Source organism: Rattus norvegicus, chromosome 1 (genome assembly GCF_021556685.1).
Source record: "Rattus norvegicus strain SHRSP/BbbUtx chromosome 1, alternate assembly SHRSP_T2T, whole genome shotgun sequence".
Taxonomy (NCBI): Eukaryota; Metazoa; Chordata; class Mammalia; order Rodentia; family Muridae; genus Rattus; species Rattus norvegicus.
This window is the reverse complement of record NC_141534.1, coordinates 77822679-77894767: the sequence shown is the minus strand read 5'-3', so window position 1 is coordinate 77894767 and position 72089 is coordinate 77822679. Positions and strand designations below refer to the sequence as shown.

The following is a 72089-nucleotide window of genomic DNA, read 5'->3' as shown; positions in this document are numbered from 1 at the left end:
TTAAGTGCATGAATCCAATAAGATTAAATATACTATTGAATGATGGGCAAGCCATAGAAGAAATTAAAAAAAAAAATCCCAGAACCAAATGAAAATAAAAATGCAACACACAAATCCTCTGGGACACATTAAAATGTGTGCTATGGAGAAACTGTGTAGCTCTAAGTGCCTACATTAAAACAAGGCGAAAGAAGAGCACAAATAAATGACTTAATGCAGGCAACTCAAGAATTTGGAAAAACAAGAATACTACAAACCAAGATCTAATAGATGGCAAAAAAAAATAATAATCAGAAAGAAAATAATGAAACAGAAATAAAGACAACACTACATAGAATCACAGACCTTGACCCAACTAATTAAAAGAGGACCCAAATTAACAAAATCAGAAATGAATAAGAAAATATTACTAGACACCAGAGAATACTTAAAAAATCCATACTTAAGTGGGAGCAGCCTTTTAACTTGTGTGATCTATTTGAACTCCTTCTGGATAAACTGAACTATTGGAGACCCATTGCTACTTGGTGAGACAGAGATGTTATACAAACCTAGAACTTAGAACTACTTTCTTTTTGGTTACTGTAAAAGTTACTTACCATTGCTGTGATAAAACCAAGGCAATTTAGGGAAGGAAGGATTTATTACAGTTCCAGAGGGATAGGAGTTCATGATGGCAGAGTGGAGGTATGGTGGCTGGAGCAGGAGGGCTCACATCTCAAATTGCAAATAGGAAATGTTTCACACAACACACTTACATAATACTCCTAGACACACGGCAGACTCTTGGTCTGATCTAACATTCTTAATGTCATACCCTGTATCAGCTGTTACTCATGAGAAGCAAGCAACTGTTGAGACCATCTTGACATGTCCACCTAGTGAAAGAAATCAGGACTTTCCCCACAGCCCCAGTTGTTCGACTATGTAAGAAATGGATAATGCAAGCTTTAAAGACACAGATAAGTGATTGGAACAAAATGATCAGTATTTTAAAGAAGCTTAGATAGAAGATCTTATACAAACAGTCCATAGTCCTCATAAGCACCAACCATCACAACATATGAAATTCTTGAAAGAGGCAGCTATCAGGTACCAGCTAAAGGAGGGCAGAACTTGGAGAAAAAGGAATTACGGATATGAACACGGTCATCTGGCCGAAGAAGGGGTGATTTTAGTTTAAAAGCTGTAGTTACTGTTAACTGTCAACTTGACACAAGCTTGAATGAGATGGCTCTCCTGGCATACCTGTGAGAAAATGTCTTGATTATATTAATTGAGACCTGCCCACTATAGGTAGCACCATTCCTTGGGCTTAGAGTCTTGGACTGACTACAGATGAGAAACTGAGCTGAGCAATGGCATGCATTAAGTCATTGTTCTCAAGAATACTCACAGGAGTAAATACGGAGACAAAGTATGGAGCAAAGACTGAAAGGCCATCCAGAGACTGTCCCACATGGGGATGCATCCCATATACAGACACCAAAAAAGACACAATATTGTGGACGCCAAATAAGTACATGCTGAAAGGAGCCTGATATAGCCGTCTGCTGAGAGGTTCTGGCAGAGCCTGACAAATACAGAGGCAGATGTTTGTAGCCAACCATTGGACTGAGAACAGGGTCCCCAGTGGAGGAATTAGAGAAAGGACTGAAGTAGCTGAAGGGGTTTGCAACCCCATAAGAAGAACACAATATCAAACAACCAGACCCTCCCAACTGCCCCCAGCAGAGCTGCTAGGGACTAAACCACCATCCTAAGGAAACACAGAGATGGACCCATGGCTCCATCTGCATATGTAGCAGAGGATGGCCTTTTTGGGCATCAATAGGAGGAGAGGTCCTTGGTCCTGTGAAGGCTCAATGCCCCAGTGTAGGGGAATGTCAGGACAGTGAGGTAGAAGGGAGTGGGTGGGTGGGTGAGGGAGCACCCTCATAGAAACAGTGTGTGTGTGTGTGTGTGTGTGTGTGTGTGTGTGTGTGTGTGTATGTGTGAGAGAGAGAGAGAACAGGTTGCTGGAAGAGAAACTTGGAAATGGGATAACATAACATGTAAATAAAAATGCAATTAACAATTTATTAAAGAAAATAAATAATTCTTAAAAAAAGAGTAAGTCATTGTTCTCTGTTTTTGACTATGGATGTAATGTCACCAGTTCTCTCTAACTGTTGATGCTCTGACTTCTCTGTCATGATAGACTATATATAACCTGGAACTGTTGAGTCTAAATAAACTGTTTATCCTTCATGTTGATTTTGTCAGGATACTTTATCAAACTAAGACAGACCTACCACCTAGATTGCAGGATTTCTGCTACCTAGACATTTTGATGAATGCTCTGGGGTGTCCTGTGTTAGGGTTGCTTAGGGCAGTGTACACAGCTCAGCCAGAGGGATAAGATTCCATGATGGCAGAGTGGAGGTATGGTGGCTGGGACAGGAGGGCTCACCATCTAAAACTGCACACCTGCCAAGAAAGCAGGGGAGTCAACAGGGCCTATAGATTCGCTGTGGAAAGGGTAGAGCTGGCTCTGGTAGAAAGAGACAGATGGGAACCAAGACACATGGGTGAGTACAAGGGCCTTACCCAGTGAGGATATAAGGGTAAAATTCTCCAGCATCACATCAAGATACAGTAGCCTCTGAGCTTCATCCAGGAGCTTCCACTCTTCCTGGGAGAAGTAAACAGTCACGTCCTCAATGGTTACACAGCCCTGTTATGATGAAGTCAAGTCACTCAATGACCAACCTCCTTTAGGCGTCCCAGTTTACTCACCCACATATCCTTCCTTTGCCAACTCTCCTCTTGAGATGATAAAAAGCTTAACACATGGAGGCTAACACCTGCCAGTCTATTCCCAGATCACTATGTCCTCCCTCTGCACCCACAGAAGGATGAGGAATAGCTATGCATTTTGGACTTGACAACATAGGGCCATCAAGACTTCGTTTGAGACCAGAGGCCTTTAGGACATGAGACGATTGAACATTAAAAACCAGTTTTTTTTTTTTTTTAAAGTGGCTTATTGCTGGAAGCAACAGGTGGTAATTTTTGATTCCTTTGAAATATATCCCATTTCCCTTTGCATGTGGGGGGTCTTTCTGTACCTGTTATACCACTGAGAGAAGTTGGGGTACCCACTCTTATCCCAGCCAGTCCACAGTTATTCATGCACTAAGGCAAGGGACTCCGTTACAGCTGCTTCTTTGCTCACAAACCAGGTCAGGGAGTCCTATTGTAATGGTCGAAGGGGTACAAAATGTCTGTTAACCAAAACAGTGTGTGTGTGTGTGTGTGTGTGTGTGTGTGTGTGACCCTGAACACAAGATAATTCCAAACACATTTAGAGATAATGGTACTCTGCTCTGAATGTCCCCCTCCATGTACTTGAAGAGTTTGGAAAGCTTTTCCATCAACTTCCATCTGCTCTGAGCTCTTTTCCTGTCTTTAATTCTTTAACTGACAGAGATAAAGACCTCGTCTAGCTGACATAACTTTTGTTAGTCAATTTTCCTTGGGTTCCTCCTTAAAACCAAGACATGGTCATCCAAGCAGGGCCTGCTAATTTTCCATCTCCATGTGTTTCTTCTTAGTCCTTACCTCTCTTATAAAAGCTCATTCCCACAGCCACCTTGAACTCCACAGTCTATACCACAGGCATCTCTTTGGGCTCCTGCATTACTTAGCAGAAGGTATCTAGAGAAAGCTTCATATATGGAGGCAAGATCCATCACTACCCAACTTCTGAAGCTTCCTAGAGTCAGAGGCAGCTGCCATCCTTTCTTAATGCCTTGCTGGCTGACTCTGTTCAGCCACCATCACAACTTGGGAGAGGACAGATTGGTTTTACACATATGGCATTTAATGCTACCTCAACAGTCACAGATTTCCTCTAAAAAACTCTACCAAAAGTCTAGCTACAGGAGCCCTCCTTGCCACATATATTGATCGTTCCAGATGAACACTGGCGCCCTTTAAGCTCTCAATTGCTTTGAATGAAACTCTTCCCTCATTAGACACTTCAAGAATCCTTTATAAATGCTGGTGGTGTGTGTGTGCATTTTACAGACACTTATACTAGCAACTGTGTTATGTAATCTTAGTGGTTCCAAGTGTTTTTTTTTCTTTTCTTAAGTTGAGTTCCACACTTCCTATGGAAGCTTTGGCCACCTACCAGATCTGCTATATTTTCTCAAGGTCCCTATAGGCTCCTCCACTCACTCAGGTGTGCTAATGATGTCTACACCTCCAGCTAGATGCCCGGTCATTAGACATAGTCATAACTCCCATCGTTACTTTTCTGCTTTTGGTAGTACTATCGAGCTCAGCTTCCTTTTGGGCATAATGGCGGACTCTCATAGTACAAGCATTTAGGAGGCTGAGGCAGGAAGGAGTATCACCTGATCAGAGGAGTTAAAAATTGGCCTTCAGAACATGAAGAAGTGAAGAATAAAAATAAAATAAAATAATAAAATAAAGTTGATTCTATTTTATAATCGAGCCATACTCAAGGGCAAACTGCAGCTTTTGGCACTTGGAATGTCTCTATGTTTCATTTCCCCAGAGCTTTTAGATCTGTGTGACTGAATTCCCTCTACTGGGTTTTGAAATCTTAGCCTCCCTTGTTTTGGTTGTATGTATGCTTGTATGTATGTATTTTCTCTCAGTTTGTGTATGTGTATGTATGTAGGTGTACAAGTAGAAATCGGGGGACAGTTTTCAGGAATCAGTTCTCTCCTTTTACCATGTAGGTTCTGGTGATTGAGTTAGGTCCTCAGGCTTGGTAATAAATACCTTTACCAGCTGAGCTATCTAATCAATTACTCATTCTTTCTTAGTTTCTCACCATGTACCTCAGGCTGGCTTTGAACTTGCCTCTCAAATGTTAAGACTACCAAGGTATGCCTCCATGCTAAACTTTACATTCCACTCTTAAAAACCTCCACAAAAAAAAGAATTCTACTACCAACAGGAGGCAAGAAGCGTGGCCACACTGGTGAGCTTCCTAGAACATTCCACACTCACCTGTGTACAGATCATACCCGCTTCTGTACATCTGGGAATCTGTGGGAAGAAAGTTGTAAGAATCAAGGACCATGGTAAGATTTCATGAGCTCGGCCTCCCTGTGACCCGTGTCCAGTCCCGGATCTTCATGACCTTTATATCTAAATGATCTCAAAACCTTAGTGCATAATGCTGAGTCATATCGGCTGTGGGATGTTGTACAAAGCTTAACTCTCCCGAGGCTTCGTTTTATTCCCTTCCAGCCAGCTCTAACTCTGTGCAGCTATTGGGACATTTTTAATAACCTCTGGCCGCATTGATCTTCCATTCAGTCTCTCTGGCTCCTAGGTAGTGAAGACATAGGTAATACACATCCATCACCTTGCCATTTTTAGGCTAGAATGCTCCCTGTTCAAGTGGCCAAACGTGATATTGCCCACACAAATCAATCAAGCACTCTCCTCCTGGTCTCCTTCTTCCATGCTTCATCACACTAGTTATGAGAAATGCGGACGCCATCCACGGGCTTGGCACTGTTCTGGATGCAGGAACTAAGTCTTCCAATGGGCTCTGGGACTCAAATGTTTAGGGCGGGGAGCGCCTAGCATGCAGCACTCACCTGAGCCAGGTGCTTCACAGCCGCCATCGGCTCTGTTGACAACGCAGGGGCCCGGACACAGCTACCGCTGCTGCCTACGGTCTTCTTGGCCTTCATCCTGCGCCGGCTCTCTCTTAACTTGAGTATAATTTGGCGATCCTAAAGCTCAGAATCCTCCAAATACCAACCCATGGGAAGTTAAACCAAAGACAGGACGCAATGCAGGAAGTCCCGCCCAGTATCCCGACATTCCCAGGCAGAAATGGCCCTCTGTGGCTCAGCAGTTTGCCACTCTGCTCTTGGCATTGTGGGTAATGTAGTTCCTATTGCTCAGGCTTGAAACAACATCAGCCCATAATCCATCCTCAGAAGGATCTTTATTTGTTTCAGAATATTTCTGCAGTAAAGATAGAGTGGGGATTTTATTTGGGGGAACATATATGTACTCATATTTCTGACCATGCTTAGCAAAGGAATATATTTCTACTTATGGAAAGATAGTCCACACCGTGTGGCATGTTTTAAATAGAGATAATTTAGTGCAAATTTAGAAAGTTAAAACAGCAGACAGGAAAATCTTTTCAAACCTCTTTTGAAAGGTTTTGTAAGCCACTCTGCATTTAGAATGAGTGAGTTAAATATAGAGTAAGCCAAATTGAAGAATAAATATGAAGGACAATACCAAAACATCAAATTGGTAGCTGAAAATATACAGCAAAAACTGAATAAGGCAGCCAGCTGTGGATTCCAATGGGGGAAGTTCCCAGGCAGAACAATGTCACCTCAGGGAAAACCGCAGGAAAGAACAAATAGCACTACATAGAGACAACATCATCAAATCAGGTTTCTTTTGTTTTGAGCCAAGGTCTCCCTTCATAAGCCTGACTGGCCTGGAACTCACTATGTAAACTAGATTGGTCTCTAACTCATAGAGATCCTCCTGCTTCTGGAGTGCTGGATTAAGGGCGTGGGCCATCAATCGGGGCACATTACAGAAAGTTTTGTATCATAGGAGAAACAGTAGTAAAGTTTGTTGGAAATGTTCACGTTATAACTGTTCTTAAGGACACATGACTTCACTCTCAGGCTGTTTTGCTTTTCCCTCTGAATGAAAATGAAGACATGATAGCTCCAAGGTGTGGTTGAAGAGAAGGTGTTTATTGTAGATATGAGGGAGAGTACAGACAGAGGCATCTGGAAAGGTCCAGACAGACCAAGAGAGATAGGGAGCTCAAGAGAAGAAGTGAAGAGAAGAGACAGAGACAGGGATGGGGTGGGAGCAAGGTAACCAAGAGAGCCAAGAGTGAGCCAAGAGATCCTGTGGCGGAGGACAGAGAAATTGGGGGAGTGGAAGGGAAGGCCCTGGTTGGAGAGGTTTAGAGTTGGGGGCAGAGTGAAAAGTGCCTAGAGGAGCAACAAGTACTGGGTGAGCCTAGAGGCCAAGCATACACTGGTATTCTTATGGGCACCACAGCTAGCCACTTGTTTCTCTGGGACTTGGCACCCTCCTCATCACAGAACTAGGAGAAGGAGTATCTTGTCTCCATACAAGGTACCTCAGTGCTTCCAAGAAAGTGCTTTTTCTAAGTTGATCTCAAGAGCCTCATCAAAGAAAGGTTTCAGATGATGATGATGATGATGGTGGTGGTGGTTGTGGTGATGATGATGATGATGATGATGATGATGATGATGATGATGATGTGTGTGTGTGTGTGTGTGTGTGTGTGTGTTATTAAAGACCCAGTACCTTGCACAGGTTATGTGTTCACTAAATCACGTTTTAAAGATAAAGAAAGAATAATAGATAAATGAAATGTAAAATAAAGAGACATGCTATTTAAAGGTTAAATAATATTAAAATAGACCAAATGCATTTGAAACTACTTGAAAATACCCTAAAAAGAGAAATAAAATGGAGCATTTTAATATGAGAAGGAGCTCTGATGTAAAGAATTGAAATATTAATATACACTGCAATATAGATTAGCTTCATAAATATGTTACATGAAGCCTGATGCAGAATGCTTCATGTTGTCTGACATCATTAATATTAAATATAAAAAGCTGGGACAGTTATGGTGTTGCATGCCTTCATTTCCAGTCTCTGTTTCCTGAATGCTAGAATTAAAGGTATAGGCCTCCATACCTCCATATTTTATTTTGAGACAAGGTCTTATGTAATCCAGGTTACCTTTGAATTGACTGTATAGCCGAGGATAACATTGAACTTCTTATCCTTCTGTTTCTACTTGCAGGTGCTAGGATGGCCGATGTGCTGCACACCATACCTTGTTTAATCATATAGTCTAAATGACTGTAAGTTGAAATTTAAGATATATGTATTTTATAACAGCAAAAAAGGTCACCTCTCTCTCTCTCTCTCTCTCTCTCTCTCTCTCTCTCTCTCTCTGTGTGTGTGTGTGTGCATGCTCACACATAAATGGAGGGCAGAGGTTGATGATCAGTGTTTTCCTTAATTACTACCCATCTTATTTTATGAGCCAGCATTTCTCACAGAAACTGGAGTTCTCCATTAGGTAGCTAGTAAACCTCTAGGATCTCTTGTCTCTGACACCCTAGAAGTGAGGTTATGGGCACATATTGCCTCCATGACTTGTGTGTGTGTGTATGTGTGTGTGTGCGTGTGCGCGTGTGTGTGTGCATGCGTGCATGTGTACTGGAGATTCCAGCTCATAATGTTAAGACTATGTAGCAAACATTTAATAAGAGTCATTTTCTGTGTGAAAAGTGGTTTTTAAATTAAATTTAATTTTTTACTTAAACACTTTACATGTTGCTCATTGCCCCCATGAGGTTGAAAGGTAATTTTTAAAAAACCATTAATTTATTTACTGTGTAGCCCTGGCTGTTCTGGAACTTGCTAGGTTGACCAGGCTGCCCTCCAACTCACAGAAATCCACTTACATCTACATCTTGAGTGTAGTGCATGGCGCGGCAAAGTAAAGATGGCGCCGACATGGGCATCAGATCCCATTACAGATGGTTGTGAGCCACCATGTGGTTGCTGGGAGTTGAACTCAGGACCTCTGGAAGAGCAGTCAGTGCTCTTAACCACTGAGCCATCTCTCCAGCCCCCCGTTCGAATGTGAATAACTTACTGCGCATGCACAGGCTTGTCCCCTCCTCAGGGCAGCTGTATGATAATGAGGTAATCTGTCGCCCTCCCGTGGTGAACAACAGTACTGCGCATGCGCGGGGTTTTGCACCTGACATCAGTCTGGCTGGGGCGGTATTATGCTAATAGAGGTCCATGCCGTGCCAATCTCTGGAGGACAAGTAGCTGGGATGACAGTGGGGTGACTGGTGCCCCACCAATCCCTGAAAGAATATTAGCATACTGTTGTGTATATAAGGCGAGCGCTTTTGCTGCTTGCGTCCCCGTGTCAACAATGAAGGTGTCCTGCAGTAAAGGCTGTTGAGAAGAATCCAACCGTGTTGCGTCTTCCTTGCCGGCTGAGGTGGGCGTGAGAAGTGGTGGCCCTGTATGGGGACCCCAGGACATCCTCGTGGATCTCAGAACTCTTCAGCTCCAGGACGAGCGACGTCGAAAAGTTCCCGGTAAGGGATGATAAAGTTCTCTGGAGGTGAGCAGAGACGATGGAAGCCTTGGGTTAGAGGCTAAAAGGTCTGCAGTCTGCAGCAATGTTCTTTCAAGTTGATCCCTTATGGGCAGGATTTATAATTTTGTTTCTTTTCGTCTTTGTGTTGTGGGTTTGCTTTCTTTTGAATTGCCACCGTCCTGGACGGGAGTGCACTTGCTGGGAATAGTCAACAGGTGCCAGGCTACGGAGTTGGGTGTAAACAAACAGGCCAGCTCGCCCTGCTCGTAAAACTGCTTGTAAATAAGTTCATTGAGTATGGGAAGCTCACATTCCAGCCCACTCCTGACAGCTCTCCAGGAGCTCCTTAATCGGCGTAAGCTTAAAGTTGAAAGGAAAATCCTGTCAAGCTTTCTTGATGAATGCAATCGTTGTGCTCCGTGATTTATAGTGTCGGGATCTCTTACCTTGTGAGCATGGGACAAATTGGGAAAAGATCTAGATAAAGAAGCCACAGAGGGCAAGCTTAGACCCGGATCAAAGCCTCTTTGGCGGATGGTCCGTGCCTGCTTAGAGGATAAGCGATGTGAGGAAGTCGTTAGAACAGGTCAGAGAATCCTTGCAGAGCATCAAGAAAGTATGTCAGAGGGAGAAAAGGTCCCGGAGGAAGAAAGGAACCCGTTGACTTTAAGACTATAAAGCAATTGGCAGAATCGGTTAGCTCTTATGGGGTCGGTGCAGCTTTTGTTGTGATTCAGGTTGAGGCTATTGCTAGGTTTTGCCTCACCCCTGGGGATTGGGGAAGTCTGGCCAAAGCCTGCCAGGTCAATACTTGGATTGGAAATCTTATCTTTTTGAACATGCTAATACTCAGGCCGCCATTAATCTGGCCTCAGGAGTAGACCCTCAGAGACATTGGGATGCTGACATGCTATTGGGTCTAGGGAGATTCGCTCTGGACCAGACTGGTTATCCAGAGCAAGTTTATAGACAAATTAATGAAATAGCCATCAAGGCATGGAAAGCACTGCCTAATAGGGGCGCAGTCTCCGGGAACCTTACCAAGGTTCTGCAAGGACCCACAGAGCCGTTTTCGGACTTTGTGGCCCGCATGGTAGAGGCTGCTACCAAGATCTTCGGAGACCCTGATACAGCCATGCCGCTCATTAAGCAGCTGGTGTATGAGCAATGTACAAAAGAATGTAGGACTGCTATAACCCCATACAAACATAAAGGTTTAGAAATTTGGATGAAAGTCTGCAGGGAACTGGGAGGACCATTGACTAATGGTGGCCTAGCGGGAGCTGTAGTGCAATTAGGGAAAACCGCCACCACGGATACCTGTTTCCAATGTGGTCATAAGGGGCATTATCGAAAACAGTGCCCTGAAAGGAATATGGGGAAAATTAGCACTAGACCTAAGCAGCCTGGATTATGTCCACGGTGTAAGAAGGGGAACCACTGGGCAAATGAGTGTCGATCTGTGAAAGACTTGGATGGCTGACCCCTAGTGACAGGATATGGTGGTGCCCGGCCAAAAAACGGACAATGGGGCCCACGTCCCCAGGGCCCTCAAATATATGGGGCTCTGCAGGGCGACGGACAGGGACAGGACAAACAGAGGCCTTGGCTTTCCTTTGCCACCCGAAGGACCGAGGAGAGCTGTTAAAGGCTCCGCAGGACTGGACCTTCAGTCCACCACCAGACTCATACTAACCCCCCAAATGGGAGTGGAGCCTGTAGACACAGATTCTAGAGGATCCCTCCTTAAAGATACAGTTGGGCTATTGTTGGGATGCTCCTCCTCTGCCCTGGAAGGTTTGCAGATTGTGCCCAGAGTAATTGATCCTGATTATTTAGGCACAGTAAAAGTGCTGGTAGCCTCCCCCCAGGGAGTCACTGCCATTTCCCCTGGAGACAGAATCGCTCAAATGCTGCTTCTGCCTAGCTTGCATAAGCGCTTTCCTGTTGAAAATGGGATTAGAAGGGATAGGGGCTTGGGATCTGCAGGCTCCCGATTTGCCTTTATCTCATTGGAACTGGGTGATCGTCCAATGTTAACACTGACTGTGGAGGGACGTTCATTCCTTGGCCTATTGGATACTGGAGCAGATCGTAGTATTATCTCTCCTCATGACTGGCCACCTAGATGGCCTACGCAAACATCATCTCAGGTCCTACGTGGTTTAGGGTATGAAATGGCTCCTTTAATGAGCTCCAAAGAATTGACGTGGAGAGATACAGAAGGGAGATCAGGAAAGATTACTCCCTATGTTATAGACATTCCTGTGACACTGTGGGGCAGAGATGTTTTGGTAGAGCTAGATATGAGACTGACAAATGATTATTCCCCACAAGTCCAGGATATGATGGCAAAAATGGGCTACGTGCCTAGAAAGGGTCTGGGGAAGAACTTACAAGGACGAGTTGACCCAGTACTGTCAAAGCAAAAACATGACAGGATGGGTCTGGGTTTTTCCTAGGGGCTGTTGATGGGGGAATACCCATTACATGGAAAACGGAGGAGCCTTTATGGGTTCCTCAATGGCCTCTATCCTCTGAAAAATTAATTGCTGCTGCCGAATTAGTATTTGAACAGTTACAATTGGGACATATTCAACCATCCAGGTCACCTTGGAATATGCCCATATTTGTCATTAAGAAAAAATGTGGAAAATGGCGATTATTACATGATTTAAGAGCTATTAATTCTCAAATGCAAATAATGGGTCCCATACAGAGAGGTTTACCATTACTCTCCAGCATTCCTGCTGAATGGCCTATTATTATTATTGATATTAAAGATTGCTTTTTTCCATCCCTCTTGCCCCGCAAGATAGCGTGCGATTTGCATTTACTTTACCATCTCTGAATAATGAGGAGCCTGATAAGCGCTATCAGTGGGTGGTCTTGCCTCAAGGTATGGCAAATAGCCCTACTATGTGTCAACTTTATGTAGGACAAGCCCTACAGCCTGTACGTGACCAATTCCCAAAATTAAGAATGATTCATTTTATGGATGATATCTTGCTTTTCGCTAAAGATCGTGGCACCCTAGAAGCAGCTTATGCGAAAGTGGTTAAGGTGCTTAAAAACAATCAATTGTTCATAGCACCTGAAAAGGTTCAAATGGGCCAAATGGGAGAATATTTAGGAACAAAAATCACTCCTCATAGTATTTCACCTCAAAAAATTGAATTACAAAAAGATCATTGAAAAACATTAAATGATTTTCAAAAATTACTAGGAAGCATAAATTGGATTCGACCCTATATTAAAATGCCCAATGTAGATTTACAACCACTTTATGAGATCCTGAAAGGGGATTCTCAGCTTACTTCACCCCGTGCTTTAACCAAGGAAGCACGATTATCCTTGAGGAAAGTAGAAGAAAGATTAGAAAAGGCAATGCTAAATAGGTACAAGGAAAAGGAGGATCTGCTTTTGTGTATACTAAGAACCTTTCGTCAGCCTACAGGAGTATTATGGCAACAAGGTCCACTTCTTTGGATTTATTCCCATATTTCTCCTAATAAGACCCTTGAATATTACCCTTCTGCTGTTGCACAGCTTGCTGTGTTAGGCATTAAATCTTGCATTCAACATTTTGGTATTTCACCCAAGAAAATTATTGTACCATATACAACTGCTCAGATAGAAACATTGTGTGCCTTGATAGATGATTGGGCCATATTATGCTGTAGTTTTGATGGAGAGTTTGACAATCATTATCCTAAGGATCCGTTGCTACAATTTTTTACTGAACACCCAGTGATCTTTCCTAAGATCACTGCCTCAGAGCCTTTGTCTGGAGCGTTAGATATTTATACAGATGGCTCCAAAACAGGTGTAGGTGCCCATATGGTTTATTCTCAAGAACCAGTATTAATTCAATACGGTCCAGGTACCCCCCCCCCCAAATTACAGAATATAAAATTGTATTGGAAGTTTTTAAAAGATTTCATGATTCTTTTAATTTAATTTCTGACTCTGCTTATGTAGTTAATGCGGTGCGCTCACTTGAAATTGCAGGGCCAATTCGGTCAACTAGTACTGTATGCCAAATTCTTTTAGAATTACAGAATTTGATTTGGGCCAGAAAAAATAAATTTTTCATACAACATATTCGAGCCCATACTAATTTGCCTGGTCCCATGACCAGTAATAACGCCCTGGTGGATGCTAGTACTCATAGAGAGTTTATTTTTCATGCTGCTCTGGTTGATCTCGCTAGAGAATTTCATCAAAAGTTTCATGTTCCTGCCTTTACTCTTCAACAAAAATTTAAAATCTCTAGAGCTGCAGTTCCTGATGTGGTGCTAAGTTGCCAGAATTGTGTTCAATTTCACCACCCTCCTCATGTGGGGATTAACCCTCATGGTCTGATCCTGCTAAAACTTTGGCAGATGGATGTCACACACATATCTCAATTTGGAAATTTAAAATATGCTCATGTTTCTGTTGATACCTGTTCCAGTATTATACATGCTACTCTGATGACTGGTGAAAAGGCTCGTAATGCCATTAGCCATTGCTTAGAGGCATGGGCAGCCTGGGGAAAGCCTGATAGTCTCAAGACAGACAACGGGCCTGCCTACACTGCTAAGTCTTTTCAGGCATTTTGCCAGATAATGCAGGTCAAACATACTACAGGATTGCCATACAATCCCCAAGGTCAAGGAATTGTGGAAAGGGTACATCGTACCTTAAAAGAGCTTATAAAAAAACAAAAAAAAAAAGGGAATTGCCAGCGGCCGAACAACAAAAGAACAACTTTCTTTAGCTCTTTTTTCTTTTTAACTCTAAATTTCTTAATTTTGGATGCGCATGGCCGCTCTGCTGCGGATCGCCATGCTGCTACTACACCTATAACTAATGCAGAAGTAAAGTGGAAGGATATCTTAACTGATGAATGGCGTGGCCCAGATCCCATGATTTCAAGATCTAGGGGAGCTGTTTGTGTTTTTCCGCAGAATCAAGAAAATCCAATTTGGGTACCTGAGCGCTTGACTCGAAAATTGCCTTCTGCTCTTCCTGAAGATGAGACTACGAACCCTACTATTACTACTGGGAATGGTAATACAGGTTAATTCACTCACCTTGTGGGCTATTGCCAGATCCTGGCCAGTACCAATGCCAGTTCATAGCAATTCTACTGTTTTGCCAACCTTTTTCTCTACCTCCTGTTTGCGTGGTGTTCCCTGTATAGTGCCAAATGGAGAAATGCCCCAACAGTATGCCGCCACTAACGTTTCTCTGTCCCATACCTTATGTTTTACCATTAAGAACTCTTCCCTGCCCTGTGTTTGGTTGCGTAGAGCCACATTAGCTAATTGGTTGAATCCTATAAGTGACAGTGCAATGAGCACTGGGATCATCCTGGCTGCCTTGAGTCAAATTACCCAGGGAGTCTCTTCACCCAGCGGGAACACGTCAGTCGATAGTTCTGCTGATCTGAACATTACAACACTGATGGTGATGCATAGTTGTAGCGTTCCATCACGCCCAGGGCAAGGTAACTATGCACAGGATAACTCTACCTGTCGTAGAGTCTTACCCACTTGCTCCCCGCATCAAGAGTTTCCACCTGATTTTACCCCATGTCAGAGTCCATTCCATAGAGCAAAACAATTCCTACCGGGATTTGAATTTTCCCGTCCTCTTGGCCATGTACAGTATGATTGGGGGGAGAATAAGACTGGCAAGCATAATCTCTGGCCTTGGTTTCAATGGGTGCTGTCCAATGAGCAAGGGGCATACACATCCCTGACCCCCTTTGCTAGGTTGATGGGTGAGAACTTCGTGCTGTATAATGTTTCAGCTACCAGAAAAAATGATACCAGGTTGACCAATATTCAATATAATAACCTCTTGGAAAATAATACTGCCACTAGTACTTCAGTATGTGTTAGATCACCTTTTTTTTCTTTCTGATAAGCACTAATGTAAGCAGTGGTGCTTTGAATTGTAATAGCTCTGATGTAGTCTGCTATTTAGCTGAATGCTGGGATGGTACCAATGACACCGCAGTGAGGTTAAGATTCCCTCCTTTGTGCCAATCCCAGTGGAGGCAAACCCAGATAGCTTTCCTATTCTTAATTTTCTGAGAACCAAAAGAGATTTTGGAATTACGGCAGCCATAATTTCAGCCATTGTGCTGTCTGCTGCCGCAGCTACCACGGCTGCAATCGCTATGACCAATCAAATACAGACGGCTGAGACTGTCAATCAGATTGTAGAAAGAACTGCAGTGGCGTTAGAGATACAGGAAGAATTTAATACCCATTTGGCATCTGGCCTTCTATTAGCCAATCAAAGGATAGATTTAATTCAAGAACAAATTGAAGCACTGTATCATATGACACAGCTGTCTTGCGTTTCCTCCCTTAGAGGTTTATGCATTACTCCTTTGCAAGCTAACTTTTCTCAGCATTCTCAACAGAGCAAAGAAATCTCGAATTATCTGAAAGGGAACTGGTCCATGAAAGCGGAGCAACTATCAAGACAATTGCTGATGCAGATTGCTGTCCTCAACAGCACTAGGCTGGACCCCATCACAATTGAAGACTTTACCTCATGGGTTACCAATGCTTTCTCCTTTTTTAAGGAGTGGGCGGGCATGTTTGCCTTGGGAGCTATTGAGCTCCTGGGATGCGGAGTATGTCTCTGGCTTATTGGCCATTTAAAAAGGGAACATGCCAGACATAAAGCGGTTGTTTACCAGGCTATGACTGCTATTAACAATGGTGCTTCTCCCAATATATGGCTGGCCTCTTTGAAAGATTAAGAGTTCGCCCTAGATCATTTTTGTCACAGTCATGTGGGGTCATTGTATCTAGGGACGGGCAAATTTCCTCGAACTCGGACCAACCTAAGACACGGGGCTCGGTGGCTATAGGGTGACCCAGCGACGTGTAAGGCCGAGTCTTTCATCAGGAACGATCTAAGACAGGAACTATGACAAGATTGACGTGACACCCAGATCTAGACCAGTCATTTTATTAAACAAAAGAGGGGGAGACGTAGTGCGCAGCGCGGCGAAGTAAAGATGGCGCTGACAGCCAGCCCCGTTCGAATGTGAATAACTTACCGCGCATGCGCAGGCTTGTCCCCTCCTCAGGGCAGCTGTATGATAATGAGGTGATCTGTCGCCCTCCTGTGGTGAACAAGAGTACTGCGCATGCGCGGGGTTTTGCACCTGATGTCAGTCTGACTGGGGCGGTACTATGCTAATAGAGGTTCATGCCATGCCAATCTCTGGAGGACAAGTAGCTGGGATGACAGTGGGGTGACTGGTGCCCCACCAATCCCTGAAAGAATATTAGCATACTGTTGTGTATATAAGGCGAGCGCTTTTGCTGCTTGCGTCCCCGTGTCAACAATGAAGGTGTCCGGCAGTAAAGGCTATTGAGAAGAATCCAACCGTGTTGCGTCTTCCTTGCCAGCCGAGGTGGGCGTGACACTTGAGTGCTGAGATTCAAGGCTTGTGCTATACATCTAGTGACAAGTGAACTTTATAAGGTTTCTTTTGAAGAGTTGTCGGTTAAATTTTAGAAAAACAGACAAGAAAGAATGACAGTGTATTTATTTGAATGAATTATTTTTTTCCACGTGGAAAGGTTTAATAAGAGAAGAAGATTAGAAAGGGGGAGGAACAAAGGCTGGCCATGAGCATGTGGAGGGAAGGGGGGATGAAGAGAAAAGGGACAGGGACAAAGAGGGCAGAAGAGCAGAGAAGAGAAGAGCAAAGATCAAAGAGCTGAATGAATGATTAATAACCCCCAAAGTATCCAAAATATGTCAGGGTCCCATTAAGGAAAAGGAATTAAGAATCACTTTCCTTGGGGATTTAACCAAGAGTAAGTCCAGATTTGAATTTTGCTGCTTCTTTGCAAATTCAAATTCTGTATATGAATGATGACGTATGCATATGTTTGTCCCTGTCTCTGTGTCTGGGCATGACAGACAGAAGTCTTTGATTTGTATTAATTGAACAACACAGAAGCTTGATACAGCAAGGGCTGGGGGATATTTTACAGAAAAATTTAAAAGAGTTTTACAAGAGATTAAGTCACTAAATTCCTTTCTTGTTCTTGTTTTCCTTAGAGTCCTCCCCTGCCTCACTCTCAGCCTTTTCAGATCGTTCCTCCTGTAGCATTTCTAACACAGCCTGTCCCTTTTCTATAGCCTGCTGACAGCATTACTGATCTTCTAGGCAGCTACGCACTAAGCACCTTCAAGGTTCCTTGCTCCCAAGCAAAATCTAAATCCTTCCCCAGCTTATCCCAGCTGCCCACCGTGAGATTCCCAGAGACAGCAAACCAAGGTGCAATGGCATCACATTCACTAAGAAATCTCTCTATAGTGCTTCTTTTCATCCTAAGCCTTTTTCTTTCAAACAGCTCTTGAAGAGCCTGAAAAATTGGGTGAGACTGAGAAGTCCCCATGCTCGCTGTAGCTGCTCCCCAGCTAGTTTTGCTCCCCCCTACTGTGTGGGCTGCGAGTACGAGCACAGATAAAACACTATGCTTCAAAAAAAATAACGTTGGCTATCAACCAACACACCGCCAGAGCGGGGTCCACAAAATTAAATTTCCTACTCACTACACTTGCTCCATACCCGGTGGCCTTATCACCACTTATTACCACAGATTTGTAGATTTGTATTGTCCCTTGTTACCTGTGGAACTTTTATTTATGAGCGGTTTCTTCCTCAAGGTCTGCCAAGTCATTCTCACTAAGCTCTGAGTCACTAGACATTCCCAAGGTCAATGCCTTTAAGGAGGGATATATTTTCTTTGTCTCTAGGTCCGGACTATTACCCTTGTCTTTCTCTATCCTCTCCTTGGTTTTTTCTGTCTTTTCTTTTACTCCCTTTCCTCCCTTTCTTTTCTTTCCTTCCTTCGAAACTTTCTCTCCCTCTGACATACTTTCTTGTTGCTCTATAAGGATTTTCTGACCTGTCCTAACGGCTTCTTCACATCGTTTATCTTCTAAGCAGGCACGGACCATTCGCCAAAGTGGCTTTGTCCCTGGTTTAAGCTTGCCCTCTGTTGTTTCCCTATCCAGATCTTTTCCTAACTTGTCCCGTGCTCTCAAAGTAAGAGATCCTGACACTATAAACCACAGAGCACAACGGTCACATTCATCAAGAAAACTCAACAGGATTTTCTTTTCGAGTTTAAGCTTACACTGACCAAGGAGCTCCTGAAGAGCTAACAGGAGCGGGGTGGAGTGTGAATTTCCCATGCTTTACGAACTTATTTACGATCGATTTACGAGCAGAGCGGGCTGACGTGTTTATTTACACACGATCTTGTGGCTCATCATTAGTGGGCTCTTCCCAGCAAATGCACTCATGCCCGGGACGGTGGCAATTCAAACAGTAACAGCACCAACACACAAAAAGGGTAAAAGGCAAAAGTGCTAGTCCAACCCACAGAGGATCAATTGGGGAAAACAACATTGCTGTGTTCCACAAACCTTTTTGCCTCTAAACCAAGGCTTTCATCGTCTCTGCTTACTCCAGAGAACTTTATTGTCCCTACTTGGGAACTTTATAGTCCCTTTACCCGGGAGCTTTATAGTCCCTTGTCTGGGAGCTTTATAGTCCCTTATCCAGGAGCTTTATTGTCCCTTATCCAGGAGCTTTATTGTCCCATCTGGGAACTTACCGACGTCGCTGTCTTGATGTTGAAGAGTTCTGAATCCACGAGGATGTCCTTGGGTCCCCGTACATGGCCACCAGTTTCAACACCCACCTCGTCCAGCAAGGAAGACGCAACACCTTTGGATTCTTCTCAACAGCCTTTATTGCAGGAACACCTCATTGTTGATATGGGGACCCCGAACAACAAAGGCACCAGCCTTATATACAAAACAGGCTATGGCTATATACTTGTCCTCTAGGGATTGGTGGAGCATGAAATACCTCATTAGCATGAATATCACTCCAGCCTGAAAGCTTGCCAGAGAAATGTCAGGACATGCACTTTGTGGGTGTTAACCACAAACGACCAACAGATGTCAGCGCCATCTTTTATCTATATGTGCCGCTCCCTACAGATGCAGATTATTTCTTCCCATTTGAAGAAAATATCTGTGTCGAGTGGCATACTGAGGAGTTAATATCATTTTATGACTCTGGTATTATTGGGATTAGGAAAAGATCAAAAAATAACTTGATGTTCAATATGTAAATTCCAAGTCCAATGACATTTGACTAACTGAATTACTCCAACCTCATATTACCCAAACATCAGAACTCACATTCTGCCTTTTCAACTCCCCAGACACAGAGGCCAAACTTTCAGAGATCCTCTGGCCTCTGGCTACCAGAGGTTGGGATTAGAGGCATGTGTCAAAACTCCCAGCCCAGATATTGCTTTAGAATTAAGCAGTCATGTCAATTGTGCTATGTGTTATGTATTCATTATTGTGCCATGTCTTTAGTACCTACTTGTTAAAATTTATATCCCAAAGAACAGAAGGGATGCTACTGTTGTTAGGTATTTCCATGCAGTGTCTAATGATGTGATTTAATTTCATAACCCAAAAGGTTAAGACACTCACTGGCAATTATCTTAAGGAATAAATGCACTTATTGGATACTCTTTTATTTTTTTCTCCATCTTTATTAAATTGGGTATTTCTTATTTACATTTCAATTGTTATTACCTTTCTCAGTTTCCAGGCAAACATCCACCTAACCCCTTCACTCCCCTTCTATATGGGTGTTCCTCTCCCCCCTCCTCCTCCCATTACCACCATCCCCTGGGGGTTCAGTCTTGGCAGGACCAAGGGCTTCCCCTTCCACTGGTCCCCTAACTAGGCTATTCATTGCTACCTATGCAGTTGGAGCCCAGGGTCAGTCCATGTATAGTCTTTGGGTAGTGGCTTATTCCCTGGAAGTTCTGGTTGGTTGGCATTGTTGTTCATATGGGGTCTCGAGCCCCTTCAAGCTCTTTCAGTCCTTTCTCTGATTCCTTCAATGGGGGTCCTGTTCTCAGTTCAGTGGTTTGCTGCTGGCATTCGTCTATGTATTTCCCATATTCTGGCTGTGTCTCTCAGGAGAGATCTACATCCGGTTCCTGTCAGCCTGCACTTCTTTGCTTCATCCATCTTAAAAATCTAGTTTGGTGGCTGTATATGTATTGGCCACATGTGGGGCAGGCTCTGAATGGGCGTTCCTTCTGTCTCTGTTCTAATCTGTGCCTCCCTATCCCCTCCCAAGGATATTCTTGTTCCCATTTTAAAGAAGGAGTGAAGCATTCCCATTTTGGTCATCCTTCTTGAGTTTCACATGTTCTGTGCATCTAGGGTAATTCGAGCATTTGGGCTAATATCCGCTTATCAATGAGTGCATATCATATGTGTTTTTCTGTGATTGGGTTACCTCACTCAGGTTATTTTCCAGTTCTATCCATTTGCCTATGAATTTCATAAAGTCCTTGTTTTTGATAGTGGAGTAGTATTCCATTGTATCACATTTTCTGTATCCATTCCTCTGTTGCAGGGCATCTGGGTTCTTTCCAGCTTCTGGCTATTATAAATAAGGCTGCTATGACCATAGTGGAGCACGTTTGTTATATGTTGGAGCATCTTTCAGCTATCTGCCCAAGAAAGATATAGTTGGGTCCTCAGGTAGTGCAATGTCCAATTTTCTGAGGAACCTCCAGACTGATTTCCAGAATGGTTGGACCAGTCTGCAATCCCACCAATGGAGGAGATAATCACTCAAACTTTTCCTCAGTCTTTGCAATTGTGGTAGTTTTAATAAAATGGTGCATAAGGAAGGTTAATATTAGCTGGTTTGGACTTGCTGGTGTAAGTGTGTCATTAACAGAGGATGTTTATTTTTAGACAGTGAGCAATCAAGTCTCAATTTTCAAACAATGCGAAGTAGTTCAAAGTTCTTTTTCTGTTTCCTGCAATATAGAAACAGAACTCCCATCTACTTTTCAAGCATCATGCTTGTCTGAATGTTATCATCCTTCCTGCTATGATAATAAACTCTGAACTGTAACACAATTCCCATCACATTTTTCTTTAAAATAATGTTTGTGTTTTTTGATGTGGTTTCTTCACAGCAATAGAGCCCTATGATATCTATATTCTTGTAGGCAATCTTTAGCAAATCTGAAATACAGCTATTTGGATTTTGGTGTTATTCATACATTGACCTTGCATGGGACCCCCTATTTGGGAGAATAGAGAGTCCTCTGTGTCTCCCTTGGAATTATTTGTCACATAACATATGGTATATTGGTAGAATAGCATAATCCTTTACTGTGTTTTTACTTTGGACCCATGGTTAACTGTAGCTGACACCCTTCATAAAGAAGCTACTCTTCATCAGAAATGGGGAACGCCACAGAAAACCGTTAACAATATACAAAAAAGAGATGCACAAATTTTGGTGAGCCTAACTCCATTGGGTTAATCTACATTACAGGTGCTTTTTCAATGGCACCGGGAGCATTATGCAAGAGAGAGACTAAAGATTGCAAGTCATAATGTCAGAAAGTAAGCCATGAGGCTTGCTCTCCCAAAATGACTGAATAAACATGATATGAACAATGGAAATAATAATCGACATGGCAATGTTTAATTGAAAACATTTTCTGGAATCACATTTCTGGACAAGGAATTAAAGGCTACTTGATAACTACAGAACTATGGAGAGTTAGCTTTCACAACAATGACCTGCTTTATGTATTGTCTAAAAAGTGTTTAGCATGGTAAATACATATACACCAGGAACAAAAAGAGATTTAGCAGGTTATATTTATATGCTTGTCTATATACATAACCCATATATATATTTATATATATATGTATATATATATATGAGCAATAATTTGGGAAGAAGTAGTTATCAGTTTGAGAGGCGTACTGAAGAAGTTATAGAGAGGGAAGGAATTTGGAAGGAGTCAAGCAGGTACAGCAAGTCCATATATATTATAATATATATGTATATATATATATATATATATATATATATATATATATATATCAATTGGACCAGAGGTTGTTGTGTTATGTGTTCTTTCATGTAGTGATTTAGGTTTAAGAGAGTATGTGACAGCTGGGACACTAAGCCATCACGGAATTAGGATGTATACTTCTGGCATGGTAAAGCCTGCCTTGGGAACGGGATGGGTAGAGAGATTGTTTTCAGGCTCAGAGAGAGGTCATCAGAGTGTTATATGGGATGGAGCAAAGCAGGTAAGAGGCTTTGCTGACTGAGATTAAGATATCTATGAGATATCTTGGGGCACTGTGGTGCCAGATCTAGTCAGGGTAAAAGACAGCCTTTGATTTTTTAGAATTTTAGAGCAACAGATGGTGAGCCAACATGATGGATGAGAATTTGAAAGATCCCCGAAGGGAGACCCTTACTCAAGTCTTGGGGAATCTCAGACCCCAGACACAGAGACCATTTTGGATGTACTACGCAAAAGCAAGGTTTATTACGGAGATCTATTATGGAGATCTCCGGGCCAACACGTATCCCACGCAGGAGACAGAGGTGTTGACCCCGAGTGGCTGGGAGAAGGGCTTTTTAAAGGAAGAAGTCACAAGCTCCAGGAGATGAGGGGATGTCAAAAGGAAATACCAAAAATATCACAAGGGGAAAGTCTCAAAGTCACAGGATTGTTCTTAAGACTCTAGGGTTTAAATGAGGGAAAGGTTTAAGCATTCTCTTGAGAACAGATCCTGATTGTCCTTTAGGGTAAATGTTTGTCAGAGTTGATGAGGCATCTGCATCTGAAACACATCTGGTTAGGCTTGGCCCTGGTTTCTTGGAATACTCTCTGCAGGACACAATGGCTGGAGGGCACAATGGGGGCTTGAACAAACATCACAGGGGGCAGAACAAAACCCATTACTCACTTACTCAATCTGGTGATAAGCGGGAGAGTCAGTGACTCTGAACCAGTTCTCCTGCATTTTTAACAATCTGTCTTCCTGAGTCAGATCCTGTTGCTGAGTTTTGAGCTAATTTGAAACTCTATCTTTCAAATTCACTAGTAATCCTAAGAATTGAGAGAAAGGTTTTGTTTTCTAAGAGGAGGCCAGCACCATTTTGAGTCATGTGATGTCTCAAGGGAGGGAACTTTAAACAAGGAAACAGAAACAGTTTGGGCTGGCAGGCTTGTATGTCCCCTGCTGTTTGATAAGTAGTGACAGCACAGAGAGTTAGAGATTAAAGGTGCGTGGTAAAGAAAGATATTTAGAGCATCTTTCAGGATACTCACATTCCTTCTAATGTAGGCTCCACCAGACTTTTGGGTTGAAATCCTAGTTAGATAAGCTACTTCCTAATGACAGGTATTATTAGAAGATGATTAAGCTTTTTAAGAAGAAGAGAGTACAGAGATTACCTGAATCATACGGGGATTTTCATCCATGGTTTGGAACTTAGATGGGGAAAAATTAGTCACTGACTTCAACTAGTGAATTGTGATATTTAGAAGTTATTAAGGTTAAATAAAAATCTGAGGCTCCGGGTAGGGTGCTTGACAGATTGATAAATTTTGCCCTACAGTTTTGGTTTGATAAATTGCTTATTGGTATTAAAATTGATACAAGGTGTTTAATTTATTTTATAATTACCTCGCTAAAGGCCATATGACTCGTTAATGCTGGTGAGCAAGGGTTTGTGGTTATTTCTGGTATTTACTACAACAGGAAGCTCAGATTCTCTTAAAGTGGGTGCCACTGGAAAGTTGGGTTAATTTTCTGTATGAAAAATTACAAAATGCTTTCAGGCTCATTCACCATTGTTTAGCTTACTTCCTTTTAAAAATTGTTTAATCTTAGGAAAAAGTCAAAATATCACTATTTGCAGATGATATGATAGTATATTTAAGTGATCCCAAAAGTTCCACCAGAGAACTACTAAACCTGATAAACACCTTCAGCAATGTGGCTGGGTATAAAATTAACTCAAATAAATCATAAGCCTTCCTCTACACAACAGAGAAATAAGCCGAGAAAGAAATTAGGGAAAGGACACCCTTCATAATAGTCCCAAATGATATAAAATACCTTGGTGTGACTTTAACCAAGCAAGTGAAAGATCTGTATGATAAGAACATCAAGCCTCTGAAGAAAGAAATTGAAGAAGACCTCAGAAGATGGAAAGATCTTCCATGCTCATGGAATGGCAGGATAAATATAGTAAAATTGGCCATTTTACCAAAAGCGATGTACATATTCAATGCAATCCCCATCAAAATACCAATCCAATTCTTCAGAGAGTTAGACAGAACAATTTGCAAGTTCATCTAGAATAACAAAAAACCCAGGATAGCTAAAACTATCCTCAACAATAAAAGGACTTCTGGGGGAATCACTATCCCTGAACTCAAGCAGTATTACAGAGCAATAGTGATAAAAACTGTATTGTATTGGTACACAGACAGGCAGATAGACCAGTGGAATAGAATTGATGACCCAGAAATGAACCCACACACTTATGGTCACTTGATTTTTGACAAAGGAGGCAAAACCATCCAATGGGTAAAAAGATAGCATTTTCAGCAAATGGTGCTGATTCAACTGGAGGTCAACATGTAGAAGAATGCAGATCAATCCATGCTTATCACCCTGTACAAAGCTTAAGTTCAAGTGGATCAAGGACCTCCACATCAAAGCAGATACACTCAAACTAATAGAAGAAAAAGTGGGGAAGAATCTCAAACACATGGGCACTGAAGAAAACATCCTGAACAAAACACCAGTGGCTTGTGCTCTAAGATCAAGAATCGACAAATGGGATCTCATAAAACTACAAAACTTCTGTAAGACAAAGGACACTGTTGTTAGGACAAAACGGCAACCAACAGATTGGGAAAAGATCTTTACCAATCCTACAACTGATAGAAAGTTCATATCCAAAATATACAAAGAACTCATGAAGTTAGACTCTAGGGAGACAAATAACCCTATCAAAAATGGGGTTCAGTGCTAAACAAAGAATTCACAGCTTAGGAATGCCGAATGCCTGAGAAGCACCTAAAGAAATGTTCAACACCTTTAGTCATAAGGGAAATGCAAATCAAAACAATCCTGAGATTCCATCTCATACCAGTCAGAATGGCTAAGATAAAAACGACAGTGACAGCAGATGCTGGAGAGGATGCGGAGAAAGAGGAACACTCTTCCATTACTGGTAGGATTGCAGACTGGTACAACCATTCTGGCAATCAGTCTGGAGATTCCTCAGAAAATTGGACATTGAACTACCTGAGGATCCAGCTATACCTCTCTTGGGCATATACCCAAAAGATGCCCCAACATATAACAAAGACACGTGCTCCACTATGTTCATAGCAGCCTTATTTATAATAGCCAGAAGCTGGAAAGAACCTAGATGCCCTTCAACAGAGGAATGGATACAGAAAATGTGGTACATCTACACAATGGAATATTACTCAGCTATCAAAAACAATGACTTTATGAAATTCATAGGCAAATGGGTGGAACTGGAAAGTATCATCCTGAGTGAGGTAACCCAATCACAGAAAAGCACATATGGCATGCACTCATTGATAAGTGGCTATTAGCCCAAATTGTTGAATTACCCTAGGTGCACAGAACACATGAATCTCAAGAAGGATGACCAAAACGTGAATGCTTCACTCTTTCTTCAAAAGGGGAACAGGAATATCCTTGGGAGGGAATAGGGAGGCAAATTTTAGAACAGAGGCTGAAGGAACACCCATTCAGAGCCTGCCCCACATGTGGCCCATATATATACAGCCACCCAATTAGATAAGATGGATGAAGCAAAGAAGTGCAGGCCAACAGGAACCGGATGTAGATCTCTCCTGAGAGACACAGCCAGAATACAGCAAATATATAGGCGAATGCCAGCAGCAAACCACAGAACTGAGAACGGGACCCCCATTGAAGGAATCAGAGAAAGGACTGGAAGAGCTTGAAGGGGGTCGAGACCCCATATGAACAACAATGCCAACTAACCAGAGCTTCTAGGACTACCCAAAGACTATACACGGACTGACCCTGGGCTCCAACCTCCTACGTAGCAATGAATAACCTAGTAAGAGCACCAATGGAAGGGGAAGCCCTTGGTCCTGCCAAGACTGAACCCCCAATGAACGGGATTGTTGTGGGGGAGGGTGGTAATGGGGGGAGGATGGGGAGGGCAACACCCATATAAAGGGGAGGGGGAGGGGTTAGGGGGATGTTGGCCTGGAAACCGGGCAGGGGAATAACAATAGAAATGTAAATCAGAAATATTCAAGTTAATAAACATGGGGGGAAAAAGTTTAAATGTACATGGTTTAAAGCCAGTCTTTCTATTGATGGCATTACAAATTTCTGAGTTGATTACACATGTGTGTTAAGGGCCAAATAGAAAATTCATGGCTTTAAGTTTTTTTTGAATACTTTAAAGATAATAAGATAATGAACAGACAACTGTCCAGATTACCTTATATAGATAAATGGTTTTTTAAAATGTCAGAAAACCACAAAATATGAGATGTAAAGTTATTTATTTTTAGTTGGGATATATCTGGTGTCATATAGACCCTAAGAGAACACAAATACCAGCCAAGGTTACTATATCCATCAAAACTCTCAATCAACATAGATAGAGAAACTAAGATATTCCATGACAAAGCCAAATTTTTACAAAATCTTTCTACAAATGCAGCCCTACAAAGGATAATAGATGGAAAACTCCAACACAAGGAGGGAAACTCCACCCTAGAAAAAGTAAGAAAGTAATCTCCTTGCAAGGAAAACAAGAGAAGAGAAACACACAAACAGAATTCCAACTCAAAATATGAAAATGACAGGAAGCAACAGTAACTATTAGTTAATATCTCTCAAAACAATGGGCTCAATTCCCCAATAAAAAGACATAAATTAACAGACTGTTTTCATACAGAAGACCCAGCATTTTGATGCATACAGGAAACACACCTCAGAGACAAAGACAGATACTACCTCAGAGTAAATGACTGGAAAACAACTTTCCAAACAAATGGTCCAAAGAAGCCAGCTGGAGTAGCCATTCTAATATCGAATAAAATAAACTTTTAACCAAAAGTCATCAAAAAATATAAGGAAGGACACTACATATTTATCAAAGGAAAAATCCACCAAGATGTACTCTAAATCCTAAATATCTATGCTCCAAATTCAAGGACACTTACATTCATAAAGGAAATCTTATTAAAGCTCAAAGCACACATTGCACCTCACACAATAATAATAGGAGATTTCAACACCCCACTCTCATCAATGGACAGATCATGGAAACAGAAATTAAACAGAGACATAGGGACACTAACAAAAATTATGAAACAAATGGATTTAACTGATATTTATAGAATATTCCATCCTAAAACAAAAGGATATACCTTCTTCTCAGCACTTTATGGTACCTTCTCCAAAATTGACCATATAATCAGTCACAAAAGAGGCCTCAAGAGATACAGGATGATAGAAATTAATTCCATGCATCCTGTCAGATTACCATGGACTAAAGCTTTTCTTCAATAACAACAAAAATGTCAGAAAGCCCACATACACACGAAAGTTGAACAACACTCTACTCAATGATGACTTGGTCAATGAAGAAATAAAGAAATTAAGGACTTCTTAGAATTTAATGAAAATGAAGATACAACATACCCAAACTTATGGGACACAATGAAAGCAGTGCTAAGAAGAAAACTCATAGCTCTGAGTGCGTGCAAAAAGAAACATGAGAGAGTATAGAGCAGCAGCTTGACAGCACATCTAAAAGCTCTAGAACAAAAAGAAGCAAATACACTCAAGAGGAGTAGCAGGCAGGTGATATTCAAACTCAGGGCTGAAATCAACCAAGTAGAACCAAAAAGGACTATATAAAGAATCAATATAACCAGGAGCTGTTTCTTTGAGAAAGGAAACATGGTAGATAAGCCCCTAGCCAGACTAGCCAGAGGGCACAGAGTCAGTATCCAAATTAACAAAATCAGAAATGAAAAGGGACACATAACAACAGAATCTGAGGAAATTCAGAAAATCATCAGATCCTAATACAAAAGCCTGTGTTCAACAAAACTGGAAAATCTGTAGGAAATGGACAATTTTCTAGACATATATGAGGTACCAAAATTAAATCAGGAGCAGATAAACCATCTAAACAACCCCATTACTCCTAAAGAAATAGAAGCAGTTATTAAAAGTCTCCCAACCAAAAAGAGCCCAGGAGCAGATGGGTTTAGTGCAGAATTCTATCAGACTTTCATAAAAGACCTCATTAGAATACTCTCCAAGCTATTTCACAAAATAGAAACAGACAGAGAACTACCAAATTCCTTCTAGGAAGACATAATTACTCTTATACCTAAACTACACAAAGACCCAACAAAGAAAGAAAACTTCAGAGCAAAATCCTTTGTGAATATCAATGCAAAAATACTCAATAAATTCTTGCAAATCGAATCCAAGAACACATCAAAACAATCACCCATCATGATCAAGTAGGCTTCATCCCAGGGATGCAGGGGTGGTTCAATATATAGACATCCATCAACATAATCTACTACATAAACAAAATCCAAAACGAAAACCACATGATCATTTTACTAGATGCTGAGAAAGCATTTGAGAAAATTCAACACCCTTTCATGATAAAAGTCCCGGAAAGGGCAGGAACCCAAGGCTCATACCTAAACATAGTAAAACCAATATAGGTCAAACAAGTAGCTAACATCAAACTAAATGGAGAGAAACTTAAAGCAATTCCACTAAAATCAGAAACTAGACAAGGCTGCCTTTTCTCTCCCTACTTATTCAATATAGTACTTGAAGTCCTAGCCAGAGCAATCAGACAAAGAAAGGAGGTCAAAGGGATACAAATTGGAAGGGAAGAAGTCAAAATATCACTATTTTTAAGTGATAAGATAATTTACTTAATTGACCCCTAAAATTCCACCAGAGAACTCCTAAAAATGAATAACAACTTCACCAAGGGGGCTGGGTAAAAAATTAACTCAAACAAATCAGTAGCCTCCCTCCACTCAAAAGATAAACAAGTCGAGGAAGAAATTAGGGAAATGACATCCTTCACAACAGTCCCAAATAATATAAAATATCTTAGTGTGACTTTAAGCAAGCAATGAAAGATCTGTATGACAAGAACTTCAAGTCTCTGAAGAAAGAAATTAAGGAAGATCTCAGAAGATGGAAAGACCTCCCTTGCTCAGGGATTGGCAGGATTCATATAGTCAAAATGACCATTTTGAAAAAAGCAATCTAAAGATTCAATGGAACCCCCACAAAAATTCCAACTCAATTCTTCATAGAGTTAGCAAAAGCAATTTGCGAATTAATTTGGAGTAACAAAAAACCCAGGATAGCAAAAACTATACTCAACAGTAAAAGAACTTCTGGGGAATCACTGTCCCTGAACTCAAGCAGTAATATAGATAAACAATGACAACTGTATGATATTGGTTCATAGACAGGAAGGTAGATCAGTGCAATAAAATTGAAGACCCAGAAATGAACCCACACACCTATGCTCCCTTGATCTTTGCCAAAGAGCTAAACCATCCAATGGAAAAAAGAAAGCATTTTCAACAAAGGGTGCTGGTTCAACTGGAGGTCAGCATGTAGAAGAATGCAAATCAATCCATTTTTTTATTGTCTTGTACAAAGCTTATGTCCATGTGGATCAAGGGTCTCCACATCAAACCAGGTACACTCAAACTAATAGAAAAAAAGTGGAGAAGACTCTCAATCACAAGGGCATTGGGGAAAATTTCCTGAATAAAACACTAATGACTTATGCTCTAAGATCAAGAATTGACCAAAGCTATGTCATAAAACTGCTAAGCTTCTGTTAGGCAAAGGACACTCTCATTAAGGCAAAATGGCAACCAACAGATTGAGAAATTATTTTTACCAATACTATATCTGATAAAGGGCTAATATCCAAAATATATGAAGAACTCATGAAGTTAGACTCCACAGAGACTAATAACCCTATTAAAAATGGGGTATAGAACTAAACAAAGAATTCTCAGCTGAGGAATATCAAATGACTGTGAAGCACCCAAAGAAATGTTCAACTTTCTTAGTCATCAGGGAAATGCAAATCAAATCAACCTTGAGATTCCACCTCACACCAGTCAGAATGGCTAAGATCAAACATTCAGGTGACAACAGATGCTGGAGAGGATGTGGAGAAAAAGGAACACTCCTCCATTGTTGGTGGGATTGCAGACTGGTACAATCACTCTGGAAATTAGTCTGGTGGTTCCTCAGAAAATTGGACATATAGCTGAAGACCCAGCTATACCACTCCTTTCCATGCACTCAAAGGATACTCCAACCTATAACAGGGACACATGCTTCACTATCTTCATAGTAGCCTTATTTATAAGAGCCAGAAGCTGGAAAAAACCCATATGCCCTTCAACACAGGAATGGATACAGAATATGTGGTACCTCTATACAATGGAGTACTACTCAGCTATCAAAAACAATGGCTTCGTGAAATCCACAGGCAAATGATTTGAACTAGAAAATATCATCCTTAGTGAGGTGACTCAATCGCAGAAAAGCACACATCGTATGCACTCCCTGATAAGTGGATATTAGCCCAATAGTTCGAATTACCCAAGGTGCAATCCATAGACCACATGAAGCCCAAGAAGAAGGATGACCAAAATGCAGATGTTTCACTCTTTGTTAAAAGAGGAACAGAAATATCCATAGGAGTATATATGGAGGAAAAGTTTGGAGCAGCCACTGAAGGAGTGGCCATTCAGAGCCTGCCCCACATGTGCCCCATATATATACAGTCACCAAAACTAGATAAGATTGATGAAGCTAAGAAAGGCATGCTGACAGGAACCAGATATAGATGTCTCCTGAGAGACACAGTCAGAGCATGTCAAATACAGAGGCGAATGCTAGCAGCAAACCAGTGAACTGAGAATGAGACCCACGTTGGAGGAATTAGAGAAAGGTATGATAGAGCTAAAGGGGCTTACAAGCCCATTATAACAATGCCAACCAACCAGTGCTTCCAAGGAGTAAACCACTACCCAAAGACTATACATGGACTGACTCATGGCTCCAACTGCATATGTAGCAGAGGATGGTATTGTTGGGCATCAGTGGTAGGAGAAGCCCTTGATTCTGCCAAGGTTGGATCCGCAATGCAAGGGAATATCGGGGGCAGTAAGGGGTAGGTGGTGGTTATGGAGGTAAACACCCTTATAGAAGAAGGGGAGGAGGAGTGGATAAGGGGCACATGGACAGGAAATTGGAAAAGGGAATAACATTTGAAATGTAAATAAAGAAATATACAACAAAAAAGAATTATTTCCAATTTTTTTGAAGAACCACCACATTGATTTCCACAATGGTTGTACCAGTTTGCAATCACTCCAGCAATGGAGGAGTTTTCCTCATTCTTCACATCCTCACCAGCATTTGCTGTCAATTGAATTTTTTATGTTAGCCATTCTGATTAATGTGTGGTAGATCTCAGTGTATGTTGATTTGCATTTTCATAATGACTAAAGATTTTGAACATATCTTTTCGTACTTCATGGTCATTCAAGATTCCTCTGTTGAGAATTCTCTGTTTCGCTATGTACCCCATTTCTTTAATTGTCTTGCCTTTAACTTATTATTTCAAACATTTTTGTCATTATCTGCCAATAAAATGTTATCAATGTAATAATAAATGATAGATGGAGGGAATTGCTTATTTATTATTTCTGATGGTTGTTGTATAAAATATTGACATAGAGTTGGATTGTTCTGAGGTGAAAGGACCATAAACACCAAGGGTTAACATCAAACTTTTGCAGATAGGGTCTCTGTCCAGTTTCAAAGATATACTTCCTACTATAGCATGAATAAGATTAGAAATACTTAGTTTTTATTTTCTTTCCCATATGGTACTGCCTGGTTGACCAAAGGTTGAGTTGATAGAACCCGCTATTTTTTCCTAATGGCAAAATGTTACTTTATGTTTCTTTCTTGGACTGACTATCCTTAGACTAGTGTTTGCCCTTTCTACAATAGCTAGAGTCCCCTGCATGCCTTTGTGGCTACTAGAAACCAGAAACTGGTTGAACTTTTCTATGCATATTATGTTTTATAAAATCAAGATACCTTTTTTTTAGGCTCTTAAACTTATATCCTTAAAATTTCTTTAGCAATGACCAAATTCACCAAAATTGAAGCATTAGACATTTTTATTCCTGAGATTTCTAGATATAATTTGACCTATGATATTTGCATTATTTTCCTGAGTATCAAGACCAGTTATCATTTCATTTTTGGGGACTCCTTTTGCTTTCAATGGTCTTATTATTCTCTTACATTCAGTGTTTGCATTTTCAAATGCCAACTATTCTATCAATGGCTTTCTGATTTCAGGGTCTGATATGGCGCTATTTGCAGCTGAACCCAAACCTCTGTATGGAAGTTTGTAAATGCTTCTGTTAAATCTTGTATTTTTTTTTAAATAAATGATGTGTTTTTTTCTAGCCTCATCCATCACATCCCACACCCTTAATCTACAATATGACATTGTTCCATAATGACATTATTATATTGTATAGGTTCTCATAATGCAGTATAATGCATTTCATCAAGCAACTTATCTTTATTCACATTTATCCCACTTGCTTAACTTCGTTTAAATTTTTTTCTTTTGGCTCCATTTTTCTACAATGATAACCATTATAACTGCTGTCCAGCGTCTAGTATAGTTGACACTGATCTCTTCCAACCTTGGGGGATAACCTGATGTATAGCCAAGTTATTTAGCATTTCTTTAACAACTGGAGAATGTAAGCCATGCTATCTAATAGCCTCTTTACTATTCTTTCCATCATGTATTTTTATCACATATCAGGTGAATAGATTATCAGAAAAGTCAGGATTGTTAGCAGGCACATGTTGCACACAACCTGGGAAAGCTGAAAGTACTTGTATAGGCCCAAGGAAATTCTCTATTGGTGGACATGGTAGTACCTGTTTGTGTATACTGCTTTCTGTTCATCCAGGCCCCTTTTGTCACTTGTACCTGACAGTATAACGTATGGAGGAGGGCAGGGCATTAGCTTACCTTCCACCCTAATTTGCTTCCAAATTTCATCATGCACTAATTTCATAATCTCAGACACGAGGCAGGAACCATGGGCAACTCTGCTTCTAATGTCCAAATGCCACCATGTAGATCATTAAGGCAAGGGAGTCCTGATATACCAAGACAGAAAAAAAATGCAGTGACCTTGCTGCAAACAATGGTAATATGGGTCTGTTCAGAGTGTGCATCAATATCAACAGAGAGTATTGATAATTGTGATGAGGGAACAAATGGGAGTGATAGAGTTGGGTACCACTAAAACCAGTGTGTACTTTATTTTTCTTCCAGCAGCCAGACTTTGAATGCCCTGTAGTGCTTGTTTTGGCCAGCACAATCTAAACAGCAACAGGAACTATAACCCCAAATCAGATTCACTGCAGGCTCCAGTAGTGTGTATCTGAATGTTGAACTAATAGCAAAGAACACAGAAAGCAAAATTTTAGTTAAATGAGGAAGACATAGTTTAAGGTATACTTATTAGAATCACAAGTGCCTTGCTGTGATACTCAAAAGTCCTCAATACCCAAGTTGTGAATGTAGGAAATCACAAGGCAATTAAGACAGAGCCCTCTCCAAAGGATCTTCATAAGTGAGAAAGATCACAGTTTTGTAAATGAATGTTTCTGCTCTATGTTGGCATACTTGTCTTCTGGGCACTTCAAACACAAATCCATATCTGGTGGAGAAAGGAAAGTTTTGTTCATACTTGTTCAGCTGTTTTATTGACAGTCCAAGCTTCTTAAGTGTGTTTAAGAAGCCTTCTGATATACATATAAAGTATATATTATGCATAGCTTTATATCTATTCATCTATAAAACCATACATATATAACACATGTGAATTTGTATATCATACCTATTTACTGATATCCATCTGTCTGCCAAGTATGTAACAGAAGGACATTGTTGCACAGCAAGGATTTGGTGTCATAATGCTCATTACCTTTACAGAGAATCCAATGAATCCATCATTTCTTTGTCTATTCCACTGAAATTTAATGATAATATCATTTATTATGTTTCAGAAATCACAGATTATAATATAATCACAGATTATGAATAGGTCCATTATGAATTGAACTATTTTGGTAAATTCACAGGAGCTAATATCAAGCTGAGTGTATTTTAAGGTTAGAGTTGATATGGATTCATTGCCCCCCAAGATTTTACTCACTTTTTGTGAAAGCTGTGTCCATGAAAGAAGGAAACTCTGTCTTTTAGTGGTGCAGGACATCAAATAGGTTTCATAGTTTAAAGTCACCTGCCCAAACACACGGATTTTAAAGCAATAATAAAGGCAATCAATCTGTAGTGTGTGTGTGTGTGTGTGTGTGTGTGTGTGTGTGTGTGTGTGTGTGCGCACATGTGTTTGTGTGTGTGTTTGTGTGTGCACACATGAAAAAATATAATAAAAGTGTTCATAAATTTTGGAGTTATTCAGTTCTACATGTGAGCAGAGGGTGTATAAGTATGAGAACTGAGCTTTGTAAAATTATGTTAGTGTTTGAAAATTGCAAAATATATTAAAATAATATGCCATCAGTTGGGTCCTCATCTGACAGGAGGTCACTTATATCCTGAGTCTTTTTCATAAGTAGCATTAAACCTATCAATGAATGGAGAAACTTCGGTTATTTTTTGTTTTGGAAATCCCTACATCTTGATTCTCTTGGCTTTAGAATCAGTCATCTAATTTCTCATTCCCTAATTGCCATGTATGTCAGACCTATGCTTTATTGTCATGTACTATAGTGAAGATGATATGATAAATTACCATGTCATGGAAAAGCAACAACTATCAAGTGAGAAAGGTATAATAGAATGTTCATGTGGAACCATCTTACCCTATTCATTAGATATAACCCCAACTATAACAAATCTAACAAATGTTTTTGCAATTTTACTGAATCTTGGAATATTTGCTGAGATGTTCCTGTGATCCCACAATTTTATTTATCTTTATCTATAGAACTGCATTTACGGAAAGCAATGATTAGTTAATGCTTTTAAGGGACTGGGCATTTGTGTCAACAGTGCAGAGAATGTACCGTCCATGCAGAAATCTGAGCTCTCTTCCTAAACTCTTGTCAGGGGTTTCACAGCATTCTCTGTGTGTCTTACTGCTGGGTCACTGGATGCCTCTCATTCGCACCTGTGCCGCCGTAACCTCTTCAACCCAAATAAGCCCCTGCAAAAAAACCTCAACTAGATTAGTATGAATAAAAGCTCATGCCTAGATTGGGCAGATTTACCACTACACTACACTATTCCACTGGCTATGACAGCCCTTATGATTTGCAGTTTCTTCAGGACATATGCTTCAGTTCCATCTTCCTTCCACTTCCTCTCTCTTTGACAACCTCTCTCTTTCCACTCTTCATCTCCACCTTCCCTTCCTTTGCCAATCACCTGCTCTCACCTTTATTTTACATTTACAAGTTAAAATGGGGAGAAGGTTCTGATGTAATCACCTGAGTTCTCAGTAGGTGACAAGTCAGCCCTTCTTGGGGCAGTGGATTAGCATCAAAATAGACAATTCCAGGGCAAACCACAACATATCTGCACTTGTACATTCATAGAAGCACTTATGTAATTAGTGTACAAACATACACACAAGTAAAATACTAAATACAATTTATTGTTAAAATGTACTTATTGTTCTAAATAGGGTTTACTCATATTTGCTTTATTAGAAATAATTTTCCTAACACTTTATTTAGTAATATTCTGAATATTTTTGTAACAATGTATAGCATTCAGAAGACATCTTCTAGGATTAGGCTATCTCATGTTACTAAATGTTCCTGCATATGGACTCAGTTCATATTTAGTGTTCAGGGATTTAGCAGTTGAACTATCATATTGGACACAAATATACTTCAAAGATTTTATTTCTTGAAGACCTCACATTCTGAAGACCTCACAATAATTCTGCTGCACTCATGGCAACTGGTAACCCCTCCCACCCCCCAAAAAAACCCCACAGCAGCTAGTGTCTTCAAGGAGCCCAGCGTGGACTCTGGCCACATCATCCCCGCAATACCCCCAAACTCCACACCCCATCTCTCATATGCATTATGCCAGTGCAAATTTCCATTTTGTCTGCTCATGTGAAGAGTCAACAGTTTGCAAACCTCCCAGGAGTCTTGTTTCATGCAGGACAACTGATAACATAGTCTGAAGGCCTTCACAGATTTCTTTTACACACAGGGCAATAGAACCCAGAGTCTGAAAGCCTCCAAGGAGATCCATTGCATATCAGGCAACCAATCAGGTTGTCTGCCACTTCAAAGACCTTATAGTCTGAAGGCTTCCCAGGAGAACTGATGCAGCCAGGGAAACAAATTACTTGTGTACATGTTCCTCAAAAGACACAACAGTCTGAAGGCCACAAGAAGGTCTGCTATGGCCAGGGACACAGGCATTACAGGAAACCTGCACCAATCCAGGGATACATGTAGCAAGTTGAAGACAGGGATGCCCAGGACAGCTAATACCAGGGATAAGAAAATGGTTAGAGGCAAGCACAAGGCCATCAATAACAGAAGAGAAAAAATACTGGGGCATTATTAGAACCAATTTCACCCACTACAGCATGCCCTGGATACACAAACACGCCTGAAAATAAGGTTTTGGACCTAAAGTACTACCTCCTGAAGATAATAGAGTCCTTTAAGGAGGATATAAATTATTCTCTGAAAGAAATGCAGGAAAACGTGGGTAAACATGTAGACGCTCCTAAAGAGAAAACAAATTATTTCATTAAAGAAAAAATACAACAAAATAGGTGAAGGAATTTAACAAAGCAGTGAAAAACGTAAAGGAAGAAGTACAAAAAAATAAAGGAAGCACAAATGGAGGCAACCCTGGAAATAGAAAACCTTGGAATAGCTTAGGAGGTACAGATGTATCCACAACAGAGTACAATTGATAGGTGTAGAAGATACTTTAGAAGATACTGATAAAATGGTAAAAGACAATTCAAAACATAAAAATTCCTAACGTAAAAATTCCAGGAAATCTATGACACAATGAAAAGAACAAATCAAAGCTTGAAGTGTCTTTAACAAAATCGTAGAAAAAACTTCCCAAACTTAAATATAGAGATGGCCATAAACATATAAGAACCCTATAGGAAACCAAATAGATTGGAACAGAGAAGAAAATTCTCTTGTCACGTGTATGTTGATGTCATTATGCAGATGAAGGCAGGTACAGAATAGAACGAGGCCTGTCACTGGAGTATGGGTGGGAGAAGTTTTAGAGGAGGAGGAGACTGGAGCTAGAGGAGAGAGCCTCGGTAAGCACAACATGGGAGCAGATGTAAATGGCCGTCATCATGGAACCTTACAGAGATACAGGTTGTTATGAATATTCTTAAGGGATGGATGTGTACAAGACTTTGTGTGTCAAGGTGCGCAATCTGTGTTTTAGCTCGGTGGGCAGTTTATATCCTTATCAATCGTTCATAAGTTAATTGTGTAGCTGTATTGTACAGCGAGCATTTAACACATAAATCTGGTTGTTGGGTTCCAGTTTGCTGAGTAATGATTTCACTGGGTAGTTGGGAATGTGAAAAGAGTCTGTGACAGGAAGCCATGCTAGAATATAGAATGCTTGGTGCTGGGGCCACACTAAGACGGCCTGCTGAATGAATGTGAGTCTTAGGTCTGGTAACCACTGCCAAGGGGACAGTGTGTGAAAGTGGTAACAGAGAAACAGCAAGAGAAAGCTGATTCAGGGTGGAGTTGGAACTCAGAGGACCCAGGTTGAGCACCTTTTTAAGTTTTACTGCAACAGACACACGATAATCAAAACACTAAATACACAGAATAAAGAAAGAATATTAAAAGCAGTATAGAAAAAGGCAAAGTATCATATAAAGGCAGACATATAAGAATTATACCAGAATTCTCAACAGAAAAATCCAATAAGGAGATACTCTCAATTCTGAATATCTATGCCCCAAATTTAAGGACACCAGAATCCATAAAAAGAAACTTTACTAAGGCTGAATAAATACACTGAACTGCAAATAATAATAGTGAGAGACTTCAACACTTCACTCTCAGTGATACACAGGTCATTGAAACAGAAACTAAACAGAGACACAGTGAAAATGATAGAGGTTATTAACCAAATGGATTTAACAGATATATAGAGGACATTTCTCCCTAAAACCAAAGAATACCTCTTTTTCTCAGCACCTCATGGGCCTTCTCTAAAATCGACCATGTAATCTGTCACAACAGAAGTCTCACCTTATCGAGAAGCCTGAAATTATCACATGCATCCTATGAGATCACCACAGACTGAGGCTAGACTTTAATAATAACCAGAAATACAAATTCCCATGGAAAGTGAACAGCTTTCTTTTCATTGATAAGTTAGTTAGGAAGAAGTAAAGAAAGAAATTAAAGACTTAATGGAATTTGATGAAAATGATGACACAGCAAACCCAAACTTATTGTATGTAGTGAAAGGAGTCCTAAGAGGAAATTTTATTATACTAAGTGTGCTGGTAAAGAAATTGGAGAAATCTTACATTATAAACTTAATTGCATACTTGAAAGTATTAGAAGAAATGTATACAACCAATTGGAGGAGACAGCAGAAAATAGTCAAATTCAGGACTGAAATCAACCAAATAGAAACAATGAAAAATATGCAGTCAAAAAAGCAAATGCTGTCTCTTTGAGAAAATCAACAAGATAGATAAATAAAACCCCTAGCCAAACTAACTAAAGGGCATGGAGACAGTATAAAATTAACAAAATCAGGAGTGTAAAGGGAGAAATACCAACAGAAACTGCAGAAATAAAAAAAGTCATCAGATCCTACTACAAAAGCCAACAATAGTCAACAAAACTGAAAAATATCAATGAAATGGATGATTTTCTAGATAGATATCATGCACCAAAGTTAACTAAAGAGGAGGTATATTATCTAAACAGGCCCATATCCAACATCTAAGAAATAATCTAAAATCCTATAAACAAACAAACAAATCCCAGATACATTTTGTAGAAATGTACCAGGCCTTCAAAGAAAAGCTCATAGCAACACATCTCAAATTATTCCATAGAATAGGTACAGAAGTATCACTACATAATTCATTCTATGGAGACACAACTACTCTGATACCTAAACTCCACAAGGACCCCACAAGTTCAAAATATTTCAATCAAATTTCACTCATGAATATCGATACAAAAGCCTCAATAAAATTCTATCAAATAAAATCCAAAAACACATTACAACCATTATTCACCAAGAACAAGTAGAATTTATCCCAGGGATGCAAGGTTTGATCAATGTATAAAAATCCATTAATGTAATCTAGTATATAAACAAACTCAAAGGAAAAGTAACCTATTTTCTCATTAGATGCTGAAAAACATTTGACAAAATGTATCACCCCTTTAGATTAATAGTATTAGAGAGATCAGGAATCAAGGCCCATACAGAAACATTATTGAATACATATAAAGCAAACCAACAGCCAATATAAAATTAAATGGACAGATACTTGAAGCAATCCTGCTAAAAGAAAGGAGAAGACAAAGATACCCACTCTCCCTTTACATATTCAATATAAAATTTCTGTCTATAGCAATAAGACAGCTAAAGTAGATCAAAGGGATATAACTTGGCAAAGAAGTAGTTGTGGTATCATTATTTGCAGATCATATGATAGTATACATAAGTGACCCCAGAAATTTAACAAAGAACTTTTATAGTTCATAAACAACTTCAGCAAAGTGGCTGGATATAAAACTAAATCAAAGAAGTCAGTATTCTTTTTTAGACAAATGATAATCATGCTGAAAAAGAAATTAGAGATACAACATCCTACAGAATAGATCCTACAGAGAGAGGTCAGGAAGTCTAATAAAAACATGTAGCAGTGGGGGATGAGGAACTGTGGGGTAGCCACTAGAATGTTCCAGACACCATGGAAATTAGAGGCTCCCAGGACCCAACAGGGTTTACTTTAGCTGAAACATGCAGCTGAAGGAAATAGAACCTATAGAGACCATCCCCACTAGATAGGCAAGGGTTCCAGTTGAGGGATGAGTCCACTCACACATGTCAAAGGTTTTATCCCATAAATATTCCTGTCCATAGAAAGACAGGGACAAAATTGGAGTCCTGGAGGTACTGCCAGCCCCTGATCAATGTAGATATGGATGCTCCCAGCCAACCATCAGAGTGAGCTCAGGGACTCAGGTGTGTGAGCATGGGGAAGGACTGGAAAACAGTGCAAACTTGCAACCCCGTAGATATAACAATGTCAGCTGCCCTTACCATCCAGAGCTCCAGGGACTAGATCGCCAAACAAGGGTTATACATGGAGGGATCCATGGCTCCAAATACATATGTAGCATAGGATGGCTTTATCTGATATCAGTGGGAGGGGGGCATTCTTGGTTTGATGCCCCAGTGTAATGGGGATTTTGGAATGGTGGGGCAGGAATGGGTGGATAGTTTGAAGAGCACCCTCATAGAGGTAAGAAGGAGGAGGACGGGGGGGGGGATAGAATAGAAGTATGTGGGGGTTGGGGATTTAGCTCAGCGGTAGAGCGCTTGCCTAGCGAGCGCAAGGCCCTGGGTTCGGTCCCTAGCTCTGGAAAAAAAAAAAGAAGTATGTGGAGGGGTAACTAGGAAGGGAGAATATCACTTAAGTGGTAAGTGAATGGAATGATTAATAAAAAAGTTAAAAGAATATTAAATATAAAACCCCTCATATTTTATACATCATGTTTTAGTAATTATCTACAAATTCTTACATATCAAACCACGTGAATTTTTAAAATGTACATGTCTAGCTGATGCACGAAGTCTCCAGTCTCATACTAAGCAGTATATGATAATTTTACAAGTAATTATTAGTCATCTTCAATAATGTAACTGAGCTCTTGAATTGATTTCCAATATCTACCTAAGACATTTCAGTTGATATTTTTGTCTTTTTTTGTTCTCCACTGGCTTCTGTACTTACATGGTCCCCATAAAATTTGTAGGTATACATACCTAAATGTAAAACATTAAAGATTCAGGAATAGAATATAATATAAATGTCATTTTAGAGATCAGTTATTAAAATAAATAAATAAATATGTATAGAATTTCCTAGAGTCAACTCTCTCTGACTGTCTCTGTCTGTCTGTCTGTCTGTCTGTCTGTCTGTCTGTCTTTCCCCCCTCTATCTCTCTCTGTCTGCTCCCCCTCTCTCTGTCTTTTTCAAAAAGCCATCTTTCTTGAATTTTCCATGAATACAGTTTGAATGATAATGCATAATGTATTCCTTGAAAGGGACATTCTATGAGGTCTCAAAGTAGTAGGAAAGTGATACATTGTGTTTGTTAATGCTGGTGCATTTTGCTCACATTCAGCATCCCAGTGTGGGAGGATCATTGATCAATGTAAAAGATTTAGTGCAGCTGTAAACACTCACTTGTTTTACTGGATATTTTATTTTCTAGGAAGTCACATAATCAAAACAACTCATTCCTTTTCCATCCTACCAGAATTTTCTGAGTTCAAGACCTAAAAGTGCACTGTGCATAGAGGGTTGTCCTCAAGAAATATTTGATATATGTCCATATCAGTAATTTTACTTATCCCTTCAATAACTGCAATAATATAGGATGTTGAGATATCTACAAGCTTATTTTATATACACAAACCAACTAAGCATAATCACCTAATATATTATATGATGCCAAAAAAGGAATGTATGGAAAAATACTGTCAAAAATTAACTGCATCCCAAATTTTAGAAATCTCGATGATGAACATTTGTTTTTCAATCAGATCTTGCAATCTGATTTCTATAGTTAATCTTCAACTTGACAAAAAGTCAAGAGAAAGGCCAAATGATCCTTAAATAAATAATTCTATTCATAAACGTAGCACATCTTCTTATCGGAGGAACATTTTATTAATTAGTATTTGATGTAACTGCATGTCACTCACGATGGTCAGTTCTGTCTCTTGGCAGGAATGAAGGAGTAATCAATCAGTGCCAGCCAGACAGCAGTAGAATATCAGGTTCTATGCTTTCACCGCAGTCTCCAAAGTACTTCCTTGTGATTCCCTGACTGTGAACCATGACACGAATCAAATTTCATGCTGATTATTTTATGTTTTGGACGTAATCATAGCAACTGAGTAGAAAGTTTGGGATGAAAAAGATCTGAAACTGAAAGATCAAATTGCACTGACTTATTTGTATGTGAATTCGTTGTAGCCTAGAGTCACTGGAGAGGAAGCAGCCTCAGTTGAGGAAATGTTTTCTTGCATTCCAATTATGAGTCATTTCCTCAATTAGTGTTCAGTGGGGAATGGCCCATCAAATCCCAAGATGTGTGGGGCCATCCCTCAGCCTGTAGTAGAGGATTTTATAGGAAATCAGGCTGAGCAAACCGTGTGAAGCAAACCAGTAAGCAGCACTCTGACTTAGCCTCTATGTCAGAACCTGCCTCCATTTCCAAGCTCTGCTTCAGTTTCTATCATTCCTTTCCCCAGTGATGTACACTGATCTGGAAGAGTAAAACAAGTAAACATTTTGCTACTGTACTTACATTTTGCTCATGGTGCTCTGCCCCAGCAATAGGAGTCCTAACAAAACTAAAACTCAAATCTCAGTGATCCAATATGACCTTCCCTATATGATCGCTGAAAACCAAGACAAATGGACTGTGATGTGGACAAGAGAGAAGACGCTCAGACTGGTGCATTTGTGGTAAGGATGTAATGAGTCAGTGTGAATCGACACGAAGGTGTCGTTAGGACAAAATGGCTACCAATAGATTGGGAATAGATCTTTACCAATCCTACATCTGGTAGAGGGCTGATATTCAATATATACAAAGAATTCAAGAAGTTAGACTCCAGAGAGTCCAATAACCCTTTCAAAATGGGGTACAGAGCTAAAGAAAGGATTCTCAATGGAGGATTATTGAATGGCCAGGAAACACCTAAAGAGCTGTTCAGCAACCTTGGTCATTAGAGAAATGCAAATCAAAACAACCCTGAGATTCCACCTCACACCAGTCAAAAGGGCTAAGATGGAAAAACTCAGGGGACAGCGGATGCTGGCGAGGATGTGAGGAACGGGGAACACTCCTGCACTTTTGGTGGGATTGCCAGGTGATACCACCACTCTAGAAACCAGTTTGGCAGTTCCTCAGAAAATTGGACATACTTCTACCCAAGGACCCAGGTATACCACTCCTGGAACAACCCAAAAGTTGTTCCGACATATAGTAAGTGTCTGGGGCCACCTGGCCTGCTTATGCCTGAGCTAGGTGTTTCCACTTCACGGGCCCTTCTTTCCAAGTGACATACATGGCGGTTACCACCAGGCAAGTATACTTGGGATTTCCTGGTAGCTTGCTTTAGCACTAGAATGAGTTTTATTCTGTTGCTAGTTAGAAGCTTCAGGAAAATCAAATTTATTGGAGGTTGGAAGTTTGGGGGAAATGGGAACTTATGCCATTGGTTTCTGATGTGATGTATGTCCGTTACCCTGACTACCAGTTTGCATTGTATGATTTTTCTGCTTGTAAGCAAGTGCTTTTGGCTTTATTAAATGAGACTTGATCAGAATACAGCCTTGTCTCCATTTCTTGTGCCTCTTGTCCCGTCCATTCTCACTCCCTTCTCCAGGATCTCCTTTGACTTTCCTGTGGGCTGGGACATGTGGTGCCCAATGTGTGGGGCCCTGATACAGGGTGCTTATCATGAGGAAGAAGATCAGGTGGCCAGCATTGTATACAGAAATTTCTTCAAACGTCTAGGGAGCCTGCTGTGGACAAAGCAAAGGTGAGCGATAGAGTCTGAACATGGGACAAACATTAAGCCCACATGAGGTCTAGGTGAAACAATTAAAAGAGGCATTAAAGGTACAAGAAGTAAAGGTAAAATCCAATGACTTGTTTAAATTTTTTGATTTTGTTTGTGATCTTTGCCCTGGGTTTCCTCAGGAGAGCACTATTGATGTTCAATGATGGAATAGAGTAGGAGATGTTCTTAAAGATTTTTATAAACTTTTGGGCCTGAAAAGTTTCCTGTGACTGCTTTTTCTTATTGGGATCTAAGTAAAGAATTAATTTATAAAGAGGAGACTTGCCCAACATTAATAGCTGCGATATCACAAATGAGGAGATTCTAAAGTTTCCCTCCAATATCAATAAGGTCAAAACACAGGAAGAAGAGGAAATTGATCTAATTTCCCTAGAAAGTGAGGATGAGGGTGTACAAGGGGGAAGACAGAAAAACATTCACAAAAAAAGATAATAAAAGAGAAAAATCTGATATTAGACTCAAGCCAGATTGAGACTTAAAAAAAATTCCCCCTTTTAAAGATCTATCTGACCTCAACAATGAAAGTGACCCAAAATCAGCAAAAGTTAATTTGAATTCTTTAGAAGATGAGGCAGCCAAATATCACAACCCCAATTGGCTTCCACCAGTTTCTCTGCCACCTGCTTATAATCAGGCCTCTGAGCTTACTGTAATCGTGGTCATTCACCCCGCGCAAGAGTTGAAACCCAAAATCACTTATCTGGAGGAACAGATAACGTTAGAGGAACTTCATCAATCTTTGATTAACAAACTACAAAAATTAAAAACAGGGGATGAGTCTGTGAAAGATACACGCTCAAAAGCAAAAACAAGTCACCCTTCACAGCAGCCTGGACAATTCATACCCAAAGGCAAAATGCTTGTGAATCCTAACAATGAAAATGAAAATGAAAATGTGTTAGAAGCCTTCCCAGTAACAGAAAGTGTAGATGCACAGGGACAGCCTTGGCGACATAACCAAGGATGTGACTTTAAAATTATCATAATATTAAAAACTGCTGTGGCCCAATATGGTGCTACTGCTCTTGATACTTTGCCTATTTCAGAATCAGTGGTTGAAAACTGGCTCAGTTCTGGGAACACTAGTTCATGCTGTCCTGACTGGTGGTGACTATCTTCTATGGAAGTCAGAAGTTTTTGAAATTGTAGAGAGATTGTCAAAAGGAATGTTCAGGTAGGTAATGGATGGACCTTTGACATGCTGACTGGATCACACAATTATTATACTAATGATGCTCAGATGCAATGTGATCCTGGGCTATTTGCTCAAATTCAAGCAGCAGTCACTTGGGCTTGGAGAAAACTCCTTGGTAAAGGGGATCCAGGAGTGACACTTACTGGGGGGAAACAGGGACTGGATGAGCCTTTTTCATACTTTGTACACAGGCTCATGACTAGTGCACGTTGAATTTTTGGAAGTGCAGAGGCAGGTGTTGATTATGTGAAACAATTAGCCTATAAAAATGCCAATCCAGCCTGTCATGCGGCTATCAGACCCTACAGAAAGAAGTCTGATTTCATAGGTTACAGCCATCTCTTTCCAGACATAGAACCCTCATATCAACAGGGACAGAGAGGTCCTTGGCATTCAAATCTTAGAATTTAAAATAAAAAGAGCATTATTTAAATAATTGTATGGCATACAGGTATATAACTCCCCCTTTTTATTTATTAAGATATTGTTTTAACGTTTTATAATACCTCTTTTATACTATAGTTTCCTTGAGCATTATAAGGAATCTCAACAATATGGGTAACATCTATTTGTCAAATATCATCAGGCTGTAACCCTCTTGGGTTAACTCTCAAATTGGGAAAGGAAATAAATGGGGCACACTGGGGATACTGACTGATTATTTGGGCTGTTTGTTCTTTAGTTATGCTATTGTGAAACCTCAAAGAATTAGCATTAAGATAATTTTTTATCTGTCCAGTTTTATCATAGGCAGTACTATTTATCTATTGGAAGAACCATCAGTATCATATATAACTGTGGATACTTCTGCCTCAAAGGCTTTAAGGCAGAGGCTATATACACAGACTATCCCCTGAGGTAACACAACCCAATGATAGCGAGGAGAAGGCTCCTGAAAATTTATGGAAGGAATGTTAAAAACAAATCTCTCACAATCTTTAGAAGCTAGTGGAATAGTAAAGAAACAATCTTTTTTTTTCTTTATTAACTGAGTATTTCTTATTTACATTTCGAGTGTTATTCCCTTTCCCGGTTTCCAGGCCAACATCCCCCTAACCCCTCCCCCTCCCCTTCTATATGGGTGTTCTCCTCCCCATCCTCCCCCCATTACCGCCCTCCCCCCAACAATCACGTTCACTGGGGGGTCAGTCTTAGCAGGACCAAGGGCTTCCCCTTCCACTGGTGCTCTTACTAGGCTATCCATTGCTACCTATGAGGTTGGAGCCCAGGGTCAGTCCATGTATAGTCTTTGGGTAGTGGCTTAGTCCCTGGAAGCTCTGGTTGGTTGGCATTGTTGTTCATATGGGGTCTCGACCCCCTTCAAGCTCTTCCAGTCCTTTCTCTGATTCCTTCAATGGGGGTCCCGTTCTCAGTTCAGTGGTTTGCTGCTGGCATTCACCTATGTATTTGCTGTATTCTGCCTGTGTCTCTCAGGAGAGATCTACATCACATCTGATTTGCAAACAGAATTTGAGGTGAAGACATTGAGCCTTTAATAGATGAGATGTACTTCATATACCTGATAGACAGTCATCTGAATCAATATGCAGACCTGCAGTGCCTGTGCAGTACCAAAATGGTTGTTGGTACTGTAAAAACACCCAAACCCCATGAACATTCTTCCTTATCAGTTAGACACCATGCAACTAATCTTTACAAATACTTTAAAAGCATATCTCCTCAGACAATCCAACAATATAACTGCTGGATATGCTCCTTTGACAACAGTAGACTTGTAACACACTTCGCGTGTCTCAGTCCAGAGAATTCAAATGGTAGAAGTGCTATGTAATGATGTATGTTCACAGGGTGTGTTAGGTATGGGTCAGTGTTAGAAAATACTGATGAGGGGGCAAGTGATGCTTGCTGGAATGGAAGAAACGTTGGAATGACTGAAGAAGAAAGACAAAGATAAAACTATAAGCAAATGTAATGGCTTGTGTTCTCATGCTAATTGTGTTACCCAAAAACCTGTTTGCAGTGTCCCTCATGCAGCTTGTTTCCAGTACTTGCGAGGAGGATTATTTGACTCCAGCTGTTAGATGAGCTCATGCAACATAAGGCTGATTCCAATTCCTGCTATGTCAGGCTGTACTCCAGAGCAAACATCAGTCCTTTTCGTTTTTTTTTCAAGCTTAATCATCCCTAATGTTCTTGATCTGCTGGACCATCTTTCAAGTGGGTGTGTCCACAACTGCTCTTTGAAACAACTCATTCTCTGTTTCTTTTGAAAAATATAGCCTACGGCTAATGAGATGGCTCAGTGGGTAAAGGCATCTGCTGCTCAGGTCTGAGGACTCAGGGTTGATCTCTGAAATGCAAGTAAAGGTGGAAGGAGATAATGCCACAGAGCTTTCCTCTGACTTTCCTACCCATGCTGTGGTGTGCTTGTATACACATGCACACAATAATAATAGATGAAAAAGTTTAAAATATGCGGTTACTAGGGTGCATATATATGAGGATTTACACCTCATTCTTAACAAAACAAGACAAAACTTCAGATATCCTAAATGTGTGTGTGTATGTGTGTGTATCTATATCTAATGTATACTATATATTATTTATATCTAGATCTAATAGTTAAGCTTCCATCTGATAAAAATCTAAAAATCTGGAATCACTTGAGTTGTTTTACTCCTCTCTTACTCAGGAGAATGCCACATTTACTTGAGAAGGTTTTGCAATTGTGGCAGCATCATACTCTGCAAATAAATGCTCGAGCATCCCTCACCGCGGACGGTGGTGGCAACATAGACCTGCACCCCGTGCCTGTCCTCTCGGCCCACCTTGGTCTCCACGCCACACTCTTGTGTCACTGAGAGCGGGAAATAACTCTAAAGCAGCTACAAGGACAGTTTGGCAGAGCTGTGGGAAATCTTGTCCTTAGTTTGCGGCCCGAACAAGGAAAAGGCCTTTCCAAGAGACCATTGGTCCAGCCATTTGTCGCTCGGTGCTAAGAATTGTGGGTAATGTAGTTTCCTTAGCTCCTCAACATCCTCAGTTGGTTTCAGAGGCAATTTCATGCAGACAAATCAGGATTCTGGAAGCCATTAAAAGTTTAAGAAAAGCGCGGGATTGGGATAAACAACGTCTAGAATCCTGTGTGACAAAAGACCCCAACAGTCACCTCAAATAGTCCTTAGACTTAGGGTCGACCCTGCCCTTTCAGACTCTTGGACTTGGGTAACTGCAGAAAACAAGCAGAAAATGCAGAGTAGGGAGGAAAAAAAAAGAAAAGAAAAAGAAAAAGAAATGACCTAGAACTATTTGATTCATATGGCGTCAGTGAGACCAACCGAACCAAACGACAACAAAAATCTGAAGTTTTTGAGTCGTTTAGTATCTCTTACTATGAACAAAAGTAGACTGGCTAAGTAGGACTGGATGAGGACTGGGTCTCTTGAGGGAAAGGCTGGATTTGGAGTCGTCTGTAGCTTTCAGATTGCGGTTATTATGGCTGTGCATTACCCATAAGACGGCGTTTGTGATCTTATATTTCGTTCTTTTATATATTTGGTTGTGAGCCTAGCCTTTAACGGCTCCAGCCCTATTTCGTTCTTTTAAAAATACTTGTTTTTATCTCTGTGTGCTCAAGGAAGCCAGAAGAGGGTGTCAGATCCTCCAGACCTGGAGCCAAGATCAGCCGTTAGCAGTCTGACCGAGGTGCTGGGGTCTGAACTTGTGTGCACTGGAAGAGCACTTAACTGCTGAGACATGTCTTCAGCCTCTTAAGATTTCCTTAAGTGCTTGTTTGGCGGTTCTAGCAGGAGAGAGCAGCTACTCACATACTCTTGATCAACTACTGGTCTTTCTCTACTAGGGAATGTGTTCCTCTTCGGCCAAACTCAGTTTCAGGAGAAATATGGAACAGTGAGGAAGAGAACACCCGCCTGGCCAGTCACATTAACCGAATCAACTGTGGGGATCAGTGGGGTTACAGATGTTGTAACCAGATTGCTAGCAAGTTCTTAGAGTGTTTCTTTAGTATTTGTTTGTTTTGTTGTTTTTTTCTTTTTCGGGACAGGGTAGCTCTGGCTGTCCTTAAACTCTTACTTGTGGAAATCACACGCTACTATCACTTGAGATCCAACAGGTTTGAGTATGCCTACCCCTAAGGCCTTGACACAGACCACTTAGCATCTCAGGGTATGCCTAGAATTGGTAGAAGCAATCTGCCTGCTGTAAAAGGAGCACCATGTTAGTGCCACGAGCACTGCCCACTCAAGCAGAAACCCAGGATTCATTGATCCATAGCTCAAGTAGCCTACATAGGGGTAACTGGACCCAGGAAATAATTTCCACAAGTGAGTTTTTAAAACAAATTAAAAATTATTTATTTATTTATTTATTTATTTATTTATAAGTGAGTGCTATCTGCACATACACCTACATACCAGAAGAGGGCATCAGATTCCTTAATAAATGCTTGTGAGCCACCATGCAGTTCCTGGGAATGGAACTCAGGATCTCTGGAAGAGAAGCTGAGCCATCAAGGTATCTTTATTATTTTTCTACACCCCTAGTACAAAGTACTTAGTTTCTTTTAACAGTGTGATCCCATTAGTAACTATGGCTTCTTTGTATCTCCCAATACATTCTGTTCCTGGCAAAACTGCCTGCTTTTGAATCTTTCTGATTGGCGTTTTGCTGATGTTGCTCACTGTAAATCTGGCTATAAGTTACAGCATGAATTCAGACTCAGTTAAGATTTCAGGACACAAGATACAGGCAAATTATTTTCCAGAATGCAATATCTGTGGTCTCTAGAGTAATCAATCCCCAGGTAATGTTCTCATATAAAACCCCACCTTTCAATTATCAAAACCTGTATTTTTTAAAAAAGATTTATTCATTTATTATAAATAAGTACACTGAGCTGTCTTCAGATACAACAGAAGAGGACATCGGATCTCTTTACAGATGGTTGTGAGCCACCATGTGGTTGCTGGGAATTGAACTCAGGACCTCTGGAAGAGTAGTCGGGTGCTCTTAACTGCTGAGCCACCTCTCCGACCCTTAAAGCTTGTATTAATCTACCCGTTATTGTTCCTATTTGGTTCTCCTAATTTTTCAAGTGACATTTGGAATTATGGACTTGGTGTCTATGAACCTCATAGAAAAGTTTCTCTTCGACAATCTTGGGCATAATCAGGTCAGACCATGTGGGAATGATGGGATAAGTTAAAGCTATTCTAAGAGCACTGAATGTTGCAGTTCCAACAAGTGACCTCAGGGTAGTCTAAAAACAAAACACCTTCCTCCCAACAACAAACAAAAAAAGCACAAAGCTAGGACTGAACACCCTGCTTTGTTCCACTAAAGGTTTTGGAAAGCAACATAAACGAGAGCTACTCTTTCCCATTACCCATGCTGAGGCATGAATGGTGCAGCCTCAAGACCTGTTCCAGGGAAGGAGAGATGGCTCAGATGTTAAGAGCACTGGCTGATCTTCTGGAGGGCCTGAGTTCAATTCCAGCAACCACATGATGGCTCAGAATTGATTCCCTCTTCTGGTGTGCATGAAGACAGAGCACACATGTACATTCAATAAATAAATATTAAATAAAAAACCCAAACACTGTTACAATTTCTATATAAACAGAGCCTACCAAACAGGCAACCCCTAGCACATATATATCAGAGGACTGCGTGGTCTGGCCTCAGTGGGAGAAGATACGCCTTGAGAGACTTGAGGCACCAGGGAAGGGGGAGGCCTGGTGGCAGGGGCACCCTCTTGAAGGCAAGGAGAAAAAGGAGGGGGATGAAGACTTGAGGGAGAGGTGATGGAAGGCAACGGCTTGAATGTAAATAAAAATAATTAAACAAAACAAAAACAGGACCTATCATAGTATTTTGGCTGCCTAAGTCTGTGAATAGAAACTCTTGATTAAAAGTACATGGGGGAAAAAAAAATAAGGTCTTTTATTATTGCACATCCTGACAGGAAGTTCCTGGCTAGTGATTTGGAGTATGTAAACAGTCACACGAATCATGTGAGACAGACTTGAGAAGATAATCCTTGCTGGAGCCTCCCACTCATCCCAGACCATGTTCCTTTAGGCAAAATACAGACCCAGAAATATCCAGTGAGAAAAAGGGATCAAGGTCATTTGCAAGGCACAGGAAGTTGAGGCTTCTATTAGGGAAGGGGAGAGTACGGCATGTTGCAAGGGTGGGGTGGGGTGGTGGTGGTGCATATGCACTCAGTGCAAGGTGCTAGAGAAGAGACAGTGTCTATGAGACATTATGACAGCTCTTTAACTCTGGCAAGGGGTACAGACTGTCCAGAACATGCAGGCTAGCTCTGGTACAAATTACATGACCTAGAACTCTATGAGGCTCTCTAGTTTGTTACAGTGAACAATGTAATATCCTTGGAGGCCTGAGGGTGCTTTCAAGGGTTGGCTTCCGGGAGCTGTGATGGTCTATCTTTTGGTGTTAGAAGATGCTAGAGGGCTGTCTAGACTTTCCTTCATTTGCTACACTTATACGGTTTTTCTCCAGTGTGAAGTAGCTGATGTCGAGTGAGGGTAGACACCTGGCTAAAAGATTTCCCACACTGGTCACACTCGTATGGCCGTTCCCCAGTGTGAATTCTTCTGTGTTGAACAAGGTTGGTAGTTCGGCTGAAGGTCTTCCCACATTCACCACAAGTATAAGGTCTTTCACCAGTGTGAACTCTCTGGTGTTTAACCAAGTCAGCTCTCCGGCTAAAACACTTCCCACACTGATCACAATGGTAAGGCTTTGCTTTAGTGTGAATTTTCTGGTGTTCAGCAAGATTGTAGCTTTCTCTGAAGAATTTCCCACATTTGGCACACTCATAAGGCCTTTCACCAGTGTGCGTTCTTTGATGTCGCTTAAGTCTGGATTTGTATTCAAAGGCTTTTCCACACTCCTCACATTTATAAGGACTCTCTCCTGTGTGGACTCGTTGGTGTCTGATAAGGGTGGCTTTTTGGGTATAAGACTTCCCGCACTGTTCACACTCATAAAATTCTGTTGTGGTGTGAATCCTACGGTGTTCAATGAGGTAGAAGTATTGTTTAAAGAACTTACCACATTCTCTACATTCATAAGGCCTTTCTGACGTGTGGGTTCTCTGGTGTTTCATGAGGGTAGCTCTCTGGCGAAAGCATAGACCGCATTCTCCACACTCATAAGGCTTTTCTCCAGTGTGAATTTTGGAGTGTTTAATAAGGTTGGCACTTTGGCTGAAGGATTTCCCACAGGCTTCACAGTGATAGGGCTTTTCCCCAGTGTGAACTCTCTGATGTACAGTAAGAGTGGCTTTGTGACTAAAAGACTTCTCACACTGTCCACATTCATAAGGCTTCTCGGTAGTGTGAGTCCTCTGGTGTGTAATCAGGCTGACAATCTGTCTAAACAGTCTCCCACAGTCACTGCATTCATATGGCCATTCTCCAGTGTGTGTTCTCTGGTGCCGCAGAAGACTAGAATGGCACCCAAAGGCTTTCCCACATTCCAGACACTCAAAAGGTCTTTCTCCACTATGAACTCTGCAGTGTTCACTTAGGTTAGAGCTTTGACAAAAAGACTTTCCACATTCACCACACTTATATGGTTTTTCTCCGGTATGACGTCTCTGGTGTATTCTAAGTGTGGCTTTCTGGCCAAACCATTTTCCACAGACATGACACTCATATGGTCGGTTTTCAGTCTGGTCCATCCGGAATGGTGCAGGTGAGTACTTGTTTAAGTCTTGCTCACAACTGTTAGATTCAAAACCCCCCTTTGCACTGCAAACTCCTGGGTATTCATGAAGCCTGTGTTGGGGGCTGGAAGATTTCTTATATTCATCTGATTCAGAATTATTTTTATCCCTGTGAAAAGCCTTTCCACGCTTAATTTTATTTTGTTTCTCACCGTTGGGGATGTCCTTGGGTTGGAGAAGATTCCATATAGCTGGGAATTTCTCTCCAATCTTACTACAGATGAAAGGGTTCCCTGCCACATGGAATATACAGCTCTTCACAAGGGAGTCCACGTCTCTCTTTAACCAATTCTTGGCTCTGTGATGCTTATGGTCCTGGGGCTTTGTACACACTTCGGTCAAATACGGCTTTTGCCCAGGTAGGTCGTTCAGATGCAAGATATCTTTCAGGACGGTGATACAGATGTCAGAGGGATGAGGCTTCTGCCTGAGTTGACCTTGCTTCGGAGTCCTGACTTGTGGTGCTTCAGTTTGTGAAAGACTCTGTGCACAGGTTTTTTCTTCAGCCTCTGCTTCATACCGATAAACTGAAATGACAGAGAACCTAGTGAAAAGCACATCAGCTGCGGCTGGAATCACCAATCATGCTTTAAATTTATTTCCCCCTTTGAATGCCACGAGCAGAGGCTATTTTTTTTTTTAAATATGCTTAGTTTTATTTCTGGACCCTCGTATGATTTGTAGGAGGCAAGAGAAAAATATTTGCCCAAGATTTTAGCTGCTTTTATTGCAAAGGCATAAACTGTGTCAGCTGGAGAGGGGAAAAAATGACATAAACCAATTTAATCTCTCAGAGCAAATCTAACTTTCTGGCAGATTTCTGTCTGAGAGACTAGATTGTGTCCAATCCTTTGCTTGTATCCAACTATCCACTGATGGATTTCATTTCTGTGGTTGGTGGGGGGAAAAAAGGAGTATCATTTAAATGTTTCTATAGAATATGAGAATAAAGACTATAGGGCAAATAGCCAGACCCTCCTTTATAGGTGCCATCTTGGAAAGGGAGGTCACTTGGTTTTATAACAGACTATTCCTACCACGAGGAACTCACCAAGCAAGCATCAATCCAAAAGGTGCAGGCTTCAGCCCTCCCTACCTCCCACACTTATTTGATGTGCACACACACACACACACACACACACAGACACAGACACACACACACAGACACACACAGACACACACACACACACACACACACACACACACACACACACACACACTGGAAACTAAAGAGACCAAAGGTTTAGGAAGTTAAAAGCTCAAATTTAACAAATAAATACAAACGGAGATACATACAATAGGAGACTATTAAAAAGATTGGTAGGAAAAATACTATGATTATATGTGTACACACATGTATGCACGCTTGTATGTAAAGGTTACTTTGATAGAAATTTTTCCTAATGAGAATTAACTAGATGAATTCCAGGATACAGACTTGAAGAGGATAATGATAATCAGGTGGGGGTGCATCGCGTAGAGTTTGAGGTCACCCTGATCTATATCCTGAATTCCAGGACAATTAGAGATACAGAGTGAGACCCTCTCTAACAAACAAACAAACAAAACAAAAACAAAACCATAACCTTTATCAAAGATTTCAAGGAGTTTAGCAAAACATGAACAGACATCAAGAGGATAACAATACGCCCTGAGTGATACCCAAGAAAATACAAATACACGGCTGAAATATATTTGAAAATAAATTTGAAGTATTTGAAATCTGAATTCAGTAAAGAGACAGAACACTCAAGCTGGAACGAGGACAGAATTGAAAAGCCCAGCAACCAACTAGAAGACTACTGAAAGCTTTATGCATAGAACAGATCAAACAGAAGACAGAATATCAGGTCTTGAAGATAACTCAACAACTCAACTAGACGACTCAACAAAAAGCCATATATACAAGAAGGATGAAGTAGAAGCTGGAATTATCGAGCCTTGAAGTAAAGAGTTAGACCACACAAACAAAGATCATGGAAAAAAATTAAAAGCATGGGAAAGGGTTATGCAGAAACTTTGGGATGCTATGAGAAGATCCAGTGCTTGAGAAAGATGAAAGAGAGGAATTCCTAGTCAATGGCATAGACAAGGCCTTCGACAGTACCAGAGAGAAACTTTCCTAAACTCAGGAAAGACACCACAGTCATAGAGATAGAACAAGCACACAGAATGTCAAATGGACACACCCTGAAAAGAACCTTCCCATGATATTTAATAGTTAAAACATTTAATATTTAATACAAAGAAATACTAATAAGAGCTATGAGGAAACACACCAAGTCACATATAAAGGAAAAGCCAACAAAACAGCTGATTTCTCAATGGAAATGGTGAAAGTCAGAAGAGCTCAGAGCAATAGAGTCCAAATTCTAAAAGTCCAGGACAGCCAATTGAGATTATTGTACCCAGCAAAACTATTTTCCATGACTGAAGGAGAAAAACTTTCCACAATACAAATAGGCTAAAAGAATTCACATCTAGCAGATCACCCCTAAACATAATAAAGTGGCAATATTTTAAAATAGAAGGGTGAACAATCACTGCCAAAAGACACAGACAGCAAATAGTGCAATGACTTCAATCAATGCACAACTTTCAATAACTTTAAATATTAATGGCTTCAATTCTCCAATCAAAAGACACAGGCTGGCCGAATGGAGCAAAACAACAACAACAACAACAACCACAACAACAAATCATCTCTCTGCTGTCTACAATGAACCCATCTCAGTTTTTAAAGATAGGCACCTTCAAGTAAAAGGCTGGAAAAATGTACTCCAATTAAATGGGACCAGGAAGCAAGTAGGTGTGGCTATAAAAATATCTGGCAAACAGATTCCAAACTAAAACTAACCTAAAGTGATAAAGGAGGGCACTTCATTCCAATCTAGGGAACAATTAACCAGGAAAACATTACTGTCCTAAACATGTATGTAGCAAACTCTGGTATATGCCATTTCATACAAAGTGCATTACTAGAATTAATGACACAGATAAGCACCCACCCACTAATAGTAGGCAGTTTCAATAGCCCACTTATTCCATAGACAAGTTTTTTAGATTAAAAAGAGAGAGAGAGAAGCATCAGCATTAAGTGACATCATACATCCAATGGACTTAATATATATCTACAGGATATTTCTCCAGATACAAAAGAATATATATATTTTACTCAGCAGCACATGAAAGCTTCTCTAACACAGACCATATCTTATAGTCTAAGAGATCCTCTAGAAAGAAATAACTCCACATATCCTACGTGGCCATAAAGCAACAAAATTTAAAGCCAAAAGTAAACAAATCTCCATTAAGTGCACGAATCCAATAAGATTAAATGTACTACTGAATGATGGGCAAGCCATAGAAGAAATTAAAAAAAAAAAAATCCCAGAACCAAATGAAAATAAAAATACAACACACAAAACCTCTGGGACACATTAAGATGTGTGCTATGGAGAAACTGTGTAGCTCTAAGTGCCTACATTAAAACAAGGCGAAAGAAGAGCACAAATAAATGACTTAATGCAGGCAACTCAAGAATTTGGAAAAACAAGAATACTACAAACCAAGATCTAATAGATGGCAAAAAAAAAATAATAATCAGAAAGAAAATAATGAAACAGAAATAAAGACAACACTACATAGAACCACAGACCTTGACCCAACTAATTAAAAGAGGACCCAAATTAACAAAATCAGAAATGAATAAGAAAATATTACTAGACACCAAAGAATACTTTAAAAAATCCATACTTAAGTGGGAGCAGTCTTTTAACTTGTGTGATCTATTTGAACTCCTTCTGGATAAACTGAATTATTGGAGACCCATTGCTACTTGGTGAGACAGAGATGTTATACAAACCTAGAACTTAGAACTACTTTCTTTTTGGTTACTGTAAAAGTTACTTTCCATTGCTGTGATAAAACCAAGGCAACTTAGGGAAGGAAGGATTTATGACAGTTCCAGAGGGATATGAGTCCATGATGGCAGAGTGGAGGTATGGTGACTGGAGCAGGAGGGTTCACATCTCAAACTGCAAATAGGAAATGTTTCACACAACACACTTACATAATACTCCTAGACACACGGCAGACTCTTGGTCTGATCTAACATTCTTAATGTCATACCCTGTATCAGCTGTTACTCATGAGAAGCAAGCGACTGTTGAGACCATCTTGACATATCCACCTAGTGAAAGAAATCAGGACTTTCCCCACAGCCCCAGTTGTTCGACTATGTAAGAAATGGATAATGCAAGCTTTAAAGATAAGACAGATAAGTGATTGGAACAAAATGATCAGTATTTTAAAGAAGCTTAGATAGAAGATCTTATACAAACAGTCCATAGTCCTCATAAGCACCAACCATCACAACATATGAAATTCTTGAAAGAGGCAGCTATCAGGTACCAGCTAGAGGGGGGCAGAACTTAGAGAAAAAGGAATTATGGATATGAACACGGTCATCTGGCTGAAGAAGGGGTGATTTTAGTTTAAAAGCTATAGTTACTGTTAACTGTCAACTTGACACAAGCTTGAATGAGAAGGCCCTCCTGTCATACCTGTGAGAAAATGTCTTGATTATATTAATTGAGACCTGCCCACTATGGGTAGCACCATTCCTTGTCTTAGAGTCTTGGACTGACTAGAGATGAGAAACTGAGCTGAGCAATGGCATGCATTAAGTCATTGTTCTCAAGAATACTCACAGGAGTAAATATGGAGACAAAGTATGGAGCAAAGACTGAAAGGCCATCCAGAGACTGTCCCACATGGGGATGCATCCCATATACAGACACCAAAAAAGACACAATATTGTGGACGCCAAATAAGTACATGCTGAAAGGAGCCTGATATAGCTGTCTGCTGAGAGGCTCTGGCAGAGCCTGACAAATACAGAGGCAGATGCTTGTAGCCAACCATTGGACTGAGAACAGGGTCCCCAGTGGAGGAATTAGAGAAAGGACTGAAGTAGCTGAAGGGGTTTGCAACCCCATAAGAAGAACACAATATCAAACAACCAGACTACCCCCACCCCAACCCCTCCCTGCAGAGCTCCCAGGGATTAAACTACCATCCCAATGGAACACAGGGATGGACCCATGGCTCCATCTGCATATGTAGCAGAGGATGACCTTTTTGGGCATCAATAGGAGGAGAGGTCCTTGGTCCTGTGAAGGCTCGATGCCCTAGTGTAGGGGAATGTCAAGGCAGTGAGATGGAAGGGAGTGGGTGGGTGGGTGAGGGAGCACCCTCATAGAAACAGGGTGTGTGTGTGTGAGCAGGTTGCTGGAGGAGAAACTGGGAAATGGGATAACATTTAAAATGTAAATAAAAATGCAATTAAATAAAGATAAAAAAAAATACTTCTGATTAAAGGATTTAAGGGCCAAAAAATGCAATTAAAAAATTTATCAAAGCAAATAAATAATTCTTAAAAAACAAAACAAGTCATTGTTCTCTGTTTTTGACTATGGATGTAATGTCACCAGTTCTCTCTAACTCTAGATGCTCTGACTTCTCTGTCATGATAGACTATATATAACCTGGAACTGTGGAGTCTAAATAAACTGTTTATCCTTCATGTTGATTTTGTCAGGATACTTTATCAAACTAAGACAGACCTACCACCTAGATCGCAGGATTTCTGCTACCTAGACATTTTGATGAATGCTCTGGGGTGTCCTGTGTTAGGGTTGCTTAGGGCAGTGCACACAGCTCAGCCAGAGGGATAAGATTCCATGATGGCAGAGTGGAGGTATGGTGGCTGGGACAGGAGGGCTCACCATCTAAAACTGCACACCTGCCAAGAAAGCAGGGGAGTCAACAGGGCCTATAGATTGGCTGTGGAAAGGGCAGAGCTGGCTTTGGTAGAAAGAGACAGATGGGAACCAAGACACATGGGTGAGTACAAGGGCCTTACCCAGTGAGGATATAAGGGTAAAATTCTCCAGCATCACATCAAGATACAGTAGCCTCTGAGCTTCATCCAGGAGCTTCCACTCTTCCTGGGAGAAGTAAACAGTCACGTCCTCAATGGTTACACAGCCCTGTTATGATGAAGTCAAGTCACTCAATGACCAACCTCCTTTAGGCGTCCCAGTTTACTCACCCACATATCCTTCCTTTGCCAACTCTCCTCTTGAGATGATAAAAAGCTTAACACATGGAGGCTAACACCTGCCGGTCTATTCCCAGATCACTATGTCCTCCCTCTGCACCCACAGAAGGATGAGGAATAGCTATGCATTTTGGACTTGACAACATAGGGCCATCAAGACTTCTTTTGAGACCAGAGGCCTTTAGGACATGAGATGATTGAACATTAAAAACCACAGGTTTTTTGTTTTGTTTTGTTTTGTTTTGTTTTAAAGTGGCTTTTTGCTGTAAGCAACAGGTGGTAATTTTTTTTTTTTTTTTCCTGGAGCTGAGGACCAAAGCCAGGACCTTGTGCTTGCTAGGTAAGCACTCTACTACTGAGCTAAATCCCCAACCCCCCAGGTGGTAATTTTTGATTCCTTTGAAATACAGCCCATTTCCCTTTGCATGTGGTGGGTCTTTCTGTACCTGTTATACCACTGAGAGAAGTTGGGGTACCCACTCTTATCCCAGCCAGTACAGTTATTCATGCACTAAGGCAAGGGACACCGTTACAGCTGCTTCTTTGCTCACAAACCAGGTCAGGGAGTCCTATTGTAATGGTTGAAGGGGTACAAAATGTCTGTTAACCAAAACAGTGTGTGTGTGTGTGTGTGTGTGTGTGTGTGTGTGTGTGTGTGTGTGACCCTGAACACAAGATAATTCCAAACACATTTAGAGATAATGGTACTCTGCTCTGAATGTCCCCCTCCATGTACTTGAAGAGTTTGGAAAGCTTTTCAATCAACTTCCGTCCACTCTGAGCTCTTTTCCTGTCTTTAATTCTTTACCTGACAGAGATAAAGACCTCAAAGTCTAGCTGACATAACTTTTGTCAGTCAATTTTCCTAGGGTTCCTCCTTAAAACCAAGACATGGTCATCCAAGCAGGGCCTGCTAACATTTTCCATCTCCATGTGTTTCTTCTTAGTCCTTACCTCTCTTATAAAAGCTTATTCCCACAGCCACCTTGAACTCCACAGTCTATACCACAGGCATCTCTTTGGGCTCCTGCATTACTTAGCAGAAGGTATCTAGAGAAAGCTTCATATATGGAGGCAAGATCCATCACTACCCAACTTCTGAAGCTTCCTAGAGTCAGAGGCAGCTGCCATCCTTTCTTAATGCCTTGCTGGCTGACTCTGTTCAGCCACCATCACAACTTGGGAGAGGACAGATTGGTTTTACACATGTGGCATTTAATGCTACCTCAACAGTCACAGATTTCCTCTAAAAAACTCTACCAAAAGTCTAGCTACAGGAGCTCTCCTTGCCACATATATTGATCCTTCCAGATGAACACTGGCGCCCTTTGAGCTCTCAATTGCTTTGAATGAAACTCTTCCCTCATTAGACACTTCAAGAATCCTTTATAAATGCTGGTGGTGTGTGTGTGCATTTTACAGACACTTATACTAGCAACTGTGTTATGTAACCTTAGTGGTTCCAAGTGTTTTTTTTCTTTTCTTAAGTTGAGTTCCACACTTCCTATGGAAGCTTTGGCCACCTACCAGATCTGCTATATTTTCGCAAGGTCCCTATAGGCTCCTCCACTCACTCAGGTGTGCTAATGATGTCTACACCTCCAGCTAGATGCCCAGTCATTAGACATAGTCATAACTCCCATCGTTACTTTTCTGCTTATGGTAGTACTATTGAGCTCAGCTTCCTTTTGGGCATAATGGCGGACTCTCATAGTACAAGCACTTAGGAGGCTGAGGCAGGAAGGAGTATCACCTGATCAGAGGAGTTAAAAATTGGCCTTCAGAACATGAAGAAGTGAAGAATAAAAATAAAATAAAATAATAAAATAAAGCTGTTTCTATTTTCCTTTTTTCTTTTTTCGGGGCTGGGGACCGAACCCAGGGCCTTGCACTTCCTAGGCAAGCGCTCTACCACTGAGCCAAATCCCCAACCCTGTTTCTATTTTCTAATCGAGCCATACTCAAGGGGAAACAGAATGTCTCTATGTTTAATTTTCCCCCGAGCTTTTAGATCTGTGTTACTAGTCAGCAGCTGAATTCCCTCTACTGGGTTTTGAAATCTTAGCCTCCCTTGTTTTTTTTGTATGTATGCATGTATGTATGTATTTTCTCTCAGTTTGTGTATGTGTATGTATGTAGGTGTACAAGTAGAAATCAGGGGACAATTTTCAGGAATCAGTTCTCTCCTTTTACCATGTAGGTTCTGGTAATTGACTTAGGTCCTCAGGCTTGGTAATAAGTACCTTTACCAGCTGAGCTATCTTATCAATTACTCATCCTTTCTTAGTTTCTCACCATGTACCCCAGGCTGGCTTTGAACTTGCCTCTCAAGTGTTAAGACTATCAAGGTATGCCTCCATGCTAAATTTTACATTCTACTCTTAAAAACCTCCACAAAAAATGAATTCTACTACCAACACAAGGCAATAAGTGTGGCCACACTGGTGAGCTTCCTAGAACACTCCACACTCACCTGTGTACAGATCATACCCGTTTCTGTACATCTGGGAATCTGTGGGAAGAAAGTTGTAAGACTCAAGGACCATGGTAGGATTTCATGGGCTCGGCCTCCCTGTGACCCGTGTCCAGTCCCGGATCTTCATGACCTTTATATATCTAAATGATCTCAAAACCTTAGTGCATAATGCTGAGTCATATCGGCTGTGGGATGTTGTACAAAGCTTAACTCTCCCGAGGCTTCGTTTTATTCTCTTCCAGCCAGCTCTAACTCTGTGCAGCTATTGGGACATTTTGAATAGCCTCTGGCCACATTGATCTTCCATTCAGTCTCGCTGGCTTCTAGGTAGTGAAGACATAGCTAATACACATCCATCACCTTGCCATTTTTAGGCTAGAATGCTCCCTGTTCAAGTGGCCAAACGTGATATTGCCCACACAAATCAATTAAGCACTTTCCTCCTGGTCTCCTCCTTCCATGCTTCATCACACTAGTTATGAGAAATGCGGACGCCATCCACGGGCTTGGCACTGTTCTGGATGCAGGAACTAAGTCTTCCAATGGGCTCTGGGACTCAAATGTTTAGGGCGGGGAGCGCCTAGCATGCAGCACTCACCTGAGCCAGGTGCTTCACAGCCGCCATCGGCTCTGTTGACAACGCAGGGGCCCGGACACAGCTACCGCTGCTGCCTACGGTCTTCTTGGCCTTCATCCTGCGCCGGCTCTCTCTCTTAACTTGAGTATAATTTGGCGATCCTAAAGCTCAGAATCCTCCAAATACCAACCCATGGGAAGTTAAACCAAAGACAGGACGCAATGCAGGAAGTCCCGCCCAGTATCCCGACATTCCCAGGCAGACATGGCCCTCTTTGGCTCAGCCGTTTGCCACTCTGCTCTTGGCGTTGTGGGTAATGTAGTTCCTATTGCTCAGGTTAGAAACAACATCAGCCCATAATCCATCCTCAGAAGGATCTTTATTTGTTTCAGAATATTTCTGCAGTAAAGATAGAGTGGGGATTTTATTTGGGGGAACCTATATGTACTCATATTTCTGACCATGCTTAGCAAAGGAATATATTTCTACTTATGGAAAGATAGTCCACACCGTGTGGCATGTTTTAAATAGAGATAATTTAGTGCAAATTTAGAAAGTTAAAACAGCAGACAGGAAAATCTTTTCAAACCTCTTTTGAAAGGTTTTGTAAGCCACTCTGCATTTAGAATGAGTGAGTTAAATATAGAGTAAGCCAAACTGAAGAATAAATATGACGGACAATGCCAAAACATCAAATTGGGAGCTGAAAATATCCAGCAAAAACTGAATAAGGCAGCCAGCTGTGGATTCCAATGGGGGAAGATCCCAGGCAGAACAATGTCACCTCAGGGAAAACCGCAGGAAAGAACAAATAGCACTATATAGAGACAACATCATCAAATCAGGTTTTCATAACATTTAGCAGAAGCTGACAGGAGTAGGGTAGGCAAGGTGAGGCAGTGGCAGGAATTCCTCACAGAGCTTTCTCCCCAAGCATGAGCTTACCAAGAGTGAATTTCTCTTTTTTGATACATGAACTTATTAATGTATTATTTGTTTATTTTGTTTTGAGCCAAGGTCTCCCTTCATAAGCCTGACTGGCCTGGAACTCACTATGTAAACTAGATTGGTCTCTAACTCATAGAGATCCTCCTGCCTCTGGAGTGCTGTATTAAGGGCGTTGGCCATCAATTGGGTCACATTACAGAAAGTTTTGTATCATAGGAGAAACAGTAGTAAAGTTTGTTGGAAATGTTCACGTTATAACTGTTCTTAAGGACACATGACTTCACTCTCAGGCTGTTTTGCTTTTCCCTCTGAATGAAAATAAAGACATGATAGCTCCAAGGTGTGGTTGAAGAGAAGGTGTTTATTGTAGATATGAGGGAGAGTACAGACTGAGGCATCTGGAAAGGTCCAGACAGACCAAGAGAGATAGGGAGCTCAAGAGAAGAAGTGAATAGAAGAGACAGAGACAGGGATGGGGTGGGAGCAAGGTAACCAAGAGAGCCAAGAGTGAGCCAAGAGATCCTGTGGCGGAGGACAGAGAAATTGGGGGAGTGGAAGGGAAGGCCCTGGTTAGAGAGGTTTAGAGTTGGGGGCAGAGTGAAAAGTGCCTAGAGGAGCAACAAGTACTGGGTGAGCCTAGAGGCCAAGCATACACTGGTATTCTTATGGGCACCACAGCTAGCCACTTGTTTCTCTGGGACTTGACACCCTCCTCATCACAGAACTAGGAGAAGGAGCATCTCGTCTCCAGACAAGGGACCTCAGAGAAGTGCTTCCAAGAAAGTGCTTTTTCTAAGTTGATCTCAAGAACCTCATCAAAGAAAGGTTTCAGATGATGATGATGATGGTGGTGGTGGTGGTGGTGATGATGATGATGATGCGTGTGTGTGTGTGTGTGTGTGTGTGTGTGTGTGTGTGTTTTATTAAAGACCCAGTACCTTGCACACGTTATGTGTTCACTAAATCATGTTTTAAAGATAAAGAAAGAATAATAGATAAATGAAATCCAAAATAAAGAGACATGCTATTTAAAGGTTAAATAATATTAAAATAGACCAAATGCATTTGAAACTACTTGAAAATACCCTAAAAAGAGAAATAAAATGTAGCATTTTAATATGAGAAGGAGCTCTGATGTAAAGAAGTGAAATATTGATATACACTACAATATAGATGAGCTTCATAAATATGTTATATGAAGCCTGATGCAGCATGCTTCATGTTGTCTGACATCATTAATATTAAATATAAAAAGCTGAGACAGTTATAGTGTTGCATGCCTTCGTTTCCAGTCTCTGCTTCCTGAATTAAAGGTATAGGCCTCCATAACCAGCTTATTTATTCTATTTTATTTTGAGACAAGGTCTTATGTAATCCAGGTTACCTTTGAATTTACTGTATAGCCGAGGATAACATTGAACTTCTTATCCTTCTGTTTCTACTTGCAGGTGCCAGGACGGCCGATGTGCCACACCATACCTTGTTTAATCATATAGTCTAAATGACTGTAAGTTGAAGTTTAAGATATATGTATTTTATAACAGCAAAAAAGGTCACCTCTCTCTCTCTCTCTCTCTCTCTCTCTCTCTCTCTCTCTCTCACACACACACACACACACACACACACACACACACCAGTTAGAATTCCTGGGCTCCAGAATAATTTACAGATAGAGATGCTTGTATAGTCATAACTGAGGAATCCCAAGTCTAACCTCTGCTTTCTCACATGTACCTCTATGAAGGACCAGATGCAGCCTGCCATCTCCTACACTTCCAGCCTTACCTATCACTTTCTTTAAAAAACTAGAGGGAACGAAACCCAGCTATACTACTCCCAGGCATATACCCAAAGGACCCTCCATCCTACCACCAGGACACTTGTTCAAGAATATTCATAGCAGCTTTATTTATAGTAGAGAGAAATTAAAGAAAAACTTTATTTCCCTCAACTGAAGAATGGATAAAGAAAATGTGGTTCATTTACACAATGTGGAATTACTCAGCGGTTGAAAGCAAATGACAACAGAAAATTTTCAGGTAAATGGATGGAACTAAAAAAAATCATCCTGAGTGAGGTAACCCAGACCCTGAAAGACAAACATAATATGTACTTATTTATAAATGGATATTAGGTGTAAAATAAAGGATAACTATGTTACAACTGAGACCCAGAGAAGCTAAGTAACAAGGAGGACTCAAAGGGGAACACATGGTTCTTACTAAGAAGAGGAAATAAAATAGACATTGGGGGTGGATGAGGTAGGAATGAAAACAGGAGGGATAAAGGTGGGAGGAAGGATAGAGGAAGACAGTATTTAGAGACAACTAGAATTGGGGGGCAGCTAAGGGATAGTTAGAAACCTGATATAACAGAAACTCCCAGGAATCTACAAAGGTCACCCTAGCTAAGACTCCTAGCAATGGTGGATATGAAACCTGAACTAGCCATCTTCTGTAACCAGTCAAGACTTCCAGTAGAGGGATCGAGACACCAACCAACCCAGCCACAAAACCTGCAATATGTTTTGTCTACAAGATGTGCTGGGACAAAGGTGGCCAACCAATGACTGGCCTAGCTTGAGACCCATGCTTGAGAGGAAGCCCATCCCTGACACTGCCTGAAGTGCCAGGACCCAGAGGGTGGATAGAACCAAACATCACACAGACACAAATACAGACACACAGACACACAGACACACAGACACACAGACACAGAGATACACAAACACAGACACACAGACAGACACACACACAAACACACACGCACAGACACACACAGACACACACACATTTGAAATGATTTCTAATGATGCAGAGGATGGAAACAGATGCAGAGACCCACAACCAAACTTTAGGCAGAACTTGGGGAACCCTGTGGAAGAAGAGGAGGAAGAATTGTAGGAGCCAGAGGGGTCAAGGACGCCACAAGAAACCCCACAGAATCAACCAACCTGTGCTCATAGGAACTCACAGAGACTGAACTAACAACCAAGGAGCCTACATGGGGCAGACATAGACCATTTGCATATATGTGTAATTTGGTTTCTTGTGGAACTAACACTGGGAACAAGGGCTATCTCTGATTCCTTTGTCTGCTTTTGGGACTCTTCCTCATGTTGAGTTGCCTCATCTGGTTTTAATATGAGGGGAGGTGCCTAGTCTTACTGCAACTTGATATGGCATGTTTGCTTAATATCCATGGGAACCTTGTCCTCTTCTGAAGTGATAGGGAGGATTGGATAGTATTGTGGGTGTGGGGAGGAGAGGAGACAGAGTGTAGGTGGTGGTGAGGGACTGGGAGAAGAGGAGGGAGGGGGAAACTGTGGTCAGTATGTAAAAAGAATAATAAAAATTGAGAAGAAAAATTAATGAATAAATGAATGGTACTGTCAATTTCTACTCTTCATATTGACTGTCTGACCATGCATTCATATATCATTTACTTGTTCCATGATAGAATTTGCAGCCTACCCTCATGACATTGAGCACAGCAGGCATGGTCAGCTCTTGTCAGAGTTTTTAATTTAAGGAAATAGTATGTAATTTAGTGTTCCATCTAACGGCTAACTAACTATATATATATATATATATATATATATATATGTGTGTGTGTGTGTATATATATATAATACTGATTCTTCGTGAATTTCACATCATGTATCTCAGCCCTGCTCACCCCCCGGTCTCCTCATATCCACCCTTTGCCCTTGCAGCCCCCCTGCCAAAATAAAACAAATGAAGCAAGCAAACAAACAGCAACAAAACTAAGCATAGAAAACATCACATTGTTGAAGCTGCAGTATGTCACAGTTTGAACAACAGTATATCCCTCTGTCCAAATATTCATTGTAATGAGTCATTGGTCTGGTTTGAGATCTCTGGCTTCTGTGACTCTATCAATATCAGATCCTCATTGGGGCGCCTCTTGATTATCCTGTTGTCTGATGTCATGAAGATCCAAAGCTTTGGAACAGCAGGACTGGCCCATTCACAAATCTCAATCACTAGTTGGTGATATAGATTTTGGGGTGATCCAATTCAGAGCCCTGGATCTGGGCCTGGGTAGTAGCTGAACTGGTCAGCCCACCAGCTCTTTTTTTATCTGCACCACCAATGAGGACTTTTCAGGATTGCTCTGGCTAGGCCACTCAATGGAGCCGCTGGCAGGAGGCAGGGCCATCTCTCCTGCTCTCATGCCCTCATGGTGGTTCACCTGCACCCACGCCTCCAGAGCCAGCTCCTATGTGCTGCTCAATCAAGGTGTAGAGCCTATTCTCCCAAGTGCCATTGACTGTGGAAGCTATGGCAACTCATATACTTTCATGACCTCAGGGCTAGTGCTTCAGACTGTTGCAGGAGGTAAGGGGTGAGTCAAGGAATGGCATCAACCCCATCCCCACGCCAGCTCATGCCACATGAGTGGGCTCACTCACCTGGGGTCAGCTTTGCTGTGTTGTCCAGGGGAGGTGCAGGGCCCACTTTCCAGAGTGCTGCAGTTAGTGAGGGTCAGGGCTAGCTCTCATGAACTCATGACCCCCATAGAGGGCTTTCCCAGATGCTGGAGGTGGTGAGGAACTTGATCTCCTCTAAGTCTTTACCACCATGTGGGAGACAAATGGTGGTATCAACTCTCCCATATTGACCCTAGGGATGTTCACCTATACCCCAGCCACCAAGGACAGCTGTATTGTGCTGCCTGGGCAAGGAATAGGGCCTGCTTTCCAGAGTGCTGCCACTGGTGAAAGATGGGGCCAACTCTTCAGAGCACATTCAATGAAGGCTTGACCAGTTATGCATAGCCCCTGGACATCCACATGGTCTCTGACAGTGGTCCTAACCAAGGCCATCCCCATCATCTCCACTATTAATATGAACCAAGAACATGGGCATTGACTCCTACCACTGCATAGCTATGGACTCAGACATGGCCCTCATTGGAAACTTGGCCTGGGACCACAGTATGGCCCCAGGTGGTGAGGATTGTCACTTACAACGGGCTACTCCTCTCCACCATAATCTCCTCCATCATCTCTTTTCATAATGCTCAGGCTGCTTCACTTCTCTTCCTTTCCTTTCTGACCACCACACATTCACACATTGTAGAGGCTCCAGCTGCAGGCTGGCCATGCAGCTGGGGTAATCCTGGGATACACCCTCCGTCCATGCTGCATGGCATGGTAGCAAGTGGATGTCTAATGGACCATTGTGCTATACTCTGGAGGACACGTCTATGGGTGGCATGGGAGGCCACAGGTCTCTATTTCCCTCTGCCTACACTGTCTGGATTAGATTTGATTTGATTTTTATGAGTCCTAGGCATAAGACAGGCTGGGTCACCAAGCTACATATCAAACTAGGATGAACAAAGGACTGCTAGCTGCTCTGGCCCTGAATGCCATGAGAACCCTTTGCCCAGTGCCAGGGGCCTGACTTCATATTTTATTCACAATCCTCTAACAAGTCTCCAAGTCTCTCTCTCTTTTTCTTAGTCTCTCTCTCTCTCTCTCTCTCTCTCTCTCTCTCTCTCTCTCTGTGTGTGTGTGTGTGTGTGTGTGCATGCTCACACATAAATGGAGGGCAGAGGTTGATGATCAGTGTTTTCCTTAATTACTACCCATCTTATTTTTTGAGCTAGCATTTCGCACAGAAACTGGAGTTCTCCATTAGGTAGCCAGTAAGCCTCTAGGATCTCTTGTCTCTGACACCCTAGAAGTGAGGTTATGGGCACATATTGCCTCCATGACTTCTGTGTGTGTGTGTGTGTGTGTGTGTGTGTGTGTGTGTGTGTGTGTGTGTGTGTGTGCGCGTGCGCGCGTGTGCGCCCGTGCATGCATGTGTGTGTGTACTGGAGATTCCAACTCATAATATTAAGACTATGTAGCAAACATTTAATAAGAGTCATTTTCTGTGTGAAAAGTGGTTTTTAAATTAAATTTAATTTTTTACTTAAACACTTTACATGCTGCTCATTGCCCCCATGAGGTTGAAAGGCAATTTTTAAAAAACCATTAATTTATTTACTGTGTAGCCCTGGCTGTTCTGGAACTTGCTAGGTTGACCAGGCTGCCCTCCAACTCACAGAAATCCACTTACATCTACATCTTGAGTGCTGAGAATCAAGGCTTGTGCTATACATCTAGTGACAAGTGAACTTTATAAGGTTTCTTTTGAAGAGTTGTTGGTTAAATTTTAGAAAAACAGACGAGAAAGAATCACAGTGTATTTATTTGAATGAATTATTTTTTTCCACGTGGAAAGGTTTAATAAGACAAGAAGATTAGAAGCGGGGAGGAACAAAGGCCGGCCATGAGCATGTGGAGGGAAGGGGGGATGAGGAGAGAAGGGAGAGGGACAAAGAGGGCAGGAGAGCAGAGAAGAGAAGGGCAAAGATCAAAGAGCTGAATGAATGATTAATAACCCCCAAAGTATCCAAAATATGTCAAAGTCCCATTAAGGAAAAGGAATTAAGAATCCCTTTCCTTGGGCATTTAACCAAGAGTAAGTCCAGATTTGAATTTTGCTGCTTCTTTGCAAATTTAAATTCTGTATATGAATGATGACGTATGCATCTGTTTGTCCCTGTCTCTGAGTCTGGGCGTGACAGACAGAAGTCTTTGATTTGTATTAATTGAACAACACAGAAGCTTGATACAGCAAGGGCCGAGGGATATTTTACAGAAAAATTTAAAAGAGTTTTACAAGAGATTAAGTCACTGTCTCCAACTGCTCCCCAGGTGGCCAGGTAACATGTTGCAAACATCACCGGTTTATCAACGTATTTCCATATCACCTCTAACATTTATGGTGAATATTTGTTTCCTAAGGTTCCTTCCAAACTACTTGCTGTTTCAGGATATATTACCATAAAATCCACACACATCTGCATGAAAGACTACATATTTTAGGATGAAAACTATGCTTTATCTTAGGCTGTAAAAGCTGATGACCTCAGAAATTCAATGCAAGTATGATTTGCTTGAAGGCAAGTTGAACAAGTAGGCTGAGTGCACAGTAGGATAGCAGTCTTGAACCTGAAATGACTTCAAGGCCCATTAACTTTGGCTGTGAGATATTTTCATAGTGATACAGCCTCAAGTAGAGTGGACTGGCAACTCTCCCCTCTGGCCTCAGTCCCTGATCCCTAGAATGAAATCTCTGTCTGGTTCTTCCACCTAGACTCTCAGCTTCTGACCACAGGAGAAGAGTGCCATTAACTTCCAGCTGGTCCCTCTCTGATGCTCAATCCTCAGTTACAAGTTTTCCTTCCTTGTTAATGGGGAGAAGTGTTTTTCAGAGATGAAGTCAACATCCTTGGTAAACTGTCATTCTTCTTTCTGTGACATGAACATGCTCTCATCTTGGGCCATGAGCTCTGGGCAATTCAACTTTCACTTTGGGGTTTGCTGTTAACTTTACAGCTATATGAAGCTTTAAGGTCCTGTTTGCCATGAAAACCCCATCTATCAGCCAGCATCATGGCTGCATCCTATCTGCTCAGGTGAGTTGCTCTCCTTCAGGTCAGCAGTGTGCAGAAGGAGGGCTGTCTCTGGAAGATGAGTGAGTACAGATCTCTGAAATAATTCTCCTTTAGGGAAAGCCTGCACAGGTTGAATGTTCAGAGTGGGAAAGTTCACTGCAAGATGTGGATCCAACGTGACTGGACAGAGTCTTGAGGAGAAAGATGCTATCCTGGATTATTATTGTTGTTGTTATTGTTGTTGTTGTTGTTGTTGTAGTGGTTGTTGTTTCCCTTTGCCAAGACAGTGGCAGCCTATGTGTTTCCAGCATCAAGGGGTCCTTATGACTAAAACGGTTTGTAACTGTTTGTCAGAATTTACTTCCACTCATTTTTTTTCTTGGGAATCTATGACTCCATTCACATGGGTGGTAAAATCTCTTCCAAAATTTAGTGAGTCAAAAGTGTAACTTGAGACACGTTTGATGACATCTGCACTCTTACAATTATGCTTTTCATAGTTTCTCAATGTGGATGCAGATTCTTTCTTCCCATTTGAAGAAAATATTTGTGTTGAGTGGCATACTGAGGAGTTAATATCATTTTATGACTCTGGTATTATTGGGATTAGGAAAAGATCAAAAAATAACTTGATGTTCAATATGTAAATTCCAAGTCCAATGACATTTGACTAACTGAATTACTCCAACCTCATAGTACCCAAACATCAGAACTCACATTCTGCCTTTTCAACTCCTCAGACACAGAGGCCAAACTTTCAGAGATCCTCTGGCCTCTGGCTACCAGATGCTGGGATTAGAGGCATGTGTCAAAACTCCCAGCCCAGATATTGCTTTAGAATTAAGCAGTCATGTCAATTGTGCTATGTGTTATGTATTCATTATTGTGCCATGTCTTTAGTACCTACTTGTTAAAATTTATATCCCAAAGAACAGAAGGGATGCTACTGTTGTTAGGTATTTCCATGCAGTGTCTAATGATGTGATTAAATTTCATAACCCAAAAGGTTAAGACTCTCATTGGCAATTATCTTATGGAATAAATGCATTTATTGGATACTCTTTTATTTTTTCTTTTCTCCATCTTTATTAAATTGGGTATTTCTTTTTTTTTTGACTTTTTTTTCATCTTTACTAACTTGACTATGTCTTATTTACATTTCAATTGTTATTCCCCTTTCCAGTTTCGGGCCACCATCCCCCTAACCCCTCCTCCTCCCCTTCTACATGGGTGTTCCCCTTCCCATCCTCCCCCAATTACCGCCCTCCCTCCAACAATCACGTTCACTGGGGGTTCAGTCTTGGCAGGACCAAGGACTTCCCCTTCCACTAGTGCTCTTAATAGGCTATTCATTGCTACATATGCA

The 72089-nt window shown here is 41.1% G+C and overlaps 2 protein-coding genes and 1 pseudogene across 11 annotated transcripts in view; all 3 read right to left on the bottom strand.

Annotated features, from left to right (window-relative positions):
- Positions 1–5829, bottom strand: part of Zfp418l1 (zinc finger protein 418 like 1) — a 13379-nt gene extending 7550 nt beyond the window's left edge. For 3 of the 5 annotated variants that reach the window (XR_015649673.1, XM_087606478.1, XM_087606506.1), the window contains exons 1-3: positions 5628–5829; positions 5029–5067; positions 2590–2716 (exon numbers count right to left, since the gene is read on the bottom strand). Coding sequence is in view for 4 of the 5 variants with exons in the window: in XM_087606478.1 (XP_087462604.1) it covers positions 2590–2716; positions 5029–5067; positions 5628–5723 (262 nt within the window). In the remaining variant the exon portion in view is untranslated. The remainder of the gene's footprint in view (positions 1–2589; positions 2717–5028; positions 5068–5627) is intronic. The other 2 variants (XM_087606494.1, XM_087606511.1) reach the window with 2 other exon arrangements.
- Positions 33873–33991, bottom strand: Vom2r-ps46 (vomeronasal 2 receptor, pseudogene 46; annotated as a pseudogene).
- On the bottom strand, positions 49694–62521 carry Zfp418 (zinc finger protein 418). 6 transcript variants are annotated; one of them, XR_015682864.1, is made up of 5 exons: positions 62318–62521; positions 61717–61755; positions 59046–59172; positions 50825–53646; positions 49694–50389 (listed from the first exon to the last, which is right to left on the bottom strand). XR_015682864.1 is itself a non-coding variant. In NM_001191620.2 (4 exons), exons 1-4 carry the CDS (start codon positions 62342–62344, stop codon positions 51857–51859), a joined length of 1983 nt encoding a protein of 660 aa, NP_001178549.1. In that variant the 5' UTR covers positions 62345–62521; the 3' UTR covers positions 49694–51856. The 6 variants fall into 6 exon arrangements, 4 of the variants coding, with proteins under 4 accessions (NP_001178549.1, NP_001425196.1, NP_001425195.1 ...); XR_015682865.1 differs by lacking the exon at positions 61717–61755; NM_001191620.2 differs by having other exon boundaries at positions 49694–53646.
- Positions 62522–72089: the final 9568 nt, after the last annotated feature.

Coding starts and splice junctions, on each gene's coding strand:
- Zfp418 (NM_001191620.2), bottom strand. CDS start 62,344: ATGGCGGCTGTGAAGCACCTGGCTCAG. Junction 61,756..62,317: donor CTGTGAAGCACCTGGCTCAG/GTGAGTGCTGCA, acceptor TTCTTCCCACAG/ATTCCCAGATGTACAGAAAC. Junction 59,173..61,716: donor CGGGTATGATCTGTACACAG/GTGAGTGTGGAG, acceptor TCATCATAACAG/GGCTGTGTAACCATTGAGGA.